This window comes from Tubulanus polymorphus, chromosome 5 (assembly GCF_964204645.1).
Source record: "Tubulanus polymorphus chromosome 5, tnTubPoly1.2, whole genome shotgun sequence".
NCBI lineage: Eukaryota > Metazoa > Nemertea > Palaeonemertea > Tubulaniformes > Tubulanidae > Tubulanus > Tubulanus polymorphus.
In genome coordinates this window covers 24,359,536-24,431,624 of record NC_134029.1, presented here as the reverse complement: position 1 = coordinate 24,431,624, position 72,089 = coordinate 24,359,536, and the positions used below count along the sequence as shown (strand labels likewise).

At 40.0% G+C, this 72,089-nt stretch overlaps 3 protein-coding genes across 3 annotated transcripts in view; 2 read left to right on the top strand and 1 right to left on the bottom strand.

The window, feature by feature from the left end:
* The window catches only part of LOC141905903 (small ubiquitin-related modifier 1-like), a 1,707-nt gene extending 1,152 nt beyond the window's left edge, over nt 1-555 (top strand). Inside the window, exons 4-5 of the mRNA XM_074794991.1 lie at nt 1-29; nt 120-555. The exon at nt 1-29 is cut by the window's left edge and continues 20 nt beyond it. Coding sequence (XP_074651092.1) covers nt 1-29; nt 120-175 — 85 coding nt within the window. The 3' untranslated portion in view covers nt 176-555. The remainder of the gene's footprint in view (nt 30-119) is intronic.
* A 421-nt stretch (nt 556-976) lies between these two features.
* LOC141905309 (small ubiquitin-related modifier 3-like) lies at nt 977-3,585 on the bottom strand. Its single transcript, XM_074794146.1, has 4 exons — nt 3,386-3,585; nt 2,683-2,808; nt 2,299-2,370; nt 977-1,926 (listed from the first exon to the last, which is right to left on the bottom strand). The coding sequence occupies exons 1-4, from the start codon at nt 3,401-3,403 to the stop codon at nt 1,861-1,863; spliced, it is 282 nt and encodes a 93-aa protein (XP_074650247.1). The 5' UTR covers nt 3,404-3,585; the 3' UTR covers nt 977-1,860.
* A 49,944-nt stretch (nt 3,586-53,529) lies between these two features.
* Nucleotides 53,530-69,786, top strand: LOC141906359 (neuronal acetylcholine receptor subunit alpha-10-like). Its single transcript, XM_074795607.1, has 6 exons — nt 53,530-53,581; nt 59,170-59,309; nt 61,588-61,632; nt 62,425-62,534; nt 62,889-63,424; nt 69,197-69,786. Exons 1-6 carry the CDS (start codon nt 53,530-53,532, stop codon nt 69,784-69,786), a joined length of 1,473 nt encoding a protein of 490 aa, XP_074651708.1.
* Nucleotides 69,787-72,089: the final 2,303 nt, after the last annotated feature.

Below are 72,089 nucleotides of genomic sequence, written 5' to 3'. Positions count from 1 at the left end.
CGTTGTGGAGGTCTACCAAGAACAAACGGGTATTTCTTTTATACATTAACGATGAAATCTGATGAAACATTAACAAATGATATAACATCGATTCGATTATTGTGTCTCTCTCTTTGAAGGAGAAACCTTGAACTTTGCTTCAACAGATAAGTCGAATTCCTTCTCGGTCAAATAAGCCATACAACGAATATACCAGGGAAACGCGGTACCATAATTCGCAACCAAGATTTCACTCCTGGAAACATCGGAGATGAACTTAATGTTAAAGAGGCACTTTTTTAGTCTGGTCCAACTTATACATAGTTATATAGTAAGGTAGTATCCTTTGCCAGCGCTAATTCAGGTCATTGATGAAACAATGCATATCATTGTAACTTTACGTGGTCTGAAATAACCGCAGCCAATTCATATACCTCAAAATAGTTAATACTCAGGGATGATTGATAGTGTTCGCGTCAAAACTGGTCCTAACCTACGTGTAGTTTTTTGTCTGAAATTCATAACAAATCAATCATTTTATGTGCGTTATTAAATTACGTTTATCGTTGATTAATATCGGAATTAATAAAATTATTGAATACATATTTGTGTGTATTTGGAATAAGTGTCCTGGCTGGCCAGGTCCGTGTTGGGGTTAGTTAAATGCAGCAGTTTTTACCGGGACGCATTCTAACCACGTGAGGACCCCACTTCATGTGGAATGTCTGGAGGTGGTGCAACAGTTTAGTAGGAACCAAGGAATGTTCATTCGAAATACACAAATATTCACTAAAACAATGTTTGAATGATTAAACTGTAATGAACTCCGACGACCTCATGTTATACAAAAAACAATGTGCTAGGTGGCAGCACCATACGGTTTCTATTGAGAAATAGAACTTCTTGAATGGAAGGCGATATTAGTTATACGTGTATAGCCAACTGAGAGGAAAGGAAAATTACAAAAGGAGGAAATAATAAAAACAGTAGTCATAAGTTTAGTTTTTATATATAATGTATATACATATATAAGTCATTTTATTATCATTTTCTATGAAATTCGAACAGATTTTGAATAACACTTAACATAAGCTTCTCAAATTCACACAAAAACTAATTTTAAGTCAAAAATCGTTAGTTCAACATGAATTACATGTATTTCAAGCACACTGCGTTTAAAACCATTCGGAACTGCTTCAAAGTTGCAGGAACCGTTGACAGTTCAGAGTTTGCTGCGACGAGACAAATGACACAGTTTGCAGGTGTCGACGATACAAGGTGTGACGGGCGTTCGGACAAGTCGAGAACATTCGTTTCATCGGAACTTAGTAAAATCATAAACAGCTAATTTCTGTGCGGTGAAGATACACAAACTGAACATTAAAACCGGATCGGGACAGACATACACGACACAGTTCTACAGATCTCGATATTTCACTCCACAGTAATAGATTAGTACGAATTCATTCAGCGATCTAATCAAACTGGGACATTTCGAATTCCACACATTAAACACTGCCTTATTCCATAGCATTGAGATTTCTGTTTAATATTTCGTGATTGGTTCTGATAGAGTTGACACAGGCACTGAGTAGGTCAGTTAGGACGAGTCAAATGTACACAGATTAAGCACATAAAATGACGACAAAAATAATAATTTTGGGACCACAAAAAATACTCTTCAAATTCAGGAAACTTAGATGAACGCAAAATATAGTGATTAAATTTCGTTTCTGATTTTTGTGCGAATAAATGCAGGATTAGTTTTTGTAGATGAGACATTGCTGTGTTCATTCATACTACAACACATCGGGTCACTTAAAAAAGTTTTCATGGCAAATAAGATTTTATACACTTGAGATTCATTAGCGTCGACTGCGATCAAGTGTTCATCCCTCCTGTTTGTTGCTGGAACACTTCAATTGTATCTTCATCATCCATTTCTAACTGTAATCACAAACAAAATCGAATTAATCACTTTTAGTCTTGGAACATACAGGGAAAAAGAATCTCACTTAGTATGTGAAACACGAATTAAGGTAAAGTTTTACTGCAGTAAGAGACAGAGTCTACAGTAGACTCCGCCTGATTCCAGAACATTCTGTTTGGGCCGTAATTTCTCTTACATAGTTAAAACGAATACAGACTTATGAGATCATAGAATTTTAGGATTTTTACATCCTCAATAACATTCACCTAACATTAACGCAGTAACGTAGTTTACTAAGTAGGGGATGAATCAAGTTTAGTAATGAATCTGTAAGGAATTTCACTCTAAAGCAGCCAGTTTACAGCGGAGTTCTCCTGTACTATACTTACAAGGGAAGGTGTATCTCCTTCATTCACTCTGTTTCCATCAAATACAAATCGAACTTGTTTGTAAGAAACGCCCTGAAATAAAAATCATTCATATCAATATTCACCGGATTTAGTTGAGCTGAAAACTTGTTTCAAATAAAACCAGTTGATAGTTGGTTTTCATTCCCTGATATTGGGACGTGTGAACTTTAACAAAATATAAACCCGAATGATTTATTTCATTTCCTCAGTGGGGACTTTCTTTTCAAGGGGAACTTTGTGTCACTCATCACCAGAAGACACCAAAATTCAAAAACCGTAAGTTTGCCAATCGTGAAAATAAATCAGGCCATTGCGCGTATGTACCTGGTCCGGAGCTAACTCCAGCAGATGACTACTACTCACCTGTCTATCACAATACGCTTGCATCAACTTCTTTAAAGGAGTACTCTTTCTTATTTTAAAATGTACGATGCTTCCATCTTGTCCGCTGACTTTTAAATTGATATGTTCAGATCCAGGTTTAACGTCCTGCAAAAAAAATATCAATAAAAACCATTTGATGTATGTCAGAATGAGCTGGGTATAAATGTGACACCTCGTTTTCACACTGTTTAACATAAACCCTCTTTTTTGTATGAGGAGAGCTTAACTACATCGGAGCACCTGCCTAAACATGAACCTTACCGATTTTCTACCCCCTGCCCTCAGGTCGCTCCCCTAAACTCGGAACGAAGACTCATCCATGTGAGGGAGAGGTAACTTACGAGTCATTTGTTTAAATTTTTATTATAGGCCCTAAACCTAATCAGACAACTTGTTCTCCATTTTAAAAAATGGAAATAATGTACTTAGTGGTTAGAGAGGACACCGACCCGGCGCAACAACAGCTTACGGCTTCTCAGTTGAAGTCTCTATACAGAAACTCTCTCTTACCCCCTGACGAGAACGAGGAGGAAAAGGTCTAGTTTCATCGTGAAAGAGCCCTGCCCCTGGCAGCAGTGCCATGTCATTACTGCCAATGCAATAATTTAGCAGATTTGGCAATGCGGAGTGGGGGATAGTCTAGATTTGAGAGAGAGGTGCACACCACTGACACAGTCCTTACCTTTGTTTCCTCACTCATATTCACTTATTATTGTCCGATGCTGCTATAAGACAATCTCTGATCGCTGTATCTCTCTGATTAGCGGTAAATATCGCCGTGTCTCTCTGATTTATGGTAAAATATCGATGGTTTTTTGTTTTTTGCCTCGAATTTTAAGATTCAGTACAAAAGAATCGGCCTTTGTATGCGTGATGCTGATTGGTTGAAATCCGCGGTGGCGACTAATAGCCGGTCGACGGACTTGAATGTTCGCGGAATTGGAAATGTCGGATCACGGACTTAGTTTCACTAGTTTGCGGGGCGGACCAACTTCGACAATGTTTCTTTTTTGGAAATATTGAGTACATAATATTTGAAACTTTGTAACCAAATAGGCCGGAGTTATAAACATGTTTTGATTTTTTCTCCACGTTTGAATGGTGGCTTTACGGTAGTTTCATGATTAAACTGAGCCGGGACCCGCCGCGCCGAGGTTATACTTACTAGGCTTTACTACCGCTTATCCATTCATGGTTACACTTTAAAATTCCCGGCACCATGCAGCTTTGATGCGCTACCACCTGTGTCTGTTGACCGTCATACCAGAATGACCAGGGCCTATAATAATCCCTTGTCATATTTCGGGTTATTGGCGATGCAGCCAATCCGGCAGCCGCGCTTACGAAATTTACTAAGAGGCCATGAACATTGTTGGGTGCTCGTACAAGTCGTCATGACATTTGGAAATCCGACCAGTCTGCACGTGTGCTTAGATTTTACACAAAAAGGAAAAATAGCGTTCCAACATTAACTTAGCGAATTTACACGGAATAATTCATGGATAAGGCATTTGGACCATTCTCGCAATGAACTCATATACTATTTATGACAAATAACATTTGACTATCAACTCAAAGGATTAAATTGACTCTTCAATCGGAGGATAATAAGTTGTATTTTCGAATCGCTGGTTTATCGCGTCGCAAGGTCGCTGTAAGGTAAGTGGTATTTATTTAACATTAACGGCTGAAATTATGTTTTATAGGTTTAGATATAGATAAAAATAGTTTAGTTTAGGTTGCATAAATAAATAGGTTTTGGTTGTACAGCTACACGGAAGATACAACAGACTCGCCAAGTGATGAGAAACCAAGAGTGGTCCGAATTCAATCGGGTAAGTAATATTTCAGCATGGACTTATAAACTAGAGTTGATACGTCCATGATTTCAGTGAGAAAGAAAAGACCCCCCGGGCCACGGAAAATCGAATCCGAAGTTGAACGATGATGACAGGGTGGCTTGAAAAGTTCCGGTACGACCTGTGTGATATGTCTTATCTTTTTATTGATTCATAGAATAGAATTGATGTTAGTGGTATAGCTAGTTAGTTGGCCCTCATCTAAAACATAATTTCAACCGTTAATTTTTTCTTTACCAATTGTAAATATACCTTTACGATTAGTTCCCGCTAAAAAACCCTAGTTATTTAAGAGTTTGCAAGTTTGCGAGTTAAGGTCCGATTCGAGAGTTCCAATCGTAGAATAGAAAGTTGTAGAAAGGTATACCAGGTACCGATAAAAACTAAAAACAAAAATATAATCCAATTTGGAGCCATATCGAGCAGTAACGATGTAAACCGATAGGCGATGCGAATGTCTGATGACGCGTCACCGACCTTCTGACCAATCACCGGACCGGATCTATAGTTAGAGCACATATTTACACTAGCGATAAGAAACATCATCCAAAATAAACGAGACTTTAAATCTACGAATAAAACTTCACGTGTTTAATGATTTAATCTCTAAATTTCGAGATCAATTTTCGACTTCTTCTTGGCGCCAGAAAATTGGCGATCTTCCAACAATCTTCCAATCAATAGCAATTTTCTTTCGATATCGAATCGACGTTTGTTGAAACACGAGAGTAATTTAGCTGTAATGATACCCACTAATCACAAGTGCGAGAATATCATCAGTTACAATAGGAATATAGTTGCTGTAAGATGCGATGACTAAGTGACCACGCCCTGTCAAATGTGAGATCTAGCATCCTATGTACAAGCCGTTATGATACGATAAAATCCCACAATGCAGAAAATTAAGTCTGAAATGTTTCCTTGAGCTGCTAATAGTTGTTTATTTCGACATTTCGACTATATCCTCATACTCATCTTGAGGAATATTAGGATATAGTGGAAACGTTGAAAATAAACTACAGCTCAAGAAAACATTTTACTCTTGTTTTTCTTTTCTGTATTGTGGGAATTTAGGCGCTCCCGTATTAATCGTCTTAACACGTGACTCTGTGAGTGTTTCTTCGCTAAACCGTTGTTTAACACGTGCTGGTCAACTTATTGAACTCACCCCTGATTTCATCCCCTGTTAAATTAATGAATAAATTAATAACGTGATTAAGAGTGTAAAAGAAATCCTGTATATTGTATAAAGCTCCCCAGGTTTCATCCGATAAATCGAAATCAGTATAATTGAATAGTATAACCGCTGCCATCGGTACCATACATACAGCAAATGATAAAGATATGAATACTAGCATTTTAGTGGTTTTAGCCGTTTTGGCGGATTTTGTAGTCGTTTCACCGAGTTTATCACTCGTGCAGCGAAGACGTAAGATTATCAGCGAATTTAGAATGATCACCAGCGAAGTAGAAGTGAAGATGTTTACTGAGCGCGTTACTGAGGCGTAATAGGAATAACCGCGCCGGTACCAACAGGCGCCGCGGTGCACCAGTTCTTTACCGGCCGCGTAATCGGTGATCAGATAGTAAAATGGCGTCACCGGATAGACTACCAGCGCCGCAGCGGGAATTAGAAAAACTACAGTCGTCGCCATTGCGGCTGTTTTGCGCGTGCATACTTGTCGACTGGACATCGGGAAATGGACGACAGCGAACCTCTCGACGGATAGAAGAACTACCAACCATAAACCGACGAACAGGATTAAAGTGACGAAATAATCGGTCACCAGGCAACCCATGTACGTCATATAGGGCATGATAATGAAACGATGGAAGACGAAACGTGAGAATACGTTTATCCAAGCAACGACGCAAATTCCTAAACTACAGTTATCCATGACGGCTATAGACATCAGATAGATCGAATAGGAATAACGACGCATTGTCTTACGAAACATGATAATAAGAACGATGGTATTACCCGTAATACCAACAGTTATCATTATCAGATAACCGACTAGATATAAAAAAGCTCCGTAGTTAGTTTTTAGTTGTTCGCTGCCGGCCATGTAGTCGATAAACAGCGGGGAATATCCGGGTAAACTAGCGCGACCAGTAATCATCATTAATGCGCGATCTTTACACGACAAACTATCGTTACACGAGTCCGACATCATCGAGTAGAAAAAACAAAAACACTAACGTTCAATCAAACTACCCGATCGGAACTGCCTCCTGTAGCGGTCCCCCGAATATCCATCGTTTATTGGTGGTTCTATCGACTTCATTTAAACGCCTTCACTTAGTATGAAAACATATCCGATCTTGTATTTATTCAGAAAATTTACGTTGGATAAAATCGATACAGTTCGTTCACACCAGACATAATCTATTTTGACTATTTTCTTTGGCAAAAACACGATCCGAATTCACGGATCACATCGAATTTTATGTAGTTTCGACATTTCTAAAATTAAAAAGAAAATTTTGTATTCTATCGTATATTTACTGTTTACATTTCCATGATGTAAAACCACAAAAAGACAAACAATGAAATAAAATCCCATACTAAAAATAAAGTGATTTTACTCGCAGTTTCATTGTAAAATTCTCGTGTACAGAACATACATTCAGTAGGGCCACTACCTTCCTCACATAACAATAACGTGACCTATTGTCGTACAGGCCACAAACTGGTTTGTACCAGAACAATCAAAATCCGACGTATTTGGTCAATCTATAGATCGCGTATGAGTGGTCTGTGTAAGGTTTGTTTGCCGTCTCGATCTGATCACGATCTCACAGACTGTGGTCACATAAAATGATAAAACCACATTACAGGAGGTGCCACGACCACAATTTTTTTGAAGTTCACACCGCCCTGTTTGATCCTAAGAAATTGGATTTGTTTTTGAAATCTTCGATTGGTTTTTGAATCTTAGGTTTTGAAATTCGGTATATTCTATTTTATTTCTTTAGCACAAAAATGAGTAAATGATTATCCTATGAATGAAGTGATCGCTAATTTTTCATTCTCTTTGTTTGAAACTCTTAAAAGTGATGTCGGATTATGAGAAAAGAGATTTGAATCTGAAAAAAACTCGCTCGAGTTGATTCAAGTCAGCGATATCTAATATCAGTGTGATGTGGCGAGGGGGGTGTTAGGAGGGTATACAGTTTTGGGGCTAATATTCCTTGGTTATAGTTTTCTCGTTTTCATTAAATGACAACATATATATTCCTGATGGCCATCCTCATCATTTAGTTCGGATATTTTACCACCAGACGTCACTGTATTCGGCTGAGTATCGAGGCTGGTGTTACGGCGCGCTGTTGAGGAGTTAGCCGACGAGCGTTTGTTGCTTCGTGAAAAATCACCATATTCTGAACGAGGAGAATTCACTAACTGTTCACGTGATTTGTCATATTATTACTAAATCGGTAAGTTGAAATTTGTTTTCGATTTTAAAAAATCCTTTTGTGTAAAATGTGTGATGTAGATGCTCAGGGTTTTGGAAAACTGTTCTTTGGGAGCTTTTTGAAGCGACAATTCAAAGAAAACTAATCCTTAAAAGTTGCACACTACCGTCCGTCTATCAGTCAGTTCCATTTGTTTCAGTTTTAAATCGAGAAATCTGTCGTTGTATATAAAGTCGTGAAACTGCTAGGATTTGAAAAGTGTTTATTTCAGGGAGAAATACGTAATCTATAAAACAACAACTTGTTTCTGCAGAAACTTCGACGAATATATTATTTCCACACTGTGACGTCATCGTCGAATTAGCATATTAGCTCCAAAAAAACCGATAGCGTTGTCGCCGCATTTACTTTAATTTCTTCTTCTTGTCGTAAAAAAAGATTTAAATTCTGGCTATAGATATTAGTGAGTTTTATGTTTGTCTGTTTATCAATGAACCATGATAACAGGACGTGTTTGGGGATGTGGTACTTATAACCTGTTCAATCTGGTTGGTTTCGTACAGATACATGGAAATATACAATTGTGATTGAAAATGTTGAAATGTATTTTTTCAATGACCGCTATCGCATCAAATTACGGAGGTTAACATTAACCGCCCAGACAGCTGTTTAAGCTGTGTAAGCGGTTTGAAATTTCAAAATATTTGTATTTACTCGCAGCAAATTATATTTCTATATAGAAACTTAAAAAATGGTCACATGAAACCCTTATGTTACAAAATTGGATTATATTAGTTGACAAGTTTGTGGAGCAGTTGTGGTTGGGTTGGAAACAATGGCTGCCGTACAGTAACCATCGGTGAAACCACTGTGTCTGTGTTTCTGACAATATATAGAGAATTCCACACCGATAAAGCGAGAAAATCAAGTCCAAAAAATTTCCTTTAAGCTAAAATAGTTTAATGATTCGACGTTTCGACTAAAACTTAATGATCATCTTCAGGAATACTGAAGTATTCGCTATGCGCGGTATTCCTGGCTATTAAGTTATGGTCGAAACATCGAATCAATAAACTATTTTAGCTGAAAGGAATTTTTTTGAATTCCTCTATCTCGTTGTATTAGTGTGACCGGGCTTGTCTATAAATGGCTGATCCATGTGTCAATTAAAACACGGTCTGTCGTTGCAGCGGTTCACCAGTTACAGCTGTTTCATTTTCGCAGATTATTCTTCAATTAAACTAACTCAACACGAGATGTGAACGTCACCAGGACGCGCTGCGTTTAATTGCATCAATTCGCCTGATGTAATATTAGCATATCTATCCCCGGTGACAGCTAACCGACAAAATAAATAACGCCTAATTCTAGTTATTCAACAGCAACTCGAACAAAAGTAGCTGAATTTTCTATTCTCCGTATCGGGAAAAGTAGAGAGAAAACTGATATTTAAGTCGATGTGTAATCGACGAGAACACATGTCTAGTACTGCTTTCTCGAAATTGCTTTTACCAATAGGTTCACATCTTCTCTTTAGTAACTGAATTAATTTATCTAGAGTGGTTTCGTTGCCTTATCATTAATTTAGCCGAGTGCCGGGTGTCGTCTATACGGTGTATTATGACGGACGGACGAGATATTGGCGATCATTGATCATCGAACCAATGTGTCGATTTTATCTCAGATAGTTATATATGTTTATTGCGTACATGTATGTATAGCCGGGTCTATACACCTCGGTTATGTAATATGAAACTACTGATGATGATATATAGCAGAATTTATTAAGCAAATATTAATACTATGAGGTCTGTGTATTAGTATTCCGAGGTGAGTTCCGTGTCGGAGATGATTTCTCCCTCAAAGTTCTTCTTTATGCGCGCCGTTGAAGGATTTAGACAATGTTTTTCAAACATCTTTTCTTGACTGTTCGCAGACAAAACAAAAAAGTCTCACCGTCGTGAATTCCATAACTCACCACCCTCGCTTGAGGATTCAATCATCGGCGATCAATCGCTGCTGTAAATATATAGTTTTTCAACAATTTCACCATCTATTTATACATACATTTATTCTTTAAATTGTTTCCATATTTATAGAAAAACTATTTTCGACGTTTCTCTCGTTTCTGCCGAAGATCAATAGGTTATTCATGGACGTTTAATCAATTATTTTCGACGAAAAAAGTCTATCCAAAATAGAGGAAGAAATGTTTGATTTTTCAACAGAATTCAGTTGGATAAACACACAATATTGCGTTAACCTTATATACAGAATCGAGACCAGGTGTTTTTCAGACTACTTAATTTCAGTCATATTGATTATAAAATCGAGCCGGTTTAGTTAACGTAACTTTTTTACATTAGGCATGAAGTATATTATTTCTTCCCCTCAAACAGTCACCATTTTATACAACTTACAACAAGTGCTTAAAGTGTAATTCAAAAACACGGTTTGAAGTGGATCGAGTAACAGGTGCACGTGCAGGTGCCTGTTTCCAATTCAATGATTAACCAATACCGCGACTGGAAGTTGAATTGTGTATTGTTAAATGTGTAAATGCGCTCATATTTAGCAGCAGCAGCAACAAACTGTACATGAGACTATTACAAATACGAAGCCTTCATTCTATGTAAAACGAATATAGACTGAATGATATTTTGTCAAATTTAAAAGTTATGATAGTTTACTGATCTTTCCATCTTGATGCGAGACTTTGGGTTATAATGATTTCGTAACTTGTCTGCGACTTTGACCAATTAGCGACGAATAAGGTGAAAAGTTTACCTTATTTCCGCGTAACCGCGAGATTCTGCCCGACCCGCTGATCGGTGTCTTCGTGCAAAAATACAAACTTGAAAAATTATCAAACGCATTCTAAAATTCTTCGCATTTTTACTCGTCTTCAGATCTCTACGGAATTCATTAATCGTTAATTCGGAATGGAATTTGAGATTCCGAGGTAAATGAACTCAAAACTGTGTTAGGGTATGAAAACTTTCCTTGGAAAACATCATCTACATCATCTCCTAGTATAACGTAAAAATTGAAACGAAGTGGGTGACATTTGAATAATGTCTATATTTTAGGTCGAAGAATATGTGGCTATTTGTCCACGAATCCCTCATAAAGAATTTTTCAAAAAAGTAGAAGTGGTCTCATCTCACCATTTTGTTACAATACTACTACTCCTAAAGATGACTAGTAGAATATATATGAAACAGAATTTTTATTCTCAGTGTTGGCTTTTATATCAATGAAACAGGGACTTCGATTTCGAGAATTCCTGCGAGCAAACCTGAAGATGACGCTTAGGATAAAGTCGAAACGTCAAATAAATATCAACTCAGGTTTTATCGTGCCGGGTTTCGTATCATTATTAACAGGGTTTATGTATTTATAGTTCGGTTATTATTCGGATATTCACAGCAATATTATAGTCGTTGTTGTTAGTGATGATTACAGTAATTGCCCGGTGTGAATCGTACAGACTCGCTCTCCCTCTCCCTCTCCCTCTCCCTCTCCCTCTCCCTCTCCCTCTCCCTCTCCCTCTCCCTCTCCCTCTCCCTCTCCCTCTCCCTCTCCCTCTCCCTCTCCCTCTCCCTCTCCCTCTCCCTCTCCCTCTCCCTCTCCCTCTCCCTCTCCCTCTCCCTCTCCCTCTCCCTCTCCCTCTCCCTCTCCCTCTCCCTCTCCCTCTCCCTCTCCCAATTCCCTCTCCCTCTCCCTCTCCCTCTCCCTCTCCCTCTCCCTCTCCCTCTCCCTCTCCCTCTCCCTCTCCCTCTCCCTCTCCCTCTCCCTCTCCCTCTCCCTCTTCGCGATATGTCAGTATTTAGGATCTATTTTTAAAAAAATTGATCGAAGAAGCCTCATTGACCTTCGCTTTAAAATCTATCTGCGATGAAGCAGCCAGTAAATAGGTACAGTATATAGTGATATTCCGTGCACGTTTGATGCTGTCCCTTAATTAGCAATTAATGCCCATTTTGTGAGAGCAATTTTTCTCGTGTTCGCTGCGCGCGCGGTTACGTCGAGTCGGTTACGTGCTCCGAGAAGTAAATAATTGATGTAAATTGAAATCCACGTTGAATGATGGAAATCGTGTGTACGGTCTGCCTAAGTCTACTTCAGTGAGCTTGATTGTGTGATTACATCGGAAGATTTCCAATCAAAAAAACAGTCACTGGAACGACACACAAATAATCATTGAACTAAAGTCAATGTCAAGTTTTCAGGTTCTAACGATCGTTGTCTTGGTGAAAAAGGGCAACAACCTCAATGGGAAGGCACAATTCTAGGCCTCGAAAATATCCCCTGGAAGAAGTGACCTATTGAGATTCTGATCTATTGAGATATTGAGATATAGGGATACGGAGATATAGGGATAATGAGATATTGAGATACTGAGACACTGAGACACTGAGATACTGAGACACTGAGATACTGATATACTGAGATATTGAGATACTGAAATATTGAGATATTGAGATATAGGGATACGGAGATATAGGGATAATGAGATATTGAGATACGGAGAAATAGAGATACTGAGATACTGAGACACTGAGGCACTGAGATACTGAGATATTGAGATACTGAGACTGAGATACTGAGATACTGAGATTAGATACTGAGACTGAGACACTGAGATATTAGCTGCCTCTCCTTTCTTAAGTGCGAGCCTTCGATTCTCTTCACTCATTAACACGTTTTTAAGACGAGAGAGTTAGTTATTGATGAGCGGTTTGTCTGCGAAGAAAAATTAATAGCCAGTAATCACGTATGGATTACGATAGAGCAGCTTTAGGTTAATTAACTTCTCTCACTCTCTGGCTGACTGACTAGCCACCAGCCCGACTGCCCGACCGCCAGACCGAACGACATCACTAATTTACAACAGTTCGGATTATTTCCAAACGGACCGATCGTTAAAGAACCGCGTCCAATTTATGGCTCTGACCGTCGCGATCCGTGCCACATAAAACAAAAGGAATTTGCGACCGCGGAATTGGTATTTTTTCACCGTCGCAATTCATTTATCCTTTTGCGTCCGATCACGTTTTTGAAGATGTTGTTTCTTTTTCTTGTGAAGAAATACAAAATTCTCTGGAGCTAAAAATACGTTTAACGCGATATTTCCCCGTAAACTTATAGTTAATTAGTAAGAACTAAGGCACAAGAAAAATATCGCCGTTGCTAAAATGTTGCTGTGTTTATATTGGTTTGAGTTTATAGTATCATTATAGCTTATGCACCCAGGGGTGTTTGTTCCCGCGATACCCACGGGGATGTGTACCCAATATTCATTGCTTCTCTCATCAGAATAAGAAAAAATGGCAGACCTAGTTTTTAGGTCACATGATCTAAGATGGCCGGCGCGGATGAAAATCCAAGGACCGACCTAAGAAACGTGCCAGTTTGTTTTCTGTTTTAATCGACAAGGGGACCGGGGTCATTTTCTTATAGCTGTCAATGTATATTGTGGGAATGACCTTTTAACTTTGAACAATTTTTCGTCATTAAAATGTAAATCCTGGAGATTTTCCTATACTTATTCGCTATGTCAAATAAATATCATTATAATATCGATTATGATAATTATTATCATGGTTATTACTAGAATGTAGGCCTCATCGAGGACACTGAAGTCAGGATGATGAATAGTCGGGGATGAAATATGAAGGCATTACAGACAATTATCAGACTAATATCAATCAAGGGGTAAAATGACAAGTCTCGTAGAGATCTATTGAATTATCAATTTCAGTGCAGCTGATGATACCCGTAGGGCAGCATCACTAGCTCAAGTCGTCTATTTCCTGAAATTAATTTCTTTCGATCATCGCAAATTTGTTTTTAACGGACGAATTAAACGGATCAGTCGTCATCTCGAAGCGGTGAATATAGAAATTATCGATGTTTTTCAAACGGCGGTTGTAATAATACATTACACTTAAATCTACGTTATTGTTTTTACAGAATTTGTGATTATTGATTGATATTTCAATAAATGTCTCGATAGAATACTTGAAACATGAAGGAGGTTACTTGTACTTTAATGCTATTGATTTCGCTATTCAAATACATTTCGGGATAATTTTTTTATATTTGGTATAAAATGGAGTCGTAGTTTTTCGTGATTGTCTGGTTAATGTTGTAATGTACTGATATCGAGGTTGAACGCTAAGCCGACATCTCATAGACGTACTTTCACGAGAAATGTACAGTGATCCACATTATCCTATAAGAACCATTATAGTCGCTGCACTTATTTGACCTTTTTCGATTTATTTCGCACGGAAAGTACATGTTCCTCGCTAAAAACAACACAATCTAATCCACCCCCGCCTAGGAGTGAAATCGAGCCCTAAAAGATTTAACGATCTGTACACATAAACGTGCATTATGGCCAGTTCAGCTGGTTTCAATCAAATTACGTATCTATATTAAGGGATTTCATGGATGCTCTGGTTGCATTTTAAATGACGGCATTATACCCTGTCTGATGTAAGTCTTAATCGGGATGACAGCAATATCCACCAATAATATCACATACATTTAGAACTATTTACAAATCACGATATTGAAAACTTTGATTGAAAATTGAAAAATTGAAAGAAATGTGTAATGAGATTCTCAAGACTCTCGAGTTGGTGTATTCATCACGTACTTTATGGTAGTTAAAATGAAGAATGAAGGAATAAAATGTATTTGATCTCAACCTCCCCCTCTCCCCCTCTCCCCCTCTCCCCCTCTCTCCCTCTACCCCCCTCTCCCTCTCTCCCCTCTCTCCCACTCTCTCTCCCTCTCTCCCTCTCTCCCCCTCTCCCTCTCTCTCTCCCTCTCCCTCTCCCTCTCTCTCTCCCTCTCTCCCCTCTCTCTCTCCCCCTCTCCCTCTCTCTCTCCCACTCCCTCTCCCTCTCTCTCTTCCTCTCTCCCCCTCTCTCTCCCTTTCTCCCCACTCTCTCCTCTCTCTCCATCTCTCCCCTCCCTCACCCTCCCTCACCCTCTCTCTCCCTCTCTCCCCTCTCTCTCCCCCTCTCCCTCTCGCTCCCTCTCTCCCTCTCTCCCACTCTCTCTCCCTCTCTCCCCTCTCTCCCTCTCTCTCTCCCCTTCTCCCCTCTCTCCCTCTCTCTCCCCTTCTCCCCCTCTCTCCCTCTCTCTCTCCCCTTCTCCCCTCTCCCTCTCTCTCTTTCAGCGGAGTGTGATATGTATATACACTGTGGGTAATGTGTGGTGTAAAGATGACCGGATTAGAGATTAGAGTTTTCGGTTAAACTCCTAACTCGGCACTCCGTATATCGTAATGATTGCTAATAAGGATGATGTGTAGCTGTGTGTAGTGGATAGAGCACTGAGGCTATATCTGTCAGTCCAGCTTCTAGGACAGACTGACAGACAGACGGCTGGATGGTCGGCGGACATGATTAAATTGTCCGCTCCATATTTACCACTATTTCAACATCGACTCAGCATTGATCAATGTTAATTCATTAGATTTTTTTTTCTTCAAATGAAATTGATGACACCCTCGACGGAAATTGATTTCCCAATGTATTCTTGTCCCAGCCCGAGGGGATTGCTGTCTATATTTCTTTCGGTAATGATCAATTTTAGAATTGGCGTTCGTTTCGATGCGGGGCGCTTTAGATTCAAGGTCGTGGAGCTCGCTCGGAGAACTCGTGTTCATTAGTCTCATTGTGCGATGTAAGTCTTCGTTTCAGTAGGAGATTAGAACTTTCAGAACGGTTTCGAAGCGACGACATGGCATGTGTTCATCGTCCAATGGATTTTTTTTTTCATTATTTCACAGTAAATTTCATCGGCTATAGCTTCATTAAACTCAGCAGTACTCAGCAGGTCTACTCTCAAATCCCGAGCACTTATATCTCCAGACTGGTCCATCTTTACCGAGTTGTATCCCGTGGAAACCAATCGAAATTATTGGACATGAAACAAAAGATTAGATTGGAAATCAGAAATTGAGTTTACAGAAGTTATAATAACTGATTTCGACATTGTCGCTAAGGTCTCAGAGGAGGTAAAGTCAACTATGATTCAACGAAATTAATTTCAACTGTGAATTTACGATGAAACTGAATCCTCGCGTAGATTATAATTCATACGATGTTTGAAATCTTCGTCGACTCGTAAATGAGTACGGAATCTATCAACTCTCTTCATAACGAAATGGTCATCATACGATACTAAATTCAGACGATTAAACTCGCTGTCAACCACTGCAGTGATGCTGCCTGATTCACTTTATGGTTTGAAACGGTTTAACAGCGAATGGAGGGAGATATCTGGTCCGGAAGGGCGTGAGACGTGAAACCTCACTACCCCCATCCCCTGAGATTTCACTCTTATACTGTCTACGATAGTTCATAGATATATGTATATATGAATGTACGACTGCCTTAGTTAATGACAAAAGGAAACCCGCAATATTGAGATATATTGTGTCTATGACGTAAGAAACTTGTGGCTAATTTAAATTATATTTGAAGTTCCGACTGTTTCGTAATAATTCTCAATTCACCGTCTCGTCGGTCTAATGTCGTTTGTCTAATGTCTTCAGTCTAATGCCGTCGGTCTAATATCGCATGTCTAGACAGCGCAGATCGTTGCGCACAATTACCGGTATTCTTAACATGATGTTTATATTTTCGGTGGAACAAACATCTCATTCCGTCAACGGTTTTTCTTGAGAAGATCGATGACGCAAAACCACCTGACAAACCGAACCTGAACCGACAACACTCTTCAATGATTTATCAGGTTTAGTTACAACTTCTGCCGATACCGCGAACAGCAGTATACAATTGATATAAACGATGGCCCTTTTTGTAGCCGTGGCTTAAAACACTTTCTCATTTTTGAGGTTCTGTTCGGCCCGATTGGTCACAGTCTCAACACTATCGCTATACATCAAGCACATTGATCTTCTTGCGTTTTGCTCCCTGACTGAAACCTGTTGAAGCACAAATTCTCGTTTGCTGTTATGTGAGGAATAGAAGGAGTAGGAGGAAGAGGAGGACGAGGAGGACGAGGAGTAGGAGGAGTAGGAGGAGGACGAGGAGGACGAGGAGGACGAGGAGGACGAGGAGGACGAGGAGGAGTAGGAGGAGTAGGAGGAGTAGGAGGACGAGGAGGACGAGGAGGACGAGGAGGACGAGGAGGACGAGGAGGACGAGGAGTAGGAGGAGGACGAGGAGGACGAGGAGGACGAGGAGGACGAGGAGGAGGACGAGGAGGACGAGGAGGAGGACGAGGAGGACGAGGAGGAGGACGAGGAGGATGAGGAGGACGAGGAGGACGAGGAGGAATGCTTTATTGAGTCACGAACATCAAAGTTGGAATCCGTTAGCTACTTTATCAGCACGTGATCAACATATTCTAGCACTCTTCAAAATCCCAATTCCATCAAAAAAAACCCCCCAGAAAACACGATACAATACGGTACGATGCATCTCCAGCAAAAACCAAAGGCTGCTTGACACGCTGGCAAATTCGACACAAAAATCTACAAACGTATGGCGAATATTATAGCACAGACGGGTAGCACTTGGATAGTTTGAATTGTATCCGATATTGAACGTAACAAGTTGGAAATATAACATTTATTACGATTACTATAGATGCGGATGAAATAGGCCTTTACGTGTATGTTCAATGATGAGGTACAGGATTCGTCCATATTGATGGAACGTTTGGGGTGTGCGCCTACCATACGGCGGCACAGCGATATTCTGTCTGAATCACCATCATCTCTCATTCATCTTCTTCTATTTCCAGTATAAAACTCGTATGTTCCACTTTGTTTTCATGTCGGCGTTTTTCTGCTGCTGTTCGCACAAAACGACCACCACTTAAGGCGGTGAATAAACTATTCTTATTAATCTTTTCGGACACTTTTTGCGCGCTTCTTTTATACGACTGTCTTTGTTGGTAAAGTGCGCAGCGCTTCCGATGTGTCTACGCACTGATAAATAGATCGCTTACGGCCGGTATTCCTTTATTACTTTGAAGGCATTTTTCATATCGAGCAAAGACGGAATAATATCATGAAGAACCCATATTCCGTATAGTGGGGTAATGCGTCGTATAGCATGCGATAAAACAATGCCTGCAGTTATACTCGCACGTCGTACATTGAATACACAGAATTTCCAATCGTAAAAAAACGAAAATCTTATGTTTTATACATTTATCAATTGACCGCTTCTGAGTTGTCTGAGTCGAAGCCTTATTTCAATAATGTATGATATTCAAATGATGGCAGATATAAATCCAAGAACCTTTTACGCTCAGAAATTATATCGTCAATTTGTGAGATCGAGCATAGGCTGATTTCCAAACTCATAAGTCTTTACTTCTTACAACCCCTCAGGTGAACACGGATGTGCATGACGTCACAGCACATCATCGTGGCCGTCAAGTGCAGAAGTCGTAGTAACGTCCAATATGACACGTATGATACAGGTTAATAACCGGCGTGTGTTACGAGGTCGCTAGTTACATGTAACATTGATGTATGGATGATAGATATTAAAGGGTTTTACGATTATAGGTACATCTAATGATTAATTGCCTATTATCCCCTCTCCCTGTCTCCTCATCGTATAGTAATAAGGTGTCAGTGAGATAAACCGAAATCTCATTTCGTCGTTACGTGATCGGTTTGTGAGATATCGACACCGGCACGCACGCAGTACGGAGAGAGAGAGAGTCCACTGACCGCAGTTTCAGTCCGATCTCGATTAAATCATGGAATCTAAAACAAATCATTTTACAGGGATAATTGAATTAACGTAGCAATTCAAACCGGATATCACGTGTGGCTGATGTCAAATGGCGTTAATTTATTTAAATCTATGCGATTAATTTGTAAATTGATATAACAAGAATAATCTTCTTAAAGACAATCAGTAGGCCGTGTTCTCTTAAAGACAATCAGTAGGCCGTGTTCACTTAAAGACAATCAGTAGGCCGTGTTCTCTTAAAGACAATCAGTAGGCCGTGTTCACTTAAAGACAATCAGTAGGCCGTCGAGTTTTGAAATAAGATTCATTGCTTAGTCCTTTTTAGTCGCATTAACCAGGGCCGACTTGGAACAGGCGTCGCAACTTTTGTGTAGCCTACCGAAGCAAAAAGCGAACATGAATCGGTTTTGTACGAAGGTTATTAAAAAAGGTGGGGTCAGAGCTACTCTAAGCAGATTAGGTTCTGCTAGGCTTCAGTGTACTCAAATAACGACACCGGTTCAATAACAGCAAGAACGTACCCCTGGAATTCACACTTTCCTATCTCGCCTCACTGGCTAATCAAGACTAGAAACGAGTATTTTGTGGATAATCGTGATGTTGAACATGATCTAATGGTAGACGAGAGACAATAGAAGTGCGGAGAGAGGCTGAAATCACCGACAACATTTTCTAATCGCGATCTCTACTCGTATTGCGTAACAACTACTGCGCGCGTGAACGAGTGCTAATTACCAATAAACACCGTCGTAAATCTAAAAGCGCCGAGAAGCCGCTGAAATGACGTCAATATTTCACTGATCATACGTAATTCTCTCTTCTCTGAAATAATAGCGGTTTAACGCGCGTAATTTCAGAAGCTAAATTTAGATTCACCGGATAAATGGATCCGCTAAAAATCTTATACATCATCATCTACCCGAGAAAAAACTACAATAAACTATCGGACTATTTACACGTAGAAAACGACTAAAAAAATATAAAAATGGAAAAAATGATCTTCAACCTTGTAATATTGCTATTTCCAAAATTTCGATGTATTAAATAAGGCAGCCAAGAAAATTCATCACAATCAGTCGCTTGTCGGTTCAGAGTGGTTGGAAGAATGTTTGAATGAACTGGAACCGAATTTTCCAATTATGTACTCCGATTTAAACAAAATATTCTGTAAACTCGACCGCCGATCACACAGCTATATCTGTACTTCGATTTCCGATTTCAACTCAAATCAAACCACCTGTTTTGCTCCTGGCAGGTGTGGTGGGTCTGTAAGGGTCATTTAATCGAAAAATCAAACGAAATTTTCTAGCCAAATGAATAACAGGGACAATCACTATTTTAAGATTTTAAAAAAATCTCGAATAGTTCATATGAAACTCGATTTAGATTTAGTTTTAGTGTCTTGAGATGAACTAAAAAGCTCTACGATTTGAACTGTCTATAAGACATGTTGCACGTGACGTCATAGTTTGCTTGCCCGTTACAACAATAGATAATATAGTCATTTACAAATTTTGGGGATCTGTCATGTAAATCTCTGATTGTATTGACCGGCAGTGTGGCCTCGGTGACTTGATAAAAGCACATGTCTGCAACATGTCTTCTGAACGCATTGAGCTAGGGGCTATTTTTGTAAGGTTGATCTAAAGTGCTCTAGGCTGAATGGACGTCTCTCGTTCAAGTCTCACAATCTGCCTCTCGGGTGAAACGTACTATATATATATATATATATATATATATATATATATATATATATATATATATATATATATATATATATATATATATATATATATATATATATATATATATATATATATATATATATATATATATATATATATATATATATATATATATATATTCTAACTCGTATAAGCCAAATACTCTGTAATAAGCATTTTATTGAACGACTCTAAAAATATAAACAAAATTCAAAAATATCTTCGCAATCGATATAAAAGAGTTTGTATATCTGATGTCTGATGTCTGATGTCTGATGATTACGGAAATAATCGTGACAAACGACATGACCCGAAAAAACAGGTCTTTACAGTTGACCTGAGACAACTTGTTTGTTTCAATCGTGTTCAAGGGTAAACTCTATATGATACAGCTGTGGAACCAGCTGTAAATGTCTCTATTCTAGGCTACTGGGCCCGGTTCCACAGTTGTGAGTTAAAGTTAACTCTGAGTTAAAATCAGTTCATTTTTAATGTCCCCCAGATTGAATGGATAATGAAGAAATATATCCCCAGCGAAAGAGTTAACTCGAGGGTCAAAGTTAACTCAGAACTGTGGAACCGGGCCCTGGTGGTTCGACTGCTGGCAGCAGTGGGAGCTCAATTTCGAAACATTTCTTGGTTTGAAGGCGCGTCGTAAAATAGAAATGGAATTGTTGTGGGGGTGATTGCTCTAATGGAGAAATATGTGTCGGGGATCGTAATGGAATAAGACCTTAACACGAGACCTGCACGCGACCTGCACGAGACCTGCACGAGATCTGGCCAGGAGAAATGTGATATAAATAGTCAGTTGATACGCGTCAATTTACGATGTGATGGCCAGTGATTCCCGTGAGGTTTAGCTGTCTGTTCGCGGTAACCAGATCAAACTGCGGTCACTATGCGTATCACAAACACTCGATTCTGATAAGAACCGACTCGAACCGTTGATATCTGATGCAGATTTAGATGGACAAGTCCATTACCGCCTGTAAATGAAATCTACACAACTTAAGCTTCCTAAAATCGTCGCCATAATTTTACAGCTGGCTACGGAGCTTCCCCAGAACGATGTTAGCAATCAATGAAAATCAAGCACTCCTTGCAACGCTTTCTTTATCTTCAGTGAATTCTCACCAAAAACAGGACACTGTCCAACAGCCCCACAGCCCCACAGCCCCACAGTCCAACAGCTCCACAGTCCCACAGCCCCACAGTCCAACAGCTTCACAGTCCCACAGTTCCACAGTCCAACAGCTCCACCACAGTCCCACAGTTCCGCAGTCGCAGTTCCACATGTCTCGATTAATTTTGTCGATGGATTTGAAAACCTTATGTAGTCTATGGTTTGAATTAAGTTGAAATGAATTCATTTCCAAAATGAAATCCTTATGGGGTAGATACCGTTACCCCACTATGTCTCTGATGTCATGAGTGACTTGTCTCGTGAGGGGGACTATATTCGAAACCCGTTTTTCTTGTGAGGAGGGATTCGAAACCCGTCTAATCTATTACCATTCTTAGTTAGCAAATTAAGGCCAGTCGCTTAAGATTGTAGGCCACTTGAACGTACAACGGTGCCCACGATTCTATAAGGAATGCGACAGGTATTAGGGAATATGCTTTGAGCAGTTTGAACTTTCAGACTCAAGCCCACCCTGTAAATACCAGGTAAATAGCATGGTATAACCGATAAATTGTATGTTTGTTTTGTTTGGCGAAATACTTTTTCAATGCATCATTCTGTTGACGAATTCTGTTGATGAATCATTCATGATATTCATAAAGCGTGTACGTCTTGGAAAACTTGTAACTCTTAACCTTGGAAATTTGGACAGATTTTTCTCAGAGAGTAATAGTATTCCATTAGGATCAGTGAAATTGACATCTTCGAGTATCATTTCATAATGTTGGTGGAAAATATTTTACTTACCGAAAACAAGAAATAACCAAGCCCTGAATTATGGTCGGTAAGAATGAGAGATAGATATGATAGATTTTTGAGTGGTACAGGTCAGAGGGTTTGGAATTCTAATCCGCAGTGGTGCAGGTCGGGGGTGTGGAATTCTAACCTGCAGTGGCACAGGTCGGGTTCAGAAAATGGGAATTTTATTGCTATTCTATACCAGACGTGTCTTGTTTTCGTGATAAAACTCAGACAATTTCAAGTGATCAGTGATACTTTATATGACTAGAAAAGATTCGACTGTCGTTATTTTCGTCATGTTCTCGATGTTTTTCATCTTTCCCGTATTTGCATTTAGATGGATTACGTTTCAGTTTTGCTTCAGGTGACAAAAATAGCCGTCAAATTGTCAAAGAATTTCTCGCGGCGAATCGAAATATTTACCTCGTCAAAATCTTCATATTGGGAGCTATCTGTTGTCAGGGGAACTAGGAGGACGATTATTCCAATTGGGACGCACGCGTGATCGGAAAATTCCCCAGATATCAAACCACTCGAGCATTAACACCATAAGGAACTAACTCCCGCACGGCGGACTGGGAATTCAGCGAACGGATTAAGCCATTCCGATGAAAGCAGGTTCTTCGCTTTTGTTATTTTTTCCGGATTTGTTTTTCCATCCATGAAAACGAGGGAAAATGGGGCAACATTAGACACGAAAACAACAAGAATCTATTCGAACTTCCACCGAACACTCGCCGGTAACGAATTGATCAGTTCAGACTACAGAAAACTATAGTTCGATACAGGTTTTCTAGCAAGGCTGTGGATCTTGGCATCAAACTGTAAACCACCCATTAATCGGAGAAATTAAAAAAACTCAACTCAAACTAAAGACCATGCTTCAATATTCCATTATCAAAAATTTATTTAGCAACAGCTATAACAAAAACTAATATGTAACAGATGTTACAAAATATCGAATTTCTACCGAAAGTTTATTTTCATAAGATCGATAATAAAAAAGAACGTCAAATTTCTCCTTTTTCTAAAATTAATTTTAAGACGATTTTCCGAAACCGCAAATAACCGAGATGCACGGTTTTCTAGTTTAAAGTTTACTCATCCATTGATTTCAATGTTTTAACAATAAAAATAAAAATCTTAACCGATAAAAAGCGGAACTGAAACCGGACAACAATTCTTCTACTATTTACCGCTCGGCGGATACGGATTCGGCGGATACGACACGTCTCGGGGATAAGAGAGTTTATTTGTATCACGATTTGAAGAAACTATGGAGAATGTTGTGTTCACACACGGTTACGATTTCTTCTCGTTTAATCCCATTTCCCGATGGGATAAACCGTGCATCTCTCATCTATAAACCTGCCATCCGGGGTTAGTTCACTTACTTAATCCCCTCCACTGGAATTGACTCGTTAGTTTATGGACCGTAAAGACGAAATGATGCCGCGGTGCCGAATTTCACTACTGTCATTTCACTAATGGACGAGACTCGTCTAATACATATTATTACTATTATTCTGAAATCTCTGATTTCTATCAACTGAAACTGAAAATCATTCTTGTCTGATGATAATCTAGGGATTTTTGTGAACTGCGCATCATAAACAGTGATAGTATTAATATGCGCCACCTGCAATCCTCGACCAGACTTCAGACAACCTGCAATCCTCGACCAGACCTCAGACAATCTACAAACGTCGACCACACCTCAGACAATCTACAAACGTCGACCAGACCTCAGACAATCTACAAACGTCGACCACACCTCAGACAGTCTACAGACGTCGACCACACCTCAGACAATCTACAAACGTCGACCACCCCTCAGAAAATCTGTGAACCTCGACCACACCTCAGACAATCTGCAATCCACCCCTCAGACAATCTGCAATCCACCCCTCAGACAACCTTGCCTAAACTCCCATCTTCCAGACATCCACTCTTGCAGTGTTAAGTCTTAGCGAAAGCTTCTGATGGTTTATGGTTAAATGTCTAATTTCTGGTGGTATTAATTTATTATGCAATTGAAAATGTCTCTGTTGAAAATGCTGAACACATTATACATATGAAGTTTGCAACATCAAAAATTGAAAGAATATCTGAGGGAACGCAGGGTCAAGGCAACGGGATGTCTGAAGAGGTCCAGACAGCAATGTATTATACACTAGTATTCGAGCAAAAGATTTATTATAAAACGGAGCAAAAAGAGATTCAAATAATTTTTGAAAATTATGATTATTTCTATGAATAAATCTCAGTGATAAGCAAACTGTAGTCAATGATTGTGTAAAATGGACACTCTTAAACACCTGATGTCTTAAACACCTAAGAACAATAACGGTAAAATGTACTTGTGGAGTACAAGGAGGCGCGTATATCATCAGTTCATCTACGGATGGAATTGAAACAGTTGATAATACGATAAACGGATTCTATAATGCGGAATTTCCCGAGTGGTTTTGCGCGGAGGCATAAACTTAATTCTTAAACGATCCGTTCTTCAGATAATTATCGCATTAGGTTTTAATCAACACCTGGGGATCCGTTGCGTATTCTATAGACTTCTGGTGAAATACATGTTTCATTGATAACCGCGACTCCTTTCACTGAATCACACTTGATACCAGTGATAATTGTGAAACGTGTTTTATCATGCCCCGGTTGGATCCTGGTCTAGAGTTTATCGGTTAAGATTTGACTCCAACTCTAGGATCGATCGTAATTTAGGGTCGATCGAGAGCTTGAGAACTGAAGTTAGTTCCACAGTTGAATGTAGGGAAATGAACTTACTGCCCCCTGTTGCCTCCCTCTCGAGGAACTACGATCAAATCTGGCCTCAGTTATTCAAAAGTTAGTTAGAGTTCAGTGGGAAGTTGCACTTTAGAGCATCTGGCCCGTGGTCTACTATTGATCGTAGTTTTTAGCATGTTTTTCTGATATTTTTCTCCCTGCATCTAACATTATTTTCTCATTGATATAAAGCTGGTGAGTGATTTGCCGCTAACACGCATCACCGACTCTTTACTACGTTGTAAATCAATTCGTCATAATTCACGAGTTTTTTCCACTGTGTTTTGGTCGTTACTGGACGTCGAGTTTATCGTGTTCCACGAGCTATCCGTTTTTTACTACGGGGATCATATATCTCCTCTGTGGCCAGACAAAGTAATGGTCTACACGCTTCATCGACTTAATATACGTCATATTTCACCATCGATATTTTTTGACGGGTGACGTTCCAGCATCACTGATCGGATCGTATCCTCTTATCCAGCCGTGAACCAGCGAACTGGCTCGTGAAGCTCTCTGTGGGCTGTGGGTACTCTTGTGGGCTGTGGGTACTCTATCTGTGGGCTGTGGGTACTCTATCTGGCTCTATAGGGACTAGTCTCTGTGGGCTGTGGGTACTCTATCGGGCTCTATAGGGACTAGTCTCTGTGGGCTGTGGGTACTCTATCGGGCTCTATAGGGACTAGTCTCTGTGGGCTGTGGGTACTCTATCGGGCTCTTTAGGGACTAGTCTCTGTGGGCTATGGGTACTCTCTTGAGATCTATAGGGCCTTGTATCCGTGGACTCTCAGGGAAAGATTATATACTAATTTTCATTCTTAGTGTTAGATTTTTATATGATTCAGATGTCATTATAGCGCAAACTTCGCTCATCTACTAAAAGTAAATAGGTTCAGATAAGACTAACATAATTACAGAAGATGATTATTGAACGATGAGTTCATTACGAAATCCATCGATAAGAAAAATGGCGCATGTTTCTTCCATAAGCCACCGCTCTTCACAGCCACCGTTCCCAACAGTTATTCGTGTAATTTGCTGTTATTACTACTTTGATGATTGTTTATCTGGTGGTTGTTTAATGATGATCAGATCCATCAGCGATAAAACAAACACGCGGCCATTATTACATCACAATCAGTGGTTGATAGGAAGGTGCTTCGGTATTATCTAAGCCTGTTCTCAGTCAACCTTTCCTGAAGTACCACAACCATTAGTTCCACAATCATGGGTTAACTCTGAGTCAAATCTTAAATCACTTGTGATACCTGGGCTAGGTTCCTGGCTAACTCGATGACTGGTCGACTGGGTGACTGGTCGATTGTGTGGCTGGGTGACTGGGTGGCTGGGCGACTGGGCGATTGGGTGACTGGGTGACTGGGCGATTGGGTGATTGGGTGACTGGGCGGCTGGGCGACTGGGTGATTGGGTGACTGGGTGACTGGATGACTGGGCGGCTGGGTGACCGGGCGATTGGGTGACTGGGCGACTGGATGACTGGACGACTGGATGAGTGGGCGGCTGGGCGACTGGATGGATGACTGGGTGACTGTGTGACTGGGCGACTGAGTGACTGGGCGACTGGGCGACTGGGCGACTGGGTGGCTGGGTGACTGGGTGACTGTGTGACTGTGTGACTGGGCGACTGGGTGACTGGGCGACTGAGTGACTGGGTGACTGGGCGACTGGGCGATTGGGTGACTGGGTGACTAGACGGCTGGGTGACTGGACGGATGGGCGGCTGGGCGACTAGATGACTGGATGACTGGGTGACTGGGTGACTGGGCGACTGGGTGACTAGGCGGCAGGGCGACTGAACGGATGGACGGCTGGGCGACTAGATGACTGGTTGACTGGGTGACTGGGTGACTGGGCGACTGGGTGACTAGGCGGCAGGGCGACTGGACGGATGGGCGGCTGGGCGACTAGATGACTGGATGACTGGGTGACTGGGCGACTAGGCGGCAGGGCGACTGAACGGATGGGCGGCCTGGCGACTAGATAACTGAATGACTGGGTGACTGGGTGACTGGGCGACTGGGCGATTTGGTGACTGGGTGACTAGACGGCTGGGCGACTGAACGGATGGGCGGCTGGGCGACTAGATGACTGGATGACTGGGTGACTGGGCGACTGGGTGACTGGGCGACTGAGTGACTGGGCGACTGGGTGACTGGGTGACTGGGTGACTGGGTGACTGGGCGACTGGGCGGCTGTATGGATGACTGGATGACTGGGCGGCTGGGCGACTGGATGACTGGGTGACTGGATGACTGGGTGACTGGTTGACTGAGTGACTGGGCGACTGGGTGACTGGGCGACTGGGCGACTGGGTGACTGGGCGACTGAGTGACTGGGCGACTGGGTGACTGGGTGACTGGGTGACTGGGTGACTGGGTGACTGGGCGACTGGGCGACTGGGTGACTGGGCGACTGAGTGACTGGGCGACTGGGTGACTGGGTGACTGGGTGACTGGGTGACTGGGCGACTGGGTGACTGGGCGACTGGGTGACTGGGTGACTGGGTGACTGAGCGACTGAGTGACTGGGCGACTGGGCGACTGGACGGATGGGCGGCTGGGCGACTAGATGACTGGATGACTGGGTGACTGGGCGACTGGGTGACTGGGCGACTGAGTGACTGGGTGACTGGGTGACTGGGCGACTGGGTGACTGGGTGACTGGGTGACTGGGCGACTGAGTGACTAGGCGGCAGGGCGACTGAACGGATGAGCGGCTGGGCGACTAGATGACTGGGTGACTGGGCGACTGGGTGACTAGGCGGCAGGGCGACTGAACGGATGGGCGGCCTGGCGACTAGATAACTGGATGACTGGGTGACTGGGTGACTGGGCGACTGAGTGACTGGGTGACTGGGCGACTGGGCGATTGGGTGACTGGGTGACTGGGTGACTGGGTGACTGAGCGACTGAGTGACTGGGTGACTGGGTGACTGGGCGACTGGGTGACTAGGCGGCAGGGCGACTGAACGGATGGGCGGCCTGGCGACTAGATGACTGGGTGACTGGGTGATTGGGTGACTGGGTGACTAGACGGCTGGGTGACTGGACGGATGGGCGGCTGGGCGACTAGATGACTGAATGACTGGGCGGCTGGGCGGCTGGGCGACTGGGTGATTGGGTGACCGGGCGATTGGATGACTGGGCGACTGGATGACTGGACGACTGGATGAGTGGGCGGCTGGGCGACTGGATGACTGGGTGACTGGATGACTGGATGACTGGATGACTGGGTCTCGAGAAATACCGGGCATTAAGACCGTTGTTTTTACTGTATACATTTGATATGTGGTGATTGTGAATGACGCGTTGCTAGTAACCAGTTGTTGTGTACTGACTCGTAGTGACACTGAACCCACGTGACTTCTATACGGTAAACTTGTCACCCGATATCGTGTCACGTCGTTTTCAATCTCGTGAGTTCTGTCACTGACATAACGTCTGCTGAAGACATTCTTGTCACAATTTGATATATCACTCTCGAATCGCCAGGTCAACGATACTTGTACAACACTTCTTATCCTCACGTTAATAGAGACTCCTAACATAATTACACAGATCAGCACGTATTATACACTGAGCATCATCACACGGGAACCTGGGCAATCGCTGACGAGTTTTACTTATCCGTGTTGCACCAAACATGTATATATATATACAGGTATAAACATCAGGAAGACGAGTCTTATTGAATAGAATCCGGTTCATACAATACTCGACTCTCACTGAAAAGACATTGGAAACATGAAGTAGCCACCAAATGTTTTAGTTTAACTATTTCACGAAATTGGACTCCGTAATCGTATCAATGAACCACTGATTAAAACGTACAAGTTACGGATATGATTTAAATTTGGAGTCGATACGAAATAAAAAAAATGCCTCTAGTTGAATAAATTCCTTTACTATTTTCACTCACAGTCTCATTGTCTAAAGCAGTTTCCGCGTTGATTTACCTGTAAATGATTCGACGGATAAACGTGATATGAAGCGCGCGCGCCCGAGTTGAAACAAGATGGAAATTTGAACGAAGAAATGGCCGTCCATTGAACCACACGATGATTCGAGATGTAAAAGCGGAAATGTTTTACTGAGGTTTTGACGTGATTCGCTTATATTTCACACAAATAGTAGCGGGGGACACATTAATATTCTAAGTGCAGAATGAGGAATCTTTATGAACCGATGATTATGTCAAGGATCATTCGATCAGCCTCGTGCGCTACGATAGTTTTACATGTTCCGCCAAACTGTCAGCGGGAAACAATGCGTCACTTCTCCGTTCAACATCGATTTGAAGCTTGTCAAGATGGATATCAGCCTCAGCTCGGCGACGAGTCTCACTCTCGTGTCCTGTATCCAGTCTGATGATGGAGGCTGTATAGAGGTGATTAGGATCTGGATTTTCAAAAGGTGGAACTTTTTTTCAAAAACCAGTGACCGTTCACGCGTATTTACATATCTCACCATACGAACACGTGATCGAATCTTGTATCGGTGTGAACTCGTTACTGTAGAATCGACTCGAATCAAATGCATCCGTAGTTTTATTCAGATTCGTAAGAAACTGCGGATTCCAGAATTTTCCTTTAAGAAATACCACCAATCTCATTCCAAAATATCAAAAATCTCATATATTTCATATAATAAAATGAAATATTTTTTGTCATCGACAACAAAACATTGTTCAATTAAATTATCGATATGTTCAGAAGAACGGTGCTGGAAATTTCTAAATCTACGATTTATTGGTAATGAAAAGGGTTATTCGAAAATACTAATTCCAATCATCGTTCGGATTTTGAGTTATAGTTCTCAGAGCTAGATTTGACTCAAACTTAAATAATCAAACTTATCAATTTCCAATGTTTTAACTGTTGATTTAAATCAAGGGACGTGGAACGGGGGCCGGTTGCATAGTCATGGCTTAGACTCAGGACCAGTCTAAGACTATCTTTGTTCTATAGTTTATCTAACAGCTTAAGACCAGTCTTAAGATTTATGACCACTTTTGGACTTAAGTCTTGACTATGGAACCAGCCTCTGGTGTCTCTAGGATCGTGTCCTCTCTGAATGGAAGTGTTGTTACGCATGGAATCTGACTCCGATCGCTGGAGATACGAGAGTAAAACGGTCGCTTATTACAACCAGCACACGTCAGTCGAGAAGTCGAGGTGTAATTATTGAAATGTCATTATGCACTGCAGCTGTATTGTCACTGCCGTGGGTTCGATTTCTGATTGAGAAATATCTGAGAACTCGGAGACGAATTGGTGCAGAAAATTAGCTCGGTCATCGATATAAGCAAACTATATTGACATTAGTGAACGAGCGTTCGTAAAAATATCGATCAAAGGAACAGGATTCCAATCGAATATTTCCACAGTCAGTTCCACTTACACACATTTGATGGATGATAATAGTCGACACTACGAATGAATTAGGCGAAATAAACTGAATTCCTACAAGACATTTCGATTCTTCTCATCTCAGCAGCTAAATGAATTGAAATTACTCGCAGAAGCGAACTTTGATCCGGCTTCGCTTTGGATCTTATTACATGAAATGCATTTTGCAATTTATAATGAATTACTTTAAAGACGATTAAAGCGAAGTGAAAATCGCCGTTAAAATCGTCGGATTATTTTTACGGATTTCATCTCGCCGATTTTTAAGTAAATTACATTAACGAACAATTGATACGAGATCTCGAAGTGAAATTCTCAAGTCACGCCATTTGATAAATCGTCGTCCAGAATTATCGATACGAGGATACCACCATCTCTCGTCTTTCATAAATCCTCCATTAATGGATAAAATGCTCGATGGTACGACCTAATGGAAATCATGTGTAGCTCATTTTACTACGATTAATGCGTGAATTATTATTGATCATCTTAAAATCACGAGGATTTTCGTGTTCAATTTATTGGTTCAGTTATTCTCGTGTCGAATGCGATGTCAGTGTGGTGATCATTTCGCTGCGGTGATCAGTCAGGTGCGTGGTCCTCGACCAGACTCGGCGCAGGCGAACGAACGGCTTCGGTTCTGCTTCGTGTAACTGCTTTCAGAAAAGCTGAAATATTATCAAGATCACCAACATCTTTGATACGGCTTGATTTATTTGAAGTCCAGTAACTGTATAAATCTAGGCGCACACGCTGAGATTCAGGCATCAAGAATTCCGATAAGTAAAAGTAACACGCTAAGAAGAGATTTATCGTGAGACTCTGATAGACTGCGAGCTGCTCTGCCTCACGAGCTAGGAAAAAAACCACGACCCCACACACACACACTCACACACACAGACAATCAAATAATACTTCAATAATTGTGGGCTTCCTGCAATCCAACAGTTCTGTAGTTATCGGTATAAATCTGATCCTAAGGATCAATTTCGCAGTTGTTGGTTAAGCATTAAAAAGTTTTGAATGATATTTAGGTAAATGTGTCCGTTTAAGTTGAATCATTGTCTGGAGCTGAGGAGTTTGGTCTAAACTATTGGCTACGAATTGATTTCAACTCCAGAACTGGACGACAACGAAACCGCTGTTTGATCGAGGGTTCATTCTCGAAACTGCGCACCACTAGATTGTGAACGATCGCAAATAACTAGAGAGGTGAAGAAAGAGAAAGTGGCGATCACAGCTGTATGTGAAATACTGATTCTCATTGATTATAAGCGATTATCCTCCACACGTTGAGCGCGATTGAAGATTACAAAGTGGTCTCATACAGTTCTCCATTGTGGCAGGGATTTATTTCGTCTGGTTTATAGTGGTTTTGAATTGATGATGGGATTATAATGGACATTATTAGCGACATACGTCACACCACAGTTCACTGGCTCACTCGCTATGATTAGTATTAGCGCAGTTGTTAACTGTCAAATATGCAAATCGAAGTATTGCGTCATCGACGTATCGGGTGCCATCAAATCTGAGGAAATAGAAACAAATTATCGCCTTCAGAGATGACTTCCTTGAATTGATTTGTTTTGAGAACCGGGACGGGCTCCTCTGCTTGGACGAGCAAGGACCTAGCCATGTCTGTTAACTAAATAGCTTTCGAAAAATCTGTACAATATTCAGTTTAAAATGTATCGAATCTAATTCGATGGATACAGGTTTCCCTGATAACTAGAAACTAAGAAACGGTTGAAATTCATTGATTTAGCGTGGAATAAGAACGAACCATTAATGAGAGATTGCGTGTCGTTTGTAGCCATGTACGAGTTATTGAGATCAGCCAGACTTCCGTCAATATTTGTAGCCACTTATTCAGCTACTTTTGCCGGTTTTGTTAGCTCGGCGTCGGTCGTATTTTTTCTCTGTATTGTATGGAAAGTAGCCGACACTCGAAACTGCTAATTGTACCCGGTTATAATATAAAACGCGCACCGACTTATCGTGTATAGAGTCTATTTCTTGGATCAGTAGTCTTTACCATTCCGTCCATTTAACAACAGACTACAGCTATTTTTGGTTGTAAATCGATATTTGAAATCTTTCAACAGAAGTTGACACATTACTGCAAGGCACCTGGGGGTCCAGTTGCAAAGTAATGACTTAATGATTCCATAAGGTTTTTCTATCATAATTTTTGTTATCATGTTACCAATACCGAGTTGTTCGCCGTGTAATGGGGTCCACGTTTGAAGTTAGGTACGGTTTATGATACTTTAACTGGACCTAGTTCACGTTAAGTTGAGATGTTTATTAGTTTATCAATAGTCAGTGGTCATCTCTCTACGAGTATCCGTTGAAATAAACAAAGCATTTAACGATGTCGCTGTTTCGACGGAGTTCTTCGATACCGTCGTAATTTAGACGAAATGGAAGTTTTTTTACTGATGGTTGATGTTGAATCTATGATCAATCTACGCTGGTAACACGGTGAGACTGGCAGAGGGAGAGAGAGAGGAGAGAGGGAAGAGGGAGAGAGAGAGAGTGAGAGGGAGAGAGAGAGTGAGTGGAAAACCGCTGCTAAATCACTAATAATCCACAATCGATTTATCAATCAAATTCAGCCAACTCGTGGAGTCGAAGTCACTTCGTTACCGAAACCAATTTACTGTCGACGTCGTGCGCGCCTTTTCTCTCCGAGATACGTAAAAACTGTGGTCGATTTTTATCGATTTGTCAACCGGTGCTGTGAAGATAATATTCACACGTCGAATCCAGAAATATTTGACAGTTTTTTAATCCTAGATTTTTTGAGGGAACCAACAGATGAACGTGTATTAGTTCACAGTTCAGAACCAATCAGGACACATTACAATAACAAATTCCACAGTGACCCAGTTCCACAGTTCTGGACACAATACAATACCCAATTCCACAGTGACTTAATCCCACAGTACATGACCCAGTTCCACAGTCTTATAGCCAGTCCCAAAGTTGTGGACCCAGTTCCACAGTTCTGGACCTAGTTCTAGGGTACTGGGTTCTGTGTTTATATTTGCACCAAGGGATAAAATTGTTGAAATGAACTTAAATTCTAACTAAATCGGTGCCCGTCGAATTGTGTATCGTTGATCGAATGTTTAATTCGGACATCTTCCTGTTTATATATCTGTCGTCTAAGTTTTCTTTCGTACATATTATTCTCCGAGAAATTGGCAGATTTGTGGAGCCGTCATTTTAGAACAGATGTCGGTTGAGAGTTATCGAAGTTGTTTTGTGTCGACATGTAGTATAATTGGTTGGTTGTTCTCGGTGACAGGTGTTCAACTCATCCTCTCTCACATCTCAACAATCTATCAACAAAAACTAATGAAAAATTTGTCGATCATCTATTGTCTGTTTGGAGTTTTAAAGCCACGAGTTATCGGGAAAGTGATTAACATTATTCAGATTGGGAACGATGATTTAAAAATGACCGACACAGAAAATCCCCTAATTAAGAATAAACTGATGGAGAGTTAGGATTCTAACCTAGTGACACATAAAGAACCTTTAAATCGGAGCAATCTTTTGCCGTTGTAGCAATGTTCGATTTACCAGGGCTGGGTTCAGCGCCACGGCCGTCTCGATACGAGCCACCACGTTCAACTCTTGTCTCCATGCAGTGGTGAACTCTCGAGCCTAGGTTTATAATCTAATTAGATTGGCCATGGACGTAAGATGATCCCAGACTGAACCCATGACTGCACAACGCCACCTTGGTAGTTGAGTCGATGTAAGGTTCTTTGAATCGAGGTCACCTGAGGCAAGGTCAGGACCTAATTGAACTGATCTTACGGCGAATTCATGGACAATCACCGATAAAAAGAGGAAATGAACGATTTCTGAGTAAATGACGACGATGTAATCACTGGTAACTAGATCACACTGACTCACCATATAGTACTCAGTTTCGGGAGAACGGTAAACACTAAATAGATGAATTATCTTCCGAATTATCCTATTATCTCTAGTAACTCAATCCCGTGAAGACATCAACTGCGTGAAAATCACCTCCCCGCATCGAAACGATGTCGTAAACACCGAACTCTTTATCTGGAATAATATGCATTGAATGACCGATTTGTTAGTTCGGTTGTCTTCATCGAGTGTTAAATTATACCCGGGTGGTGTATTCAATGAGCTTTCTGGAGTTTTCATCTCGCTTAACGCATTCTTCTCGTTAATAGAATTATAGTCTGTTTTCTCTCCGGGGGAATGTGAGCAATTCGTATTAACGGCCGATATTGAGAAATATTGCGCCGAAACATCGGAAACAATGGAATCTAAGACTCGGCCTTGTAATATAGCTATTTCCAAAATCTTGATGTATTCAATTAGGCAGCCAAGAAAATTCACCCCAATCAGTCGCTTGCCGGTTCAGACTGAATGGAAGATTGTTTGAATGAACCGGAACCGAATTTCCCAATTATGTACTTCGATTTAAACAAAAAACTCTTGTAAACTCGGCCGCCGATCACACAACTATAACTGTACTTCGATTTCCGATTTCAAAATCAGACCCCCTGTTTCGCTCCCGGCAGGTGTGGTGGGTCTGTAGGGGACACTCAATCAAACGAAATTTACCAACCAAATAAATAACAGGGACAATCCGTGGTTATCAAACATGTTTTCAGTACACATAAGTCAAAAGAAACAAACCAAAGATACATATACAGGACCGACTCGAAACATAGGCTATTAAGGAAAATTAGTGTCAAAATTAGTCTATTTAGTGTTTAGCTTCGCTGTCAATCGAGGCCGGGGCCGGCAATATTAGCGGAATACATTGTTGTAAGCGTACCCCTGTTTGGGGAGGAAGGTTCCTATTTTCCTTTTGTCATCACAAGTGAAAACAAAATATTCTTGTATGTTTTTGTTTAAAACTTCTCAGATAAACCAAGACGTAAGACGCCATTCGTATTGACCTTACATGAAAAATTGAGTCATCAAATTTGCATATTCGTTAGATCAAGTCATGCGCGGTAGGCATTGAAGCGTTTAACCAATAAAGATATGTTTACGAGCGTTTGATCCAGTCCAATTCACACACTAAAACGCGGATGACGGTCTCGGCAGTGGATTCACGTGCACGCTATTGGACGGCAGGTTGTTATTACACCGTGACCGATCCTGGATTGGCGTTAATTGTAGTTTTATTATTATTGATATGAACGGAATGATAGGATAGACGTGACTGTGTAAATAAACTCGCTTTAATCAGTATCCATTCTCTCATCTCACATTCGCTATTTCCGTTCGTTTATGCGCATGACGGACCTTCTTAGTGTCATTGACACACCTCAACGCGTCGCCATCTAGTCTACACTTCACCCGCGCTCTCACCGTCACAAGCTCCACCAAGTATCACCACAGTTAAGAGAAATTAATTCTACCGTACAAAAAAACTAATTCAGGTAGTTTGATAATCATTATTCATTTATTGATAAATGAAATTTTTTTTTTTTAATTTCCATTTCCATGATTTTGGGAGTTTATCAAACTTTAGATTTCCACCTGTGAGGATCCAAGTTCTCCAAGGTATCAATGAGTTCGGGCTTTAATGTACTATAGGTACTCGAAGTCGCAAACTCGTGATATTGAACTCAATCTGAAGCGAAGCGAGCTCACGGAGTTATATCATAGAACCATAAGTTATGTTTATAACTAATTCTTTTGTAGCTTTTACCACATTGGTTTTTGTTTTATTGGCAATGATGTCATAACGATGTATCTCATACCCGTAGTGGACCTTGATCAGGTCTGCGCATCTGAACTATGTTCCCTTCCTTCATCCAGGTTGACGATTCTCGGAATCGTCGACGATTTTTATTATTAGATTAGCGAGTCGGGAAACTCTGACATAGTCCTGACCGAATAGCATGAGTTAACCGGGGTTTGAACCCACCACAAGCTGCGAAGTTCGTTGATTGGTTATAAACACGCTTGACAAATTAGAGGTAGGAATCCCCGCTGAGTCGATTGATAAACAAGTCACCGGTCCCTGTGAGTGTAAAGCTAAAAGCTATTAGTTGATATTAATTTTTAAATTAAATTATTCATCAATTAGCCTCACGTGAAGCAAGTGAATAGTGGACTTTTACTAACAAGGATTCTATTTGAATGATTAGTCACTTTCACTGCGTGATATACGTGAGAATACCCACAGAGCTGTTTACAATTCGCTTTATGGCTCCACAACCGCAATTGAAGTCGCCGCATCTTTACTTTGGGAAATAAAAGACTTTTCAAAGATGATTTTGATAATGATTTTTCAAATTGTTTTGAACAAAGAGGCTTTTTAAAACGACATTGGGCGATCAAGCCATATTCTTAAATCATGTCTTTATAATGGTTTTGTCTGAACAGTGAAAGGACGATGGTCAGTGGAATTATATTCATAAGTCTGAGAAACGAAGCCCCAACTATATTCGTGTAGGTAGATATTATTGTACCTAGTAGTGAGACAGACGATGCCCCTTCGTCGACAAACAGTTCGATAATAAACCCTATAGAAACCTTAGAGAATTCCACTTCATTTATCGTTATTCGACGATAGAGCTGCAAATTTTATTTCTGCGTGTGTGTTTGTGTGAACCACTGACTCGTGCTTCCTGTGCGAGCTTCCTGCTCATACCGTGAAGTATCGACAGCAGACGAGATGACTTCTTGTCTTTGTGTGACGTCATTCAATGTGTTCATAACGATGAAACTTTAAAAAAACGGATTTCATTCATAAAACGTGATTAAAGCCTACCGTCACTAGGGATATGTTCGTAGCCTACTAGTCCGACACTAGGGATGTGTGCGTAGCCTACTAGTCCGACACTAGGGATATATGTAGCCTACTAGTACAATTCTTTTGTTGCAAATTTTTTCGTGATCAAAAGTTTTGAGTCCTAGACTAGTCTTTCTGATATTCGGTCAAGACTAAACTTCCTAAACATTATAAATCTGATTCTATAATCCCAAGTGTACGTGGTTGCACCACACCAGTTACAAGAGGGGTTATTAGTGCATTGGTCAGCGTATCGTAAATGTAATTGGCCGTTAAAGTATCAGTCTTCCACCTGGGCCTCTCGCCAATCGAGGGTTCGCCGGTTCGAATCCAGCTACAGGCGATACGGTGTTTCAGCGGCAATCACAGTGATGAAAAAAAATTGTTGCAATGTAATGGACGACACTTTATTCTTTCTATTACAGATGAATCAGATGCAATAATAAAAGGATATTATTGACACGGAGATGATGGATATTGTAGATAGCTGTATCAGTGAGCGGATATCATTAAATCGAGTGTGTATGTAGCTATGTATAATGACCAGTTAAAGCAGCAGCAGCAGCAGCAGCACAGCGGACTAGCGGTCACCTGAATTACGATTGCTGATATCATGGATTTATCACCTGTCAGATGGGTTTATTATGGGATTCTTATTGCGTTTTCCTGGGATTCATCATGCGCGGGAAAAGGTGAGTTAATTTATTGTATAGAGCTGACTGCACTATTGATATTGCTTCACAAAGTGACCTCGTGATTCAGTTGTATAGTAACGACTTGAGTCAAAAAACTATCAAAGACAAGTGTTGTGACGTTTTAGCTCAAATTGATGAGCTATTTTCAAAATTTAGAGAGTAGTGACGTTAAGACTCTTTTGAGAAGGATTCTTTCTTCGTAAATGCCTTCTTTCTTTAAAAGTCTTCAGTCCTGATAATGATAATGATAATAATGATAACTCTAAATCAGCTATATCTGAATGTGTAGACTTTTTGGCTTGGCAACTGGGCCCTGGGAATTTGCATAAACTATGAATATTTCTCAAGACCAATTATTATTAATGATCTTCAAACTATTCATTATTTTTGAATAACGCAAATATCTGTAAAAAAATCAAGAGGAACTCGGACTGGTATACCACGATGTAACAGTAAATTGCGGCATGTGGACTCTTCAGCGGGTCAGAGTGCCGGTGCCGATACGAAAACATTTCAAAACACCTGATCTCATTTTTTCTGCGCTTTCTCGCTACATCGGAGTCGAGAAAAGTTTCTGTGTAATTAGTTAGTTGGTTTTTGTTAGTTTGTTTCCGTTACCTTGATATTTAACGAAAATAACGAGATCGACCTTGACATTATTTTTTTATTTCGTCGTTTAAACTCTTCTGCAGCTGAGCACAAAATGCTTCACAATATATTACTTTTTTTCTAAATGAAATTCATGATTAAGTTTTTGAACGACCTTTCAATAAGCTTATTGACTCGAAACGGATCAAATAAAACTACAGCGCAGCAAACAACAGCGAGAACTGACAAAATACTGCGTAAAATGCGACGTCTGGGAAATTGGTGAAATCGAAGATGAATTGAAGATGAATTTCAATACTGTCTACTGAAAGTCAAGATGACAATTATTGATAAAATCTACAGCGATATCTCTTCATCTGTACATCAGTGAACATTTCAATTCTACTCGAATCTCCGTCAATAAATTCACCAAGTTTAATAAGTCAGATTCTTGTCTTCAAGCGCTAAAACGGATAATTTGATAAAACACTATAAACCCTTTAAAGATGATGGAGTTATTGATGGATCAAACTCCGCGATATTTGTCGCTCAATTTATCTATTTTAACGCCAATGAATTCATTTAACAGTTCAATTGGGTTTTACCACAATCACCGTCCGTCACAGTTTATCGTCAATTGTTAGGTTCGCCAAATCCTAAGATGATGAAGGCCGATGAAGGCAGTGTTGGTGCGTGTTCTCGGCGCTGGAGGCTTGTGTTGATTTTACACTGAAATAACAACGATAACTTGCTATGATGCACTTGAACAAGTTTGTAAATTCGAATCGTCTTCCAGAGCAGTTCTCAAATAAACAGCTCTTCAGCACCGAGATCACTAAACCGGTTCATTTAAGCTTTTGCATCGTGATTTACAATCATATTCATCTGAAGGTTCAGCGAAATTTTAAAAAGAAATATTTCTACGAAACCACTGGAGGGAACTTAATCACACTAAACTACCTCAGTATTTACAGTTAGTTGGGCGTTATTTGGGACATTTTCAAATTTCATTTGTAAAAGTCAATTTATTTGAAACCGTCTCTGAACGCAGATGTAACAAATGTAAAACGCGGATCGGATGAAAGCAATCGGATCCGAATATATCGCTTCATACGTGTAGAATTTATTCAACACACGAATTCCTCGGAGAGATGTGCGTGTAATTAATGAAAATGTCAGTATATACTTTTACACGGGGAGGATTCAGATGTAATTTCTTAGATTCCGGATACAACTGTCTATCTCTATGTCTATCTATCTGTGTTTGTATGTAAATGAAAGTTTTGTGGTAAATTAGACAGTGGCAGCTGATGGTCGGTTAACAGACTGTCCACACTGTCGTCACAAACACCGCGGGAACGCAATTCAATATCGCCCATTGGTCTCACCCGCCGTTTCAATTTCGAACAAGACAAGCAAAACTAATTAGTAAAACCAGCTGCCACGGGCCCCGAAAGCCCGATATAGCAGTGTTTATCGACCTTCTCTTGCGAATCTTCAGCGGGCGACGCGTTAAATTGACAATGAATTCGATTAGATAGATTTCGCGACATCCGGTTACACTGTGGTGCCCATCAACAAGTGTACAAGTCGCAGACACTGACTGTGGCAATCGAGGAATTAGCAGGTGTGTGTATGTCAGCCGACCGTATACGAGGTTACACCTTGTCGCGCGGATTGTTCTATTACGTCATATTGGACGTCAAATGGGCGTCGTCGGAACTTTAGGCCGGAAATAGTTCGGAAATTAAGCGCATTCGGTTATTAGTTTTGACCACTACGAAAACCGAATTTGGCCCTGGAACCTCTATTGCCTATATTTCAATCGGTTGGCTCCTACACTGAACGGCTCCATGGGTTCCTCCAACACTGAGCGGCTCCACGGGTTACTCCAACACTGAGCGGCTTTACGGATTCCTCCAACACTGAACGGCTCTATGTGTTCCCCCTACCTGGTACCCAGGGGGAGCAGCTCTGGCACCTGAGTTCTCTTGCCGAGTGTCTCAGATCTCCGGCTCCCATCGTGGGTTTTCTGAGATATTTATCTGAATGAAGTATAAGCGGTAGATTCTACAGCTCGAGTATAGATGCCCACAACACTAAACAGATAGAGAGAAACCCAGCTTAAAACTGCTCGGTGTAAATCATTATTCTAAGCTAATAGCTGGATTGTTTGAATGGAAGTATGCAAACTCTGAACGGCGGTTCGGTGCAGAGATGATCACTCGTTTGGGACCTCGCCAACCTCCGCATAGTCAATACAAGCAAAAACACGTTATTTGTAGATTTGAACTTGATTTGATGATGCAGGGAGCACTCCCTGGTTTGCTCGGGGAGCAACCCTTAGTTTGCTCAGGGAGCACTCCCTTATTTGTTCTGGGAGAACTTCCTAGTTTGTTTTTTGGGAGCACTCCCTAGTCTGATCGCGGATCTCCTCGTCATCGGTTTCTGGTTTGATAGATTATAGTTTTCCTATTTATGAATGAAATGTAAACACGATATATTTCCCGTTGTCGTTAAGCCTCCCGTAATATCATATCATTAAGCCTGGACATAGATTTGATAAAAAACCGGATCTGGACTCTACATCGGAAGATTAATGTCCCGTCCTTTTATTCTGCAGATCTTTTTGGCGTTGTTGTAACCAGAATTGTTGTGGTTGTTGGGCATCATTAACTAGAATTGATGATATCGTGATTCTGCCATTGTTTCAATTGCGATTCTAACACAATTTTGATAAAGTCACCCTCACATTTCTATATTTACTCAGTTGATGCCGTCGCTAAAATTCTCATTTTCAAGATTTTTAAAGATGTCTCTCAATCACCGGGAATCGGGTCTCCTAACCCTGTGACCGTGGAGCTGGGTCAAGGCTGACTGGAAATAGCGAAAACTGTATAAAGAGCTTATATAGTAATAATACAGTTGACGACACTGAGCATAAGTAAATAGATGCTCTTATGTTTACTTAGTTGATTAGAATTCACGCGTTAGATTTCTGTCAGATTTTTGAATCGAGAGACCATGTAGTATTAATAGGTTCCCATAGACCAGCGACTGTAATCAACAAATGAAGATAAAACCCACGATTATGTAGAGAAACTAAAGAGATTTGTGACGTTTCATCTCAATTCTATGCGCCGCCATTTTTGAAACTTCACTTCTCTCTTATTTTTTTCATCAAGACGTGTCAGTTTTACCGGAGAACGTTTCGCTACCAAAGAAACACTGAAAGTCATCCATAGCTCTCGGTTTCACTTCTAAAATAGTGCATTTCGTTTTATTAGTATTTTATTTCAAATCTACGAATGAGGCAATTACTATACCAACAGTCTATATCATATTGAAGAGGCCTTGATTGCCTGAAACTTCCATCAATGATTGTTATTACCGTTAAACCCTACGTAATGTACTATTACTGTTTTGTCGTCAGTTATTATGAAGAATGCCGTATGAGTGAGGGATAGTTGGTTCTCTAGCTGTCAGGATTCCCGATTATTTATAAGGCTTTTATCACGGAATATTCCCGCAGTGAATGTTAATAGAGAATAATGAAATAGCGATGGTGCACTCGCGATTCAAAATGACCCCATTAACAACTCCCGACCCTCTCGACACTGAGCTCCCCTCCGCCCCTCCGCCTCTCCCCTCGACATTGTGCGCCCTTCCTTAACACTGACCTCGGAGCGTGTATCATCTCAAAGGAAGATTTATTTTTCTAATAACTCATGATCTTAAAAATATCTCTATCCATATTGGAAATTCAGTTTGGAATTTTGCAGAATTATCGAAGTTTAATAATATTCGAATTTGTATATCCTGGATTTTATTGCTGTTTTTGCAAAAAGATATTTTATTGCTGTTTATGCAAAAAGATATTTTATTGATATTTTCGTGAAAAGATTCTTTGATTTGTTCAGTGGCATCGATTGTAGAATCATCGCGAAGAAATTGGTTAACTTCTTTCTGTAATTGAAATGAAAATAATGATTGAAAATTGTCAAATAAACTCTGAAGATGGGTGTGGAAGAATCCCACTCGAATCGAAAAAAGTAAAACAATCGCAGTTGTTTTAGATTCATACACGTATTAGGTTTTCGTTTAATCACCCAATCTATGAATTTATAGGACTATTGAACCGCTAGATCTTGATCGCATTCAATGAATTCACTCCCAGAGGAGGTAAACTGGTGACTAAAGCATTCATCATATAACCGTTGTAAGTACTGCAATTTGTTGCGGCTTAGGCTTTCTAATTCCTGTCTAGCCTTAAGCGTCCAGGCATCATTAGTAGTAGCTATTGGAAATGGGCATTTACCTCGTTGTATATTAGTCCATTAAGCGTCAACTTTGTCCGATGCCTTGACAGGTCCTCTGGCTATATACAACGCGTGTTATACGTGTCGAGAATCGTCGCTACAATAGACGTCTTTCCAGACGCTTTCACTTCCACATAAAAGTAACAAGATCATTAGACCAGACTGAATGAGTATTACTTGTATTCATATGGAAAACGGCATATAAGTGGAAGAGATACCGACGACTTCATACGTGGTTCTAGTGTCAAATGACACATATTCAAATCATTGTATATATGAAGAGATAGATTACAGCATCTTGCATAAATCGTTTTTTATGTTTGTTTTGCTCGGCTTCTGGAATTGTGACAACTGGCGCTAACGAACAAGTCGTGGCGGTCTTGAGCCAAAAACTGGCCCCAAAACCTACTTTCTCGTAGATATATCATGAAAAAAACTCCATTAGATTCTTATAGTCTCAAACAGTACTTCCTAATACAATTGATTGCACCATTCCCTAAAATGTCACACCACAGTGTCAACACAGCAACATATTCTCACAAAAGAAGAGCTTTTAGATCTAAAATGTATTGAATCTACAGTGGATTGTCATACATAAGGCTTTCAAACAATTTTAGGTTGGGTATCTTTAAATTGGGCGCCTCGCGTAGTAGTAATTCAAACACAGTATGAGAAACGCTTAGATGATTATAGTGTGTTCTGTAGCAGTAGTTTGAAGGATGTATTCTAACACATAATGTGAGGGAAGAAGTCACTACACAGATTGTCGTGTCAAATAGTTCTGTTTTTGTGATGGATAATTTAACCGCTATCATCACCACAACTCGTAGAATATACCGCACTGCTGTGAAGACACCGGATTATATCATAGCTTTCGGAAGATTTATCAACTTCGTTTATGAATATAACAGAATATTCAGAAATGTGTTCTTGCATCCGCCGGGAAGTGTGTTTAACTTTCTGACAATAATTTTACTGATAAAGTGTCGCAGATATCAGTCAGTTCGTTACACGTTCCCTTATCTCATAACTCTCTCGTTTTCAGATCAACTTGTCGTCTTGTTTGAGCTTAGGAACTTCCCTGAATTTTTGAAAGGGTTTGTAGTTTATCATCTAGGATTTTATACAGAATGTGACGTAACTTATCTGACATTCGCTAAACACAGTAAACTATGTCCATCATTTTACTATTTCTATTACTATTTCCACTATCTGCCCAGACGATTGTTTCCTTCGTGTATATTTTCAAACCTATTTTATAGCCAGGCAATATCTGTATCAAACTACACAGTTATAGTGATTGCTATCGAGAGATTTGTTTCTATTCGTTTTCCTTTCTTTCACATGAAACATTTCACCGTCACTCGGCGTAAAATTGCAGTAGGTTTTGTCATCTTTTGGGCGTATATAATGAATTTGGATTCTGCAATCACATATAAGGTTTATCTCAGCAAATATCGTAGATACAATGGAACATATGACAGATATGCATGTGGACATATATTCCAATATATGCCTTCATCCCAAACGTCACAAATAAAAGCTGTAAAAACATTTTTACAAGATATCTTTCCTTCTGTAATAATTATAATATTATCAGTGTTAACTGCTGCATTACGCAATAAGAGATCTGAGCTGAGAGCGAAGAGAACAGATCGTCATCAATCTTCAGCCAGTAAAACTCTTCTTCTTGTAGTTATTGTGTATATTTTACTAGTTTTTCCACAAGCTGCAGTTAAATGTATTTACTACTTAATGTCCGCCATTCAACCAGTGCTTTATAGAAATCATGGAATAAGTATCGGTTCCAGTTCATTTCCACATTTTACATTCTTTCTCAGTAGGTTATGGTTCAATTTGGAAAAATTCCTACAAACATTTCGACAGTTTGTGTTTTGCATTAATTTTTTTATATACATCGGAACAATGAAAGTTTTCAGAAATCAATCTATTACAATGTTTACTGATTGCTTTTTTTGTAAAATGAAATCTAGTCAGAAATCTTAGTAACATTTCTATGAAGAACCTGACGATTTACCAGAGACATGTTCACTTAAAATGATGATTTAGCCAGGGCATGACGACCACAATATTGTTATATCTATTCCCGAACGTTATACTGAAATATTTCATATGTTTGGTTTGAATATGATTAATTGTGTCATTTTCACAATGGAATAATTGTTTCTCTGAAATATACAGCGCAATATCAAACTTATTTTCTGCAAGAAAAAAACATGCAGAATCTATTCATAAATATTCCAGATAAACCCCTCAAGGCATCGACGATCTCAGATGAAAGCTGTGCGTCGTGCTATTAAGTGCATAAAAAGAGTACTTTCTCAGGGAATCTTTGTATGATGTGAGTTAGATTAAAGATAAGCGGGGAATTCAGACAATCTCTCCTATTGTTTAACCCCGATAAACAATAAATTCCGATAAGCGAATTGTGATCATACCATCATCCATACTGACATTCACTGACATATCTACAGAATGATGATGCAAGCTTTCAGGTATAGCAGATAAAACTGACAGTTTAAGTACGTTCGTACATGTGTGTGAACTGCATGTCATCCGGACCGAGCTCTTCTATTTACAGAAACTCTTTGTTAGCTTAAAAATAGATTTTCGGACCCAGTTCCTCAATTTTCAATAAGATTCAATTATTATTGAGCTCTGGGTTAGAATTTAGTGCAGAATTGTTGAATCGGGTTTTATAGCATCGATTGTCGCGGAGAACTTTGAACAATTTCCCCGAACGTTCTGTCAAAAGTTGCTCGTGCCATTGTTATGTATTGTAGTTAGAGACGTGTCTGAGATTCTGAAGCGAAGGGACTTTCGAAGAGATTTTCATCATTTCTTCGTGGAATAAAATGTAACGAATGTATCTATTCATTTCACCTTTTTATCAATCGGTTTCGGCATCAATTTTAACCCTTTAAAACCCGGACCACTCAGGAAACTAATCGAAGGTGAGTGTAGCACCTATCCCATCACCTGCCTTAGATAAGTTCCAAGAGTGGGCGCTTTTAGGAAGGAGTCAACGCCCAGTATGCTAGGCGGGATAAAGATTTCACATTCTGAAGACATAGGGAGATATAAATATCATGAAAACCAAGAATACGCCTGAAACACAGAACAAAAAATATAAAATCAGTTTCAACGACACTGCTTATTCAAAGCTGACAGCGAAACTGTACTATTGTGTAGATCGACTGACGTCACAAATCATGGAATTATGACCCGGGCGTGTCGAATCCCAAAATTCTTTCCTGATTTTCTTCACCGAAACAGATTTCCAGTATTTCACTTACTGCGATCGAAGCGATGCGAGTTGTTGTGCTTGAATTCTGAATTAATTATTTTGATGCTCCAGTGACCTTTAAATGATGTTCTCGATACACACTAGGTCACGTTGGAAATCTCAAAAGAGTCTTGGTGGCGAAATTTGCGAAATCAATTTTGACAAATGAGGCCATCGCACAGTGAACCGCGGACACCGCGGCAATGTCAACATTGACTGTCAAATGAATTTGCATCATTGAAAACCAACGCGGCTTTCTTGAATACACAAATCCATCGCAAATAAAACGATATCTTCCGATATATTCCGATATATTTCTACCCGCGACAAGATTTATTTCATACGGTGTAATAAATCCGGCTCCACAGTACTGAAACCACTCGAAGATATAACTAAAACGCGGTACCGGCGGTGGACGTGTCTTTGTACCGTAAAATTGTGTAATTCGATGTGAAAGTTGGTAATTCAGTGATTAGAGGTGATTTCACATGCGCTTGGACGAACTTAGATGATAAATCACTGAGGACGAGTTTACTCAGTGTACACTCATTCAAATACTGTAATACTACTCATTCATCTTACTACGTCTTTACCCCCCGGTAACCGATATATCAGAGATATTACTGTCTTTTGCCGGAAATTATTGACGGGTTTTAGTTTCACAGCTGATTTTCCAACCGATCGCCCTAAATCCGCTTCAGCCCTATACTTCTCAATACTTCAGAATCAGGATCCACAAACTCTGAACAAATTTGTCGCCTTGCAAAATGATTAGGATACGAATATATGGGTATTAACATATTCAGCATAGTTTTCTCACTGAAGTCATTATAGGCGGTATTGTAACATTGTAGTCTAGGAGTTTGTATCATGAATGAGTTCCATTAGTTTAACGCATTAATGATCTGGACCCAGGTTGCATATTCGTGACTTAGGTCCAAAAGTCCAAAAACTGTTTAAAATCCTCAGGCTAGTGTAAGTTGTTAGATTGGCCACGGAACTACGTAAGTTGGTTTAAATTCACACAGTCGTGCTTAAGACCAGTCTAAAACGAACTTATAGTCGTATAGCCAATCTAATAAACTTTAAACCAGTTTCAGAGTTAAGACCGCCTCCTGACTTCAGGAATGACTGCGCAACTGGCCCCTGGAAATGAAATGACTGACATGGTTAGTCGTTCTATGAAATTCGTAAATGATTACTAGTAGTGTCTAATCTAATTCTTGTCTAGCCTTTAAACACAATAAACCAGAAAAAAAGTCGTCAAAACATAAATGGAAAAATTCGGCTTATCGCTTTTAACGTAGTTTCAATTCCTACAGTTTCTTCGGGGCTTAGTCATCTTAAAAAAAACTTAAGAGATTCGATCACCAAATTAACGGAAGCTTAAAGAAAATAATCAAATAATCATCAACGAAGAAACTTCATATTTTGCCAAGAATCGAGTGTTGGGATTACCTTGGATCCAGGGTTGGAGGTTTTGTAGTCGTGTATCCTCACCTTCCTCTCAGAGCGATGATTCAGCCTTGACGTGTGAAATTAGGTTCGAAAGTAAAACGACATCAAAAGGAAATTTAGCGACACTGCTGATTGTAGTAATATGGTGCACCATTTGTGACTTCCTGGCAGCAGAAATGAAGTATTTTCCCACCATTTACTGTTGTCATATTCTGGCAGCTGAACGAACGCTTAGGGGTCGATTCAATTTAGACAGAGAGACAGCACCGACAGTGAACATTGATAGGTGGTACATTTCTGTCAATTTACTGCGATATAAACAAGCATTTTTTCCAGCGTGACTTCATGTCTGATAGTCGCAAAAATGCAGAGATATGCATCACCAGTTTTTATTCTAGATAGATCCCCTTGAATAAGGGTCCAGTCCCCACTAATCTATTCGATGGTGGTTATAAGTCAGCTGCGAAAAAGACGTGACGAAAACTTTTAGATTTATCTCAGTTCTTAGTATGTGGGAATCTTTAGTCATCGTCAGACAGAATGTCAGATTACTGTTGACACCTCTTGGTAGGATTTAAATTGTCGCTGGTTTTATTTTGATTGATCCTATTCTGATTATATCGTTTTCTCATTCAATCTCTCACTCCCCCCTCTCTCTCTGTCTCAGTCCGAAATTGACGGTGTCTTTTTTCGTGAATGAAATAAACGTTTGAATAGCGAGTGTAACTTCTGAATAATTCACACGAGAATTTTATGTAGTAATTAGGCGCACGAGGCTCGGAAGTACAATCATTTCATGCGACCTTGGGTTGTGTAATAGTACTCAGGTTCGGGAGAGCTGTTTAAATTAACTGCCAACAGCATTTATATGAATTGAGAAAGAGATTCGAGAAACAATATGAATTCTCGTGATACAGTGCGAGAGAGGAACGTCATCATCATATCAGCCCGTATTGAGTTTATTAATATGCAATGGACGGGATTATAATGAGACTATGAAGAACGTGATAAGTTGACGAGTCCCTCGAACTGAGAGAGCATCGAATTATTGAGATCAACAAGATCAGACGTCAACAGTGTGTGCTAGCTATGATTCAGACAGCACCCAGACCGGTGCCAGGTTCAACTAAAGGTTACGAGCGATGGGGGACTGCTGCTGTTTGCTGCTGCTGCCGCCGCTGCTGCTGCTGCTGCTGCTGTGGTCAGTCCGGAATAATAAATGACCAATATATATTTGACTGCACCATGGACATACTTGATAAAAACTTCGTTGCATAAGTTAGAGGGTCCTGGGAATATCTAGATCCTGAATCGTTGATAGCAGTAATCTGTCACGTCTCTGCTGTTGTCGGAATTACTAAGCGAAAATACTTTCGTCGGAATCTTAATAGTCGAACAACTTTTCTCGCGAACTCAATGATAATGTCAGATTTCAGAACCACAGAACGCCCTCTAGATTTCTAAACTGATAACATTCTCGATGGATAAACCATTCGACAAAGAGCATTAAGAAACAATAAATTTAAACCTTGCCCGTGTAGAATGTCTGGCTTTTATATATTTTTTCTTCGGCGCAACAGTTTTAAATGTATTGATGTATACTGTTCAGCTTCCCTCTCCGAAAACACCTTTGTTTTATGTTTTAAAGCTGCGCTGTAATTACAAACGTTCTCTTGCTGATAACGGGTTTTAAATAATTACACCTCTCTCCTTGGAATCTTGTTTTTTACTTGTTAACTTATACCTTCAGATTCTGAAATACACCGCGAAAAGGAATTGACTGCTGACTTTTACACCGCACGTAGCTTGGATATAAATCCTTACTGAAAACTTAATCTAACACCGGTGGGAAAGTTTGAATTCCAATCTTCTTTATGCAATAGTTTCAAAGAAAAGTGTCACTTTGTCTAGAAATCGTAGGGATATATCATCGTGTTTACTACATAAACTGTTTAACTCGTGAAATACGAGACAAAGAAGAGAGTGGGAAAACATGAATGAACCGCTAGAACAAGGCACAGAATCAGCGCCTACCTATTTGTTCCCCGTTTGAGAGGCTTCCTAGTCCAGATAGCGCCTTATACTTACTGTACGTGTGCCCTACCTGTTAGAGGGGCCACATTGCCAGGATAGTCCTCACCGACAACCTCCAGACTCATCGCAGCAGAACACCATCCAACTGAATATCACGGTCATCTTCAATAATAAAACAAAGCAAAACAAGACAAATACTTTGATTTTACAGAGATTACCGATAAATGTTGATATTGTTTAATGAGATTGTGATCATCCCGTTTACTTAAAACGTTTGAGGAAAATAACATTACAAGTAATTCTTAACAAGCGTTTTAGAATTAGACTCGACGTGTCTAGAGCCAGTCAACCGTACACTAGCGACACCACTGCTGCCTGCGGGCCATCTTGATTTTCACTTTAATACGTAAGACTCAAGTATCCGTTAAATCCGCGGAACGACTTTGACGAGTCTTTAACGATTGTAAAGTTCTTCATCTCGACGTCTCATAAAATCCGGCAAAATCCAAATCGAATTGGAATAGAGGACGGTTAAACAGGAATGTGTGAGATATAATCACCGAGGTGTTACACGATAATTCATATCTCCTCGTTCAAGCCTGGCTTCTGATCGTTTTTTAATGCTTCTAGATGTGTCATTATTGTCGACGAGGTGAAGTTGTTAAGATATTCTAACCCGATGAAACTGTGAAGGATTACCCACTTCTTTTTTTTCAATGTGGTTCGTTATATTGTGTATACTGAGGATGTCTTCAACAATGTCGACTCATTTGCCTAATGGCGCGGGCATGTCGAATTTACGGATCTCGTCGAGCAATATCTAAGCCTCAGGGAACGGGGCATGCGAGACCGAGAGAAATTAGAGATTAATCAAAGTAGAATTGCGCATGACCAGAATTCAATGAGCCAAGTTTGCTGAGTTAGCGTTAGTGAAAATTGAAATGTGGAATCGTACTGTAGGTTAGGACTCACAGGATGTGGTATATAAGACAGGAAATCGACTCAACCATTCACGCAGTGTCACAGAACCACAGGTCGTTTTTATCTCCGCCCCGACTCCGACTCATTAGTTATAACCGTATACAGTTCTATAAACTAATCCGGCTGGTGATTGCTTTTTAAGCGTTTGAGTTGCGCCGCAATTCGGCAGCAAATCAAATATATTCTTCTCGTCGATAGGTAGCGATTGACAGACTGTTAGTTCACAGAATCAGCTACTCGTGTGGGCACCATTTCTATTCAAGAAAATACGCGCTTATCTCGAATATAAAAATCCAACGCCACGGTGATCCTGGTCAACTTCGATCCCCCAGATTCCTTCAGAATGAATTAATTTTTATGGAACTTTTACTGCAACTTGAGTCAGAGAAAAAACGTCAATGACCTTTACTTCTAAACCGTTATTCCGAAGCTTCGAACATCGATTTTATGCCAGTTTTTATTGTAATGTATTCAATGAAAAAAAATTCCAAAGGCCAAAATGAAGTGTTTCCAGTGCAGCAAGTATTCCACAGTCAATCAATCCTACGCTTCTCTTTCTCCAGATCAAAAAACTAATAAAGTCTCAATCGCAATTCTCTACTCAACTCAATCAGAAGAGAATCAGATATTTTCGTGGTTTTATTGACACAATTCTCGACCGAAGAACACAGTGCCAATAACTCCAATAACTTTAAATCTCTTGCTATTGTATTTGTTCAGACAAATGACAGAATTTCATACGAACATATCAAGATAAATCTATTCTACAAAAATAGACGCGGAGCGCACCGAGTGCAGTGATATATTATAGAAATGGACGAGAGAGGAAAATAGTTTCAGGCAGCAGATAATTTACGCCATTACAATTTTATTTCGCACTACTCTTTGGGGTTGTGTTTTGATGTTTCTATTACTTTGAATGCAGTTTTTGATACGTGAACTAAAGCTCGAAGGCTCTCACTTCCCGTCTGGTAAGAGAGGACGTGACGTGGTCACTGAATAAACTATCGTGACGTTCCATTCATTCCGCATCACGTTGTCTCTTTACACTGTACTACAGGTACCGGGTGAATATTAGCGGACCATTGATGGCATTCGTTGGTTTTTAGTCTTTTTTGTCACGATATTTCACGATCCACGCGTCCACATTACTGTTACATTGATATCAAATACGGCTCTTTTTGTGAGAAAGAGAGGGAGAGTTTTAATTCGGCATCATTTTTCGCCTTATCGCGGATCACCACTTGAGTTCTCATTCCAGTCAACACCGCACATCGTTTGCTTGCAGCGTCGACCATAATTTTAATGACAAATGGGAATATAAATATCTCGGTGGCTTTTACGATGTAGACCAGAACACATTTCTGTCTAAAAAATGAATTATTTAAAAGTGAAAAATGAATATAGTAGTTTTCTGGACAAATAATACATGTTATTGCACGTAATTATTTCAGCTACATTTTGGAAACGGTTCCGTCCAAAGCTAGCTGCGCGCAAACATTCAGTATTCGTACGAACTCGGTAAAAACCTTCATCGAGTTCTTAACACGTTATAATCGAGAATAGTAAAAACTGTCAAATTTTGATTCGGTTTATCTAATAACAGATCTTGCTTTAAACGGAGATAAAAGGATTGCGTGAAAGTTTCTCAAGCGGCTTAAACGTGTTACATTTTGATAATTGGTCGATTTGTCCGATTAATTCATCAACTAAAGTGGATTCCACGCGTCGTTCCATTTCGGACGAAAAGGTCATTGTTCTGATTCATGCGCAAGACGATCGGTCGATTAGTGCTCGGGACAATCCTCTCCGTCGTCTATTGCGCTGTCTTAGTTTTCTTTCTTCTTTTGAAGAAATTCCCGACGAGTTCTGAGACAAATCGGTCACTAGGTGCTCGGAACAATGAGTATGACCTGTAGTTTGTCCGTGGTAAAACAAATTGAGCATAAGACGTTGTAGTGGTAATGAATATTGCCTCGTGAGATGCGAACCTCTTTTTACTTGTGTTTGTTAGGCTTGTAATTTTACGGTTCGGTAACTTTAAAACAGACACCGCGAACTATGTGTTACCGCAGACTCGATAGCGAAACTTAAACAAGACATCAAACTTACTGAACATCTTTATCTGACTATAACTCGAGCGGGTTCCCATGAATTCTCTTGAGCCCGGAGCACACCAGGTTGTTCCTCTTAGGGGACGTGAAACAGGATTAGCTCTAGTATTTTTCAATACTGGGATAGTTCTATTGGGATAGTTCTATTGGGATAGTTCTATTGGGATAATTCTATTGGGATAGTTCTACTGGGATAGTTCTATTGGGATAGTTCTATTGGGATAGTTCTATTGGGATAATTCTATTGGGATAGTTCTACTGGGATAGTTCTATTGGGATAGTTCTATTGGGATAGTTCTGCTGGAATAATTCTACTGGGATAGTTCTTCTGGAGGAGTTCTTTTGGATAGTTCTATTGAGATAGTTATATTGGGATAAGCTATATTGAGTTAGTTTTATTGGAATAGTTTTACCGGGATAGTTTTACTGGGATAGTTTTACTGGGATAGTTATATTAGGATAGTTATATCGAGAGAGACTGATCTACAACTGAATCTCACCGGATACCGGAATAATCCGATCATCGTAATAGTATTGTCACGTGACGTGTGCAATAGATATTAGCACGGTTTTTATCGTAATTGGAAATTTTTAATATGGGAAAGCAGAGTTTCGATAAAGCGCAGGAGACGATGGAAGGAGAGAAGGGTTGGGGGGGGGGGTGAAATTCAGGTAAAACACCCGGCGGCTCTGATCAATTTATTATCAGCAGCAAATCATTATTCCATCAAATACTCACGTGATCACGACATCTGTTGATAGCGCGGTCTGTTTGGGTTTATTACTTCATTAAACGGTCTAACACTGGGTGGAACTAAGTAACACCGGGTGGAACTAAGTAACACCGGGTGGAACTGAGTTCATTTTTAATATCGTGCACGAAATGAAATGTCTGGACTCTAATTAATTATAGCCTCATTTACAACACGTCTAAAACCTTTCCACCTTCATTAAGCATTGGGTGCGTTAATCCAGCTCACAGTTACTGTTAACCCAGTTTCACACTTGACCCAGTTCCACGCTTGACCCAGTTTCACAATTGACCCAGTTCCATGGTTGACCCAGTTCCACAATTTTACCAGTTCCACGGTCGAATTTAAAGTTGAAATCATTTCATCTTCAATATTTTAAACTCTGATTTTCAAAGTCAAATTCTAACACAAAATTTCATTAAGTTTTTCAATGAAAATCAGGAGAGCTGATATTAGATTTGAAATCAATACGATGACTCTGATACTCCGGATTCGATTTATTCAGGCAGGGCTCGCATCCTGCATGTTGGTTCTATTTCACCCTCTGGGCTGACTCGCATATTTTCTGTCTCAGAAGTCAGTATTTGTAGGTGCACAAACGTTACGTTTGTAGTTACCACAAGGACACGGTAGAAATGAGCTGTAATTTGAACTAAACCTCGTGTGATCTTTAGGAACTGATGCTATCAATTTATTCGATCTGTTATCGACATATTTTGCTTTGCGGCGAAAATGTCAAGGTTTTGTTGTTTTTCTCAAAGTAACGTTCGTACCTGATATGATTCGGTCGGTCAACCACTGGGGGATCTCTATTTAGCCAGTAACAGAGCGGAATCTTATCGATTTCTAACCAACATCTATCGTTATTGCAAATAGACCCCTCTTATCTGATGCCATGTTAAAATGATAGCGGGATTGTACGTGAATGAAGTGACCACACCTGACTGGTCACTAGTCACCACACTGACCAGACAAACTTACAAACCCACTCAACCGCTAGAGCTTGGTGGTCTAGTGGTTAGCACGCTCGGCTGGCACGCTGTGACCCCGGGTTCGAATCTAGGGTTAGGGTTATTGTGGAGCTAGGATTGGGGTTATCTGCTGGTTTGTGTTAGGTTTCTGACCAGATGGGCTGTGGCTGGGCTCCATTTTTACTTTACTGTTTCGAGACTTGAGTCTTATCTAGGTTTATAGGTGATCTATGGTAAGTGTGGGCGATGCCCCAATTTCGCGAAGGCGCAGTCTAGTGGCGAATTATCTTTTTGTAATAAAAGAAAACGGGTGTTGAGAATCGCGATCTACTCGAGTTCACTCCCGCACATGTCGCTGAGCATACTGCCATAAAAAGAGCATAGAGGGCGTGAAAATGACCTGGACATAAAAATGACAAATTCGAATCAAACTGTTTCACTTGTAGCCAGGGGACTAACTGAAAACATGAATTTAACGACCTGTCTCTCGCTATTTCAACCAACAAGGGAGAAGTAACAATACGCGCGCCGGGTCCCAGACGTGCTGTACCAGATTTCTCAAAGCAGTCATTTACCCCGTATCAATAAAATGAATCACGCCGTGACGAATTATCAACGCGTGTAACACTGCAACAACCGTGCATCATCTTGGAAACTGTACAGAAAAACTGCTCTCAATTAGAGCGCTGATTAAGAATATATTAATCAGACACCCGCGACGCTTTAACAGGCAAATACAAAATACAAACATCGGCGTCGTTTGAGAAATAGATCGAGCTATTGACGGAAACACGATTGCGTAATACGATTAACGGTTTCAACTGAAGCAGAATATTCAAAATGTGTTTGAGTAAAACTCAATTTACCGACAGTTTATTTCAGCGGCGGTAATTAATTTGAATGTCACCTTGATTCAGTAGACTCCACGTTATTCAGTTATAGCATTTCGGCTGAATTTCGTAGACGAGTCAAATCAATTGACTAATAGAATTACAGTAGAGGATGTTTATGATTCGACGGGTATCTATGAGCCATTTTCAAAATAGATCTTAGCAAAGATACATCCTCAGTTTGTTATAATCTATTGTAGATATCTAATCGAGTTAACAAGATACTGCGTTGAGTATCGGGCAATTTAAAAGTTTTTATACTCCGGTAATGAAAATAATCTTGAGTGCCAATAGAAATCAAAACGAACATTTTAGATCTTTTTTTTACATATGCAAAACGTATTGTTGACATATTTCGGCTAGAACTCATATAGCCTTCATCGAAACAAAATCAGAACGTAGTTATAGACAGTGACAGTAACTGACAACAACATTGACAAGAGAAGAATTGGGCAGATTGACAAGGCAATTGAAAATTTTAAGGATTTTTAGTCGAATTCACCGATTTGAGCTGTATCGCGTAAATGAGGAGTCATTTGAGAAGTTTTACTGACGATAAAATCGGATTTGTTTGAATTCGTTTTGATGGATGTTGAAAGCGGCGCGTATTATAGACGTGTATCATTTCACATCGCTGATCGGGTTATACTTATTGATAAACGTGAAATGAAAAGATCTGAAAGATATCTTACGCTTATCTGATCCCGCCGCGCGCGAGTCATATTTTTGTCTCGTAGAAATATCGACAGGAATTTTAACGGCCGCGGCGCAGACTGTGCGGGTATGACGCAAGAATCTATTCTCTCTCTATCTCTTATAGAGAGAGAGAGAGAGGAGTGAGAGGAATAAAGAGAGAGGGAGGAGAGAGGGGTGAGTGGAGAGAGACAGAAGTAAATAAGACAGGAATTTCTCTTGTTTTATTTATTGTTAATCAGATTGCCTTTAAGCTGTTGTCAGCGCTCTCAGAATTCCGCAACCAATTCTAATCTATATGAACATGAGTTTTATCATCATAGCATCGACCGCCGTTTCGTTTTTCTCTTGTTTTTTCTACCTGACGCCAGACGATTTATTTGACGTTTTTACGATTCATAATAAATAACAGAAATTTGATATTCTTTGATGAAGATGAAAATGATTAGAAAGTTGGCGTGGAATTGAGAATTTCTCGCTAGCTATGAAAGGGTTCACGACGTACTAACGAAACGAAATAAACACAGAACGTAGCATGATAAATTTAACTTTGAAATTTTAGCTTAAGTACGTTGGAAATTTCGGTTTCGGTTCTGATAAACAATCTTCTAATGAATCAACTTGTGACTGATTTTAGTTAATCTCATTTGGCTGCTTGATGATTTGGAAATAACTATAAAGGGTCATAGATTATCATAGATATATTTCGGTCGTTTTCAACGTGTAAATATTTGAATGAATTTCGTTTTTTTTTTCATAAGAAGGTATGGGCTGATGCCGGGTTAGTGTGACTTGTTTGTACGAGTCAGACGTGAGACGAGTCATATACTATAATCGTATCGATCTGAGAATACGGGCGCAAATACTCACACACAGTTGACGGCATGATTTAAAATACATCGGGGTAATATCAAATTCCGGTAGCAGCTCAATTTCTAGTCTCCGAGATCGCACGAATGAATGGACGGCTTTATTTATATACTCCAGTGTATACAGGTTATTCCCTAGTTATAAATCAAATTGTTGTTTTTTTTCTGCGCCGTGATGTCTTATTATTGACAAAGTGCTCAACGTACAACTTCCCTCGACGATTCGTTAAGTTTTTCTTCATCAAAACACGATTCTCATTAACTTAGAAATTACACGTCAACTTCTTTTCTTCGACCGAGTATAAAAGTGGACGAGACGAAAGCTCGAATCGACCGTTCGGTTCTTGTTGTTATACCGTTTGTAAATATAACGAACGAATATGTTTTAGATGTGATTAGGGACATTGGTGGGGATTATCACGGATTAGCGGGAAATATCTTACTAAAATTCCGATTCACAACCTTCGATATATATTTCAAGATTCTCCATATCTTTATTTAGACCGTGTTGATATTTGAGTATGTTTTCTGTAATTTGTGCGGCAGTGATTAAAATTGTTTATGAGTAAGGATTACAGTCATATGAATAGAAATCTGACCTTCCGGAGAAAACAATAAAATGACCTCGCTGATATTCGAAATGAAGAAAAATGAATCTCTACGGATCTCTGTTTACTGAATGTCTGGGAAGCCAAAATCCAAACGTCGTAAAGCACAAACAAAATGTTTCCTCGAGCTTGTAATATCATCGACGTTCCGTTAGCGGTTTACTGATTTCAGCCGATGTAATCTACATCGAGTGAAACATACGGGCCGCTTTTATTTCATAAACAAGATTAAAATAACGGATTTCTCGTGAACGAGGCTTGATTATGAAATGTCGTTTTCCGATTGATCGTTTTAAAACCTTTGAATCTAACGCGGATATCATTTCATCTTTCACCGTTAATTTTCAAAAACAAACCGTCACTTATGTCACGTGTTGTTAATTTATCATTGGATCAACTGAATACGTCGTAAGAGTTTTTTTGTAATAATCTGCTGTTGTTGGTGGCTTTGTCATCAAATGAAACAATGACCAATCAACTCATATATAAGGAAAATCGTTCTGAGGCGTTTGATAGTTCGCCGGACTACCGCTAGGGGTCAAATAATTGTCAGCGGTGATGAAGACACAATCGACCAATCACCGGGCGGTTTATTAGTGACGCGACTAGCGTACGAGTTATAGGGGTCAATATACTGTGTTTATCGAGATCAATAAACGACAGTCATTCGCTTATAAATTTATCGCGGAACCATTGCTAAATCGATTCGGAGAAATATCGAAGAAAAATCGACAGTGCGCCGGGTTTTTTCTCTTTTATCGCCAAGATATATTAAACCGCACCAATAAAGCCACGCGAATTCGACTTGTTTCGGTAAACAGCGACAATTTGCTTGATTTACGTTCAAATAAAAGCTTCACCAGACCGGCAAAGGGAAATGTTACGACTACTGACACTGAGTGACTCGATGTGAATGATAGGAAATCTTACCAAAAAAAAAGAAATTATTAGTATTCCTCGCGACATTCGCCTCTAAATCTGTGAAGTTACAGTTTTATCTTTGCACAAGTTGACGTCATTTAAGTTCGTCCTAAAGTTTGATAAGACATTGGAAAAACTTTTACGTAACTATTTTATCACCCGTAAATCAAGTCCTTACAACAGTTTATCTTACTCCTGGTTTCTGGGTACGTTAAAAACGTTTTCCAATTTTGGAACTCCATAAAACATTATTTTTCTCTCTTTCAGTCGTTAAACTGTGAAAGTTAGAATTTATCTTTTAAAACTCTTGTAATCAGCACCATAGCTGATCAGACAAACGTACAACACATGGTCAGGGCGTTTGGCTGGCAATGAGAGGTCCCGGGTTCGAATCAAGGGTTACCCACCAGACTTATGGCCGCGAGAGACTTTTTTGGGGTTTTTTAGATAATTTTCTATTTTGAGACTATAGACGATTCCATTTTGGTGAACGATTGACCGTCCCTTCATCCAAAAACTCTCTTTTTTGCAGGACGAAAAAGGCAGTCAGATGAACAGAGGTTACTGGCGAAATTAATGTTAGGATATGAAAAGGCCGTCCGACCAGTTTATAATGCTTCAGATCCGGTTGAAGTTCGACTAGGAATTACATTAACTCAAATATTTGACGTGGTAAGTGATTGTTATTGTTATTTTGAAACGCCGATATCGATGACGTAGTGCGCATCGACTCACACAGAACTCCTCAAACTCCTCAATTAACGCTGTATCGATGTAAATATAAACATTATTGTAACGGTTTTCACGACGTCAAATAATAAATATCCCACAATAAGACGAGGTTGATTGCGGTGAATCAAGTCTATATCGCAATAATCGGTGATAAGAATATTGTGAAAGTTTCTCTAATCAGAAGCTTTTCATCCTTAGCGTCTATCATCGTCGTCGCTATTATGCACGAATAACCACCGCGCCACGGAGGAAAAAAAACCAATTCGGAAAATAGCGGAGAGTTCATGAGTCAGTAAAATACAAATCGAATAAGAGGGAGGCAGAGAAAAATATATCGGAAATCAACAGACATGGCGCCGTCCGTCAAAAATAGATATTTGTCAAGCTTCTTTTTGCGAACCCTCAGAGAAAAAATAATCAAAGAAAAAGATACAAGACCCAGTTTTAAGTCTAGTTCTTTGAAAAGACTTGTGAAGACATAGATGAAAAGTTCGTCGATGACGTAGGGCTTAAATCGTCTTTCCCCCGTGGCTTATTTCGTTCATATACTTTTTACATACTTTATAATTCAGTACAAAAACGGTACATTGAAAGAACTGCACTTTGCGCAAATTCCGCTTCACATATTCGAACTTGCACATTCTAAAAGCTGTCAGCAGAGAAATTGAATATCAAAATCTATGAATATTTTCTATTTCCTCCAAACAGGATCGATTTGTGAAATGCAATGACCTATATCAGTATAGATTATATCAGTAACCATGAAATATTTTTGGTCAATTCTTCACCTCGTCATCAACGATCAATCATAATTGATTGTTTTCAGGCGCTAGAGCCTCATCTCGACGCGCACGCGTGCAAGACCTCGACCCGTTCTGTCATTGGAACTAATATCAGTTCGTTAGGAAGCGTTTGTTCGCACAATCGAATCGCATAAAATCCCGAAACCGTATTACGGTCGAAGGCTACGTCACGGTCGATTAACAGTAAGCATCCCACCCGAACAGTGATCAAATTGCCTTATCTAACAGCTTTCTACGATCTGCGTGCCGAACTCATGATTCTACTGCGATTATCCTCAGTCCATCAAACGGATCTTCACCCGTACAGCTCATTTACTTCACAATCTCTGACGCGCTGGTTTTGATCGAAAGCCTTGAGACACGCGACCGTTTCGAACTGTCATATTGTTGAACTGCGGATCGAGACAGTTCCACAGTGTTTTGGTGAATCATAATTTCATTCATAAATGAATATAAACTGAGAGCTAAAGATGTTTGGAACTTCACCGATCGTCCAGAAAACTGACAAACTAAAGCTTAGCAACTTGAGGAGAAATGTCAAAATTTCCAAAAATAAAATTCCAATACATGGCATCACCACGTGGCCAAATAAAAGGGGCTGAAATTCAGTTGAAAAACTTAGAAAGGTTTTTAAAAAAAATTACTGTTTTCGACCAAACAGGAACAGCCTCCAGATTGCGGGGTGTGAACTATTTACACCAAGCATAGAAAACTCTGAAATTAGATTCCTCCCCTTCCTACCGACACGGAATCGATTTACGGCTCGACCACATCTAGAAATACATTTACACACACGGATAAAAAATGAAATAAAAAGATTGTCGCAGTGGTTTGTATCTGGAGGCGTCAACAAAAAATAAAACATATCTATACGCAAGGTTACAGCGAGACAGGTCGAACAGTCAGTGGTTGCGATGTTATTAGCCCTAAAGCCATCAAACAACTGAAGGCTTTCATCTTGATGCATCCCGTTATTGGTTTATACACATCTGTGTCTTTTTCTATAATCATACATTTTTGACTATTGCACTTTAGCTTTACGTGTTGGAAGAGTAATTTGCTGAGTACGCGGAGCGATGAAACAGTTCTGCGGTCAATTGATGTTGGCGCACACAGGTCCCGCGGACTCTGTGCGGGGTTACTCCTGTATTATTAAAAGACTTCTTCGTCTTGTCGATGAATAAACATCTTCTAGATTAAGACCAACAAGTCGAGCACACGGTTTGAGTAGAGGCGTCTTGCACGCGATGGCCACTAATAGAAATGTTATTTGGTTGTTTTTTTCTGTGAAAGGTGAACAGTTTTTCACGAGTTGTTCTGTGTAGTACAGCGACTGTCAATGTCGTGCTGATCTCAGCGGATTGCGTGATATGATGAAATAATGTTTGTTTTTGTTTCTTGTTTTTATATTACAGGATGAACGCAACCAGGTGCTAACACTAAATATCTGGCTTGATCAGGTGAGAACTATTTAAAAAAACTTGCACGAGATTTGAAATATTTCCCGAGACCATTAAGCGCCAGCGATATTCAGTTAATTGATTTTTCTTGTCCAGATTTTACTTGAATATGAATATATAAATACCTGCTTAAAGTTCAGGACCCAGTGCACGATTTAATTTGATTCTTTATAGAGTTAAGATAAGTTCATTTTCAACCTTAGAATCAAATTTGAGCCGATAACTGTGGATCTGAATTCTGCGGTATATATTGAAGGTGACCTCTACGGTTAACGAGCGTATAAACGACTCGTACTGTGTACAGTTATTACCTCCTTATCGCCTATTGTCATTTTCCAAGGATGCGGTAATTAGTGAACACTGGTGACGTATCAGTGTTTGATGTAAGTAAAGGTGAAACTAATGACCCTCGTGCCGTATGAACTGAGTCACCGCATCGCTAACTGAGCTATAACTATTTCTACCACAACGACTTGAAAAACAGTTTAAATGCAGTCGGAATATCTGATGAGATGATGTCTCTCAAATAATACGTCCATTGTAATCAGATATCTTACTTTCATTAGTGACATCATCGATATTTAAAAAAGAATTTCGTATATCTGTATACATTCATGCAAGATTTATGTTATTACTACGTATTTCTTATAACATGAAACTACTATTCCTGCATTATCTAAGGACGGATTGTGTAAGAAGTAAACATACAAAATATACCATCTAAACCATGTAGAACAGAATGAAATAAGATCTTCTTAAATGAGTAAATATTTTCGATGTATATAATTTCAGGAATGGATCGACCAAAAGTTGATTTGGAATCCAGATGATTTCGGAGGACTGAGTATGATTAGAATACCGTGCACATTTATATGGCGTCCAGATATAGTGCTGTATAACAGGTAAGGTCTGTTACTGAGATCTACCGCAGCTGTTCTCATTTCTAATTGAAACATAATGTGTTTGAGTAATTCCATTTTCCGCGCAAATCTGTTTTCCGTATAAGAATGAACGGATCGATAATATCAGCGCTAAAATGATTTTATGAAAGTATCCCGGGGCTCGGTTTGAAAAAACTGGCTTTTTCATTAAAAAAAGTAATTTCATCAAGGTTCGTTTTCTAACTGGGAATAACCGTCGAAAATATTCCTTATACCAACATGTACCCTCCAGGGTGCTCCCGTAAACGTATTTTATTGAAATAGCTTGATATAAGAATCTGAATTAAATCTAATGATTGTGTTATTGTTATTTAGTGTTGACGACTATTCAAAAGGATATATGAAGGCTTTATCGATGGTAGGAGCAAACGGGAACGTTTTCTGGCCGCCGATCGTCCGTCTACGCAGCTCATGCAAACTGGATATAACCTACTTTCCGTTCGATGATCAAATCTGTAAATTGAAAATGGGCTCGTGGGCCTACGACGGTTATCAGGTGGACGTAACTAACAGAACGCATAACGTCGACTTGTCGAACTATGTCGACCACGGCGAATGGGAACTAGTCGAGACTAAAGTACGACGTCACGTGATACGGTATCCGTGTTGCGACGAACCGTTTCCGGATGTGACGTTTTATCTGCATCTACGGCGTCGAACTCTGTACTACACGTTCAATGTGATAGTTCCATGTGTTTTGCTATCTTCCTTAACTCTAGTTGGATTTATGCTTCCACCTGACAGCGGAGAGAAAGTCACTCTTGGTTTGACTGTATTGTTGGCCTTTTCTGTATTCATGCTGCTTATTGCCGAAAGCATGCCGCCTACTTCCGAGTTCGCACCGTTGATTGGTAAGTTTAGAAAAAAATGAACCAACTGGTCCCAAAGCGCGCCGGCTTCAATACGATCAAAGTAATGAGGAATTAACCCAGTCCATACCGACATCGTTAAAGGCAAAGTTCATAAAATAAATCCAAGGCGCCATTTGAAAGATTTGATTTCCTGGAGTGAATCAGTAATCGGCTCAACACCCAGTTACACAAAATACTTCTTACGGCTCAAAATATGAGAGCTTAAGAAATAGTTTCTATTATTCTTCGGGGGACTCAGTTTACGAGGAAGTTTGATAATGAACGAATTTGTTTTAGAGTCGATGTTTTAATACTGTATCGAGGTCTTGCAGCCATGTGGTTTTTCGGCTCGACCAGCACGCCATATCGGTGGCTAAAATCGTATAAATGATTGACATGAAAGGCACCTCCCCCCTCAAAGTTTGTAAATCCTCTGATTATCCAATGTTGTTATGTACGGCTAATCTCGAAAACTTGTTGACATCAAGTGTCCAGAATATGTGCATTTTCAAAAATCATCATTTCCTTTGTATTTCATGCTCGACGAAGTTTTCGTGCCTTCACATTTGGGACACACTTTTCTATGCAGATGCCATTCTGATGGCTTGTCCTGTCCCAAAAGGGCACTTTTTCATCCAAAAAGGCAATATCACGTGGACTCCTGCACTAAAATACGCCAGTCATCGTTGTCGACAAAATTAAAAAAGGCAACCAAAAAAACTTTGATGGACTCGTGCAAGTCTCATCACAAGTCCGCCGTGGATCCACCCTTGTTTTACGTATCTATAAACATACATATAGAATGATATCTGAACAGTCGAACCTTTGGTAATCTGTGCGTAACCGGAGGCAATGTGTGCGTCATCTAACAGTCTGTAGCTATAAATAATTACGAGATTATTTCTCATCAGTTAATGAGAAAAAAACACAGCGCCACGAGTTAATATCATCACAGTGTTAAACATCTCTATTCATTACTGAATATAGTTCCGTACAGTAAAACTAGCCGTCTTATTACGGGGATTGCAAATATTTCAAATTGAGTTAAGAATCAGGGACCTCGGTAGCGATGATATAGATATTTCACTGAGTCGAACAGAAACCGAGTTGAGAATCAGTGAAATAGAAGATTATTCATGATAATTCGCATGCCAATTGTAACCCGGTTTGATATGGCGCACCAGCTAATGGTCCTGAGCTGATATGGTTATTAAATTACCTCAATTATACCCAGTTTTATATTAAAATTTATGATTTATTCGCTTGAATTGTTAATAACAATACGCATTAGTTTCAGCTCTTAAATCCTGATAGAATATTCAATGTTAATTGTGATTTAGATTCGTAAGCGCTTGAGGTCGTTAAGAATCGGTCTCTCTCCCACTCCCTCTCCCTCTCCCTCTCCCTCTCCCTCTCCCTCTCCCTCTCCCTCTCCCTCTCCCTCTCCCTCTCCCTCTCCCTCTCCCTCTCCCTCTCCCTCTCCCTCTCCCTCTCCCTCTCCCCTCTCCCTCTCCCTCTCCCTCTCCCTCTCCCCTCTCCCTCTCCCTCTCCTCTCCCTCCCCCTCCCCTCCCCCTCCCCCTCCCCCTCCCCCTCCCCCTCCCCCTCCCCCCTCCCCCTCCCCCTCCCCCTCCCCCTCCCCCTCCCCCTCCCCCTCCCCCTCCCCCTCCCCCTCCCCCTCCCACTCCCTCTCCCTCTCCCTCTCCCTCTCCCTCTCCCTCTCCCTCTCCCTCTCCCTCTCCCTCTCCCTCTCCCTCTCCCTCTCCCTCTCCCTCTCCCTCTCCCTCTCCCTCTCCCTCTCCCTCTCCCTCTCCCTCTCCCTCTCCCTCTCCCTCTCCCTCTCCCTCTCCCTCTCCCTCTCCCTCTCCCTCTCCCTCTCCCTCTCCCTCTCCCTCTCCCTCTCCCTCTCCCTCTCCCTCTCCCTCTCCCTCTCCCTCTCCCTCTCCCTCTCCCTCTCCCTCTCCCTCTCCCTCTCCCTCTCCCTCTCCCTCTCCCTCTCCCTCTCCCTCCTGCGTTGAAAATTGTTGCTATTTTTGTTTGAAACTGTAATTACATCACGTAACAAGCTGGTACTGAAAACCATCGAAAACTACACAATTAATAAACGCCGAAGACATTTTAGAGATTGGCATTTTGTATTTTTGAATAGCTAAAATTTCATCCTTACACAACCCCCTTAATCGAATTTGCTAAAGCAATTCATTCAGTAACAGATTTGGTCTGCAAAGATGTCTCGCAAAATTATACTGGAAAGATTTTTGAATACACAGAAAAAATATCAACTTATCCATTCGAAAGATGACTCATGAAATATTGTTATCGTTCGCCGCTAGATGGCATTAGGTGACTTACCAATGATTAGTTGACCCGGTTAGCGGTGACCTAATTTCTGTCCGCGAAAGCTTCACTGCAAACACTTTAACGCAAATCGATACTGTCTGTGTGCAGAACGTTTAGAAAAATATACGAAACAATTATAAAAGTAGGAAATGTTACTAAATGAATTATTCTGAATAATTCACAAGTTCATGGAACGGATTAATTTTTCATATTCATCTATTGTGCATAATTTAAACGATAAAACTTATGTCGTGTCGAAGATACTTCGAGGATCGACTATCGAGGATCGACTATCGAGGATCGACTATCGAGGATCGACTATCGAGGATCGAGGATCGTTAGCACTTCACTTGGCGTCGTATGGAAGGAATGTTTTATATGTAAATTTCACTCAAATATCGTTGTATTCAGACTATATTTCAGATATGAATTTGAAGTATTTCAAACTTTGATAATGAAAATAATAAGACATTTCTTCCACCGAATAAACCAATACTCTATCGATACGTTTATTCATATTACCCGGTGTCGGCACTATCGATTTTTCATGAACTGCGCGTCGATGAAGAAAAAATACTTATTTTTTCGATCTGATAAATCTATGTGCGTCATTCTGACGGACATTCTAATGTCATCTGACACCTGATAGCACTTTCTTACCGCAGTATCTTCACCGTAATGATCGTGTCTTTAAAACTAACCTGAAATAGCCGCGCGTCGGTTGTTGTTATCTTTCTTTCGTTTTGATTTATGTTTTTACGAGTCCTCGGTTTTAACACGTCTGTGACTATTTCAAAACCTTCCCACTCCGATGACGAGGAGAGATTTTAAAGTGTCGACTCGAATGGGAATTCACGTAAATCTGTCAAACATTAATCATCTTCATCACCACAAAACCTGTCGCTGAATAATCTAAATTTTCAAAATTGTCGCAATCGCTTTTTTCGTTGTATTTCAAGCTCCCCGCGCAACATCAATGATTCCGTAGAAAAAAATCGATTTGACAATCAATCAATAAAAATCGATTTAACAATATTCGAAATGAAGAATTCCAAGTTTTCAGAAGGAAAGAAAATTGTGAAATCGTTACTTACATTTGCTGCTATACTATTTGAGAACGTATTGAAACTACAACTTATCGATAGTTAATTCGACAGTATCGAAGTTTTGACTAAACCCCACCATCGTATACGCGAGTTTGATGTCTGGCTTAGGCCATACCTTTACCACCTAATATGAAATATGTTTAATGTAAAATGTGAATAATCTGTGCTCATTTTCTTTCTGAAAAATTTTGGAGCGAAAAAAACTTTGAAAATTTTTGAACGATAAAATGAGTTAGAAATAACTCGATAGAATTTTAATTACTCCACGTAGGTAAATGTATGATAGTAAATCATAATGCTCCCAGTCACAGGAAATACTCAGCCTTAAAACGCCACTGAACTGATTTTTCATTCAGAAACGATATGTGTAAAATTGATGACTCGAGGTTTCGCGTCCAAGACGCCATTCATTTCTGTGCCCGGTGAAGGGTAAAGACACTTCATTGCAGTTGATGAAAAACGAATCTAATTTATTCGTCGTTTCGTGTGTCAGAGGTGTTTCAGAACACGGTTTTACAGATAACAGCGCGATGCCGCCGTTCTGAAAACCGGAATTGACGAAATACCCGGTATCCATTCACCGCGCGACGCCATTATGACAACCCTTATCGAGAAATATATAATCGGCTTCATTAACTGCGCGTTCGATTTGGAAGCATTCGCCTTGAAATCTTTTAAATAACAAATTTCATTATGCAATTCGCAGTCGGCGTCTCTCGGGTGTGGGATCTATTTCACATTCCGCGTTTGACGTTTTATGCAAATCGCAAATCGATCAAACTCATGCGTTAGACCAACTTCCGCATCAGTCGCTGGCGCCTTTTAAAAGTTGACATTTCGAGTGTTAATCGATTTGAATTTAAATCGAAGAAAAATCACGTAACCGATTCCGTACTGTTTGGTTAGATTGATTTCACTTCTGTACGAAGGGCATTTTCGATTCGGTTCAGTTAAATAACTTGATTGATTTCAGATTGAAAAAAAACGTCTGTTCGCTATCAAATAATTTGTAGTTTCGTTATGCTTTACTAGATGGCACTGCCTGACGTACTATCGGGTGAAAATCCAAATTCTAAATTTGCTAATGATTTAGCATTATCACCGATATGTTAATTTGGAATTTGGATAATTTCCAATGCTTAGATTCGTGATGGAAAAAATCTGACTTTATCAATCAATATTGCGCTAAATGTGGAATTTATCAAACTGAATATTTTCCGGTAAACATTATGAAATTCTTAAATACAGTTTCGGTCATGAATCGGCAATTAATACGTATTTTAGAATTCAAAGATTTTCTCCCAGAAATGCCTTTTATATTTCACCAAGTCTCATAACCATTTATGATCATCGACGTATTCATAATCGAAGGCTGTGAGTTTCTCTTGTGAGCCGTGAAGAAGGGTTAGATCTTCGAAACGTCAGAAATTCCCGGTTTTATCTCCAGCAATTAATCGTAATAAATCTATCATCACTTCTTCAATTACATTATCTTCAGGATTGCAGCAGTTGTAGCGTTTCAACACCCGGTGTATTATGGAACCAAATCCCCTTCACTGAAAAAAAAACATCGTATCATTGACTGAGAGTTCTCGTCAGTCAGTCGATTCTGCCATTAATACTGAAAATATTATTCCCGATTCAATCTAGATAAACTATTGGCTATTATATATTGCTCAGGATTTGTTATTTATCAGATGAAAAACCTCCGGCAGATCTGAATAAAATACGTCGTGGAATTCGAAGCGCAATGGATGATTGTTTGTCCATTACGCCGAGTTTTTGCTTCAGTCTGGTTCGTAATCAAAATACGGCATTATTCAGTTTCGCTATTGGCTTATAGATCGTACTACAATAATAAGATCCGGAATCAGATATTTCTAAATGGAGGAGATATTGGTGGATTAGCCGACTACGTATGGGAAAAAATGAAGAAAATATTAGCCTATGATATTAGCAAATTGAAAAAGAGAAAAGAACTGCTACTTACAGGGAAAATTTAAACATGCCCAATAGATACGATGAAAATCACAAACACAATGATAATGTCAGTTCATGTATGACACACACATTGAGAATTCGGATATCCTAAAGTGTGGTGGTACTCGAGAAGAATCATCAGCCCTTTCTATGATGCCGATGAAAAACCTTTTTTTAGCCTTCGTTGAACTTCGGAAATTTCGAAAACCCGATTACAAGACCTCTCACCAGGGCGGGATGGAAAGGCAATTAAGATTTTTTGCACTTGATTTAAGACATTGCACTTGTTGTTTTCATAGCCGTCCGTCAATTTGTAATATCTTCTGTTTTTTTTTTTGTTTGTTTCAGGTGTATATCTGACAGTTGTGATGGCGATGACGTCAATATCAGTTGTATCGGCCGTAGTTATACTAAACATTCACCACAAAGGTATAGGTGATAAAAGGCCGCCTCAATGGCTGCGATACCTCGTGTTAGCCGGACTCAGTCGCCTGATGTGTCTTCATAAAAAAGAATACGAACGAATAGCTCAGACAAAAGCTCGTAGCGAAGAGGACAGACCGATGCTTCGACCTCATCAGTTTTCCAGTTTTCGAACGGTGTTCAAAGATGGCACGGACGGGGAAGGCACGAAACTCGGTCCGTGTATAAACAATACCGGCGATAAGGAACTGCGCGGTAATATAACCGTCAACGCGGTCAGTCAACGACCTCGCAACTCGACCGACGACGAAATTGTGAGACATTTACGAATTCTGATCGACAAACAGGAAAAAGCTGACTTCGAAATTAACATAATCAGGGAGTGGCAGGATATAGCCATTATTATCGATCGGTTTTTGTTTTGGTTATTTTTTATAGTTACGACAGTTTCGACTGTTGCCATCTTGTTGCTCCGCCCAATGTACAAGAACAAACACATACCGGACGATGATTGACAGATGCGGAGATTGATCATCTCTGTGTTGCGGTTTTTTGATTAAATTAACGAAGTTTGGTCACGTTTTGACGAGTGTTTTCGGTCGGGTATTTCGGAGGTGCGATTGAAAGCGGATGAACCGGAGAGTGCCTCAAATAACTTCGCTTTCTTCGGATTCCGTAAATGGTGAAAAATCGTCTGCAACTCGACTTCCTGTTTGCTAGATATGCTTCCGCCATGGAAAATTCGAGTTGACGTCTTGTCGGAAATGACCGCCTCTGGGAAGTCAGATTTTGGTTGATGATGAACGATAGCTTGGCGTGATACCTATTCCTCAACTTATTAGCATCATGCACTAACTCTAACCCTATATTCACATTGTAAATGCGGTGTAGGGAACCGTCTAGAGTTGCCTTGACCTTCGAACAGCGGAAGAGGTTTCGAATAGCAGTTATCTTAAAGAATTCGGGCTCACAATTTCATCGCTCTTCAATCAACGTCATTTCAGCATCGTGGTTATTCATTGATTTGAGATGGTTGAACTTTCACTGGGTTTTTCTAAGAATATTCAATAATTTTGAATTTGTGATTTGTCTAGTAAATTCTTTTCGTCACAAATCAATCTAGCATCAAAGTGACGTCATCATTGACCCCTGGCGAGCTTTCTTGACTTGCCACCAAACATAGCACCAGTGGTGTATGGATATCATAGCATTTTATGATCTTGGTAACACCTCGAAGTAATCACTTTGACTTCTCCGATGTCAAACGCAAATGGCCGCCGATATTGCATCATGGTCACGTGATGAAGCGGATGGCTGTAAACGCGCATGCGCAGTGCGACGATGGAATAATAAATTCCGTTTCGTTTAAATCGTTCTCTCACAGAAACACGGATATTACTGAAACGATGATTATTATGAATAATGATTCACATCGCGTGGATGAAAAATAATCGCCATTCTTTCTGTGCGGGGTTTATTCTGGATTCCGCGTGTTTGTCCTAATCTGCTAGGATGGAATTGTTTTCGAAGGTGTTTATTCCCACGGTGGTTCGAGCTGGTTTGATTGATCGTTATTTTCATTGCCAACACGCTTCGATTCGATCAATGAAATCCGTGACTGTTAAAGAAAACTTGCAATATTTATTTTTACGTCGTTTCGTTCGGAAACTTGATGAATTTAAGCTGCCACGTCGCTCGTAAATAACTGTCCGTATCGAATGAGATCTAATACTGGTATCAAATTTGATAAAGCTCGACGGCTGTGGTTTATTTCGCTGTAACAAAAACGTGCAAACCGCCAACGTCGCGAATCATTTTTAGCGAAGCAGAATTTCTAACGAAGTCGATTTCACTTTTACGAATCAATTCATATCCGAAACGGGAAACAGGGGTCAGTTACGCAGACAAGGCTTCAATCTAAGATCAATCAGAATTAACTTATTATGCCTAATACCATCTAAGTATTCAAACCAATTTTGACGACGCTTTTATGATTTAGACTACTTTTTGACTTCAGTCGAGTCATGACTGCGTAACTGGGCCATAAACTCTTTAAAAACAAAATGAAATCAATTTGACTCAATAAAGAAATATGCCTGGACAAAAACTCCAGGTTATTTCAGATGATCATTCAATATTTTCTGCATCCATTAAATCCAAAGCATTCAATACAAGGAGCTTGAACTGATTGAAAAGTGAAAGCAATGAATGGATCACGCAATGTTATTTTGACGAGGTTTTGGTCTGGCTCAGGGATCCCTAATGGTTCCTACGAGAGTAGACAACACTTCATATTCATATGTAAATCTATCTTGTAAATATGTAAATGATTATATCATATCTTATAATATTTCCTTTTTGCTAGATTTGGCATTGTTCCCGTAACGTGTGAAATAGGTAATAAAACTACACAATTCTTATCATCGTCATCAGTTTTTTGCATGGTTAACTATTGTCCCTGAGAGACTATTAGGAGATTCTGTTGAACAGAGTCATCACCTATAAACACATGTATATTAACTAGTACCTCGGTGTAAGTTATATGTAAATTAGGTACAGATAGCGAGATGTGTGTGCTCAAGAAAAACAAAGCAAAGTTCTATTTACTTTATGAAAATAAGCTCCGAAATCTCGAATAATGAAACTTTCTATAGCCTTTTCTAGCTACACTTATAACTAAATGAACCCAGAGTTTTGAATATTTCTAACATTAAATGATTAAGATTTGGATAATATTATGCAAAGGCACACAATATGTAAAATAGAGTTATTTTTACGATTTTCAAGTAACAGTATGATGCATCAATACCGATGAAAC

Coding starts and splice junctions, on each gene's coding strand:
- LOC141905309 (XM_074794146.1), bottom strand. Junction 2,371..2,682: donor AAGCGTATTGTGATAGACAG/GTGAGTAGTAGT, acceptor TTTTTATTTCAG/GGCGTTTCTTACAAACAAGT. Junction 1,927..2,298: donor AAGGAGATACACCTTCCCTT/GTAAGTATAGTA, acceptor TTGTGATTACAG/TTAGAAATGGATGATGAAGA.
- LOC141906359 (XM_074795607.1), top strand. CDS start 53,530: ATGGGAAAGCAGAGTTTCGATAAAGCGCAGGAGACGATGGAAGGAGAG. Junction 61,633..62,424: donor TAAATATCTGGCTTGATCAG/GTGAGAACTATT, acceptor ATATAATTTCAG/GAATGGATCGACCAAAAGTT. Junction 62,535..62,888: donor GATATAGTGCTGTATAACAG/GTAAGGTCTGTT, acceptor ATTGTTATTTAG/TGTTGACGACTATTCAAAAG.